At 45.2% G+C, this 72,089-nt stretch overlaps 2 protein-coding genes across 2 annotated transcripts in view; one reads left to right on the top strand and one right to left on the bottom strand.

Moving 5' to 3' along the window:
- Nucleotides 1–810, bottom strand: part of NCKAP1L (NCK associated protein 1 like) — a 62,743-nt gene extending 61,933 nt beyond the window's left edge. Inside the window, exon 1 of the mRNA XM_056120300.1 lies at nt 696–810. Within this exon, the coding sequence (XP_055976275.1) occupies nt 696–797 (102 nt within the window). The 5' untranslated portion in view covers nt 798–810. The remainder of the gene's footprint in view (nt 1–695) is intronic.
- A 37,003-nt stretch (nt 811–37,813) lies between these two features.
- GTSF1 (gametocyte specific factor 1) lies at nt 37,814–55,609 on the top strand. Its single transcript, XM_056120298.1, has 7 exons — nt 37,814–37,855; nt 47,294–47,394; nt 50,619–50,745; nt 51,353–51,436; nt 51,895–51,958; nt 53,171–53,265; nt 55,577–55,609. The coding sequence occupies exons 1-7, from the start codon at nt 37,840–37,842 to the stop codon at nt 55,591–55,593; spliced, it is 504 nt and encodes a 167-aa protein (XP_055976273.1). The 5' UTR covers nt 37,814–37,839; the 3' UTR covers nt 55,594–55,609.
- The last annotated feature ends 16,480 nt before the right edge of the window (nt 55,610–72,089 follow it).

Raw genomic sequence — 72,089 nt, 5'->3', positions numbered from 1 at the left:
ATCTCCTAAATAAGTACTTCATCCGAAACAGCACTTACAGGAGACACGGGGACAAAGAGACTGTGTTCCTGATGATGGCTTCATTACTAAACGCACAAAAGTCCTCTCCGGATCCCCCGTTTTCTCTTTCCAGAACTCCCCCACTCCCGCCGTTGTCTCTACTAATTTGAGGGCTTACCGCCAGCTTCTACCGGTGGCCCCACCGTTCTCATAAAACGCACACACACATTCTCCACCTCAGCATCAATGCCTCAGCCCTCAGAAGGCACCTATCCTTTTCCGATGTCCTTTCCCCCCCCCCCCTTTTAGGGAAGTACTTTCACAGAAGAGCTTTTCCAACGTTTTAGGCCACGTTAGATACCTTCAGAGTGGGAGAGAGGCCAGAAACAAATAATAATAATACCTGGAATTCTGGACCCGAGACCTTTATGCAAATGATTCAGAACACGATTATTTCCCACCTTTTACCTCTACGCTGACAATGGGCAAGAGGCTGACACTCTCCTGGGACCAGGAATCACACCTCGATAGAAAAAGAGGCCTCCAGTCTGAGTCCTAACTCTGGCTAGTGTAACTGGAGGCAATCCAGACATCGGGCCAAGAGTGGGAAGTCTCACTGCTTGACCCGAGGCCTCCCGAATCCCCGCCCTGCTGTTCTGAAACAGTTTAATACTCGCCCCTTTGCTCAGACTTACCTTCTTGATGTTATACATCCGGATGAGGACGCCCTGACCTCGGTCGTTCAGAATAGTGAGCTTCTCTGCCAACTTGTGCTGGTACGGAGAGGTCAAAGACATGGTGGCCACCGAGAGGGAGAGAGGAGCCTCTGGACAGCAAGCCTGCTCTCCCCAAACACTTTCAGGTTGGGATGGTGACACCCTCAGGGCACAGGGACCCGGCCTGGTTGGTGCACTGGGCTTCCTGTTGCCCTGTGATTGGCGCCTGAGTCACTGCTGCTCACAGGCCCTCAAGATCTTCTCGCACTTCCTCTTGCACCCTCGGCGGCAGAGACTTCCTCTTTCTAGCGCTGCAGTATTTTTAGTAAAACTGAAAAAGTGGGTGGGGAGAGGGACAGATTTTTCTAGGCTCTTCACAGTCTAGCACTGACTTTTGCAGGGCAGTAAGATGAGGGGGTCTCCCCACTGGTGTCAGGGCACCCAGGGACCACCACCCAGGGATACACAGTCCCGTAATATAACACAGTGATATTGGGAGCCACCAGGACCACACCCAGTGACGAGAGGGATCAAATTTGGGGCCTCGCAATGCATTCCACCCCTTGAGTAATAGCTCCAGCTCCTGGCACCAACATTTTTATCCTTATCCTGATATAGGAACCTGCACATCAATCAACCAGCACCCCGTTCCCAATCGCCTTTATGTTTTCCCTCTTTTATGTCCTAATCAAGAATTGCCTACATGATTCACTACTAATCCTTTTTCAGATCAAATCCAAATTACTCCCAAACCATTCTATTGTCAAATATTAAATATAATATTGTTTACTTTTTTATGTTAATTATATATCTTATCTCCCGCCAAGAACATCACAAACTCCTTAATGACACAGAATGTATACTTCTTTTTTTTTTTTTTTTTTTGCTTTTTGGGTCACACCCGGCGATGCACAGAAGTTACTCCTGGTTCTGCGCTCAGGAGTTACTCCTGGTGGTGCTCAGTGGACCATATGGGATGCTGGGAATCAAACCCGGGCGGGTCGGCTGCATGCAAGGCAAACCCCCTACCTGCTGTGCTATCTCTCCAGCTCCATATTATACTTCTTTTTATCCCTCACAGTTTCTCTCTCTCTCTCTTTCTCTCTCTCATTTTTTGTTTTTTATTGTTTTGGGGCCACACCCAGTTGTGCTCAGAACTTACTCCTGGCTCTGCACTCAGGGATTACTCCTGGCAGGGCTTAGGGGACCCTACAGGGTGCCAGGGATCAAGCCAGGTTTGTTGTGTGTAGTATACACCTACTCACTGTACTGTTGCTCAAGCCCCCTGACAGTTATTGTTTTTCTTTTTTTCAGAAACGTTTATTGAGACACCATGATTTACAAAGTTATTCATAATATAGTTGTTTCAGGGCTGGAGCAATAGTACCACAGGTAGGGCATTTGCCTTGCATGTGGCCGACCCGGGTTCAATTCTTCTGTCCCTCTCAGAGAGCCCAACAAGCTACCAAGAGTAACCCACCGGGATGGCAGAGCCTGGCAAACTCCCCGTGGTGTATTCGACGTGCCAAAAACAGTAACAACAAGTCTCACAATGGAGATGTTACTGGTGCCCAGTCGAGCAAATCGATGAACAACGGGAGGACAGTGCTACAGTGCACAGTTTTTTCAGGCATACAATGTTCCAACTCTAATCCTACCATCAATGTCTCTTACCTCCGCCTATATCCCTCAATTCCCTCCCACCTCCCAGCCTACCCCCGCGGCAGGCATATATCAAATTTACTTAACATTACTCGGTCCAATAAAACTTGAAGGAACGGCAGATAGAATTATCAGAAAATAAATCAATAAAAGTCAATTTGTGAGGATTAATTGCTATATGTCTTTTACCTTTTTTTTTAATTTTTTGCTTTTTGGGTCACACCCGGCGATGCTCAGGGGTTACTCCTGGCTCATGCACTCAGGAATTACTCCTGGCAGTGCTCGGGGGACCATATGGGATGCTGGGAATCGAACCTGGGTCAGCCATGTTGGCTGCGTGCAAGGCAAACGCCCTACCCGCTGTGCTATCGCTCCAGCCCTGTTTTTCACCTCTCTGAATCTTGTAGAGGACTAACCATATGTAAACTTTATTGGGTGCCACACTCAATGCCACATGACAGGAAGTTTCTACTGTCTTTTAAAGGAGCCCTTTCAATGCTTCTTGCAATACTGGTTTCAAGGCTATAAATTTCCTGAGTTGTTGTCTGTCCAGTAAGCTCTGTATAATTCCTTTAAATTTGAACGATAATCTAACTGGATAGAATATTCTCGGTGAGGTGTTCATTTTGTTGCTTTTGTACTAAATTCTTTCAGATTCTTTTGGCTCGTTAAGTTTCATTTGAGAGGTCTGCTGTATATCTTACGGGCTTTCCTTCTGTATATAAGTTCCTTTTTGATCTTGCTGCATTTGATATTCTGTCTCTATCTTTGGATTTTGTCATTTTGAGTTTAATGTGTCTTGGAGTGTTCCTAATTGGGTCTCTTTTCACTAGGATCCCTTGGGATCTTGGTGCCTGCTCCCAATAAACTCTGGGAATTTCTTACGGATGATTTCTTTAACTATTTTTTGTGACATTTGCCTTCCTGTTCTTCAGGGACTTCGATGAATCTTCTATTGTTCCTTTTGAACTCATCCCACAGTTCTCTGGTGTGCTGTTCATTTCTTTCCACACTATTTCTACCTTCTGCTGTTTCTTAGCAGTTTCCTCCTTCTCATCTTGGAGCCCTTGACCTTTTGCTCAGCTTCTGTTGTTCTGCTGTTCAGAGGTGTTGACTTCCTATTCCTTTTTTTATTTTCTATTTTCTATAAAAAATCATAAAGTTATTTTATGATTTTTATATCACCATGTTCTTCATTTCTGAGGGTAGTAGTTTATTTTTTTTTTTTAAGGAGAAAACAGGCCAAAGTCTGAAGGGTTTTTTTTTTTTTTTTTTTGGCTTTTTGGGTCACACCTGGTGATGCACAGGGGTTATTCCTGGCTCTACATGCAGGAATTTACTCCTGGCAGTGCTCAGGGGACCATATGGGTTGCTGGGACTCAAACCTGGGTCAGCCGCGTGCAAGGCAAACGCCCTACCTGCTGTACTATCGATCGAGCCCCAGTTTTTTTTTTATTTTGACTCTCATATTTTCTTATGCTTCACTGACTACCTGTGCAAATGAACTCATTGAACATCCTCATTGAATATCTTCATCATAGTGTCACTGAAGACACTGTCTGAGAGTTTTCTGGTGTTGTTCATGTCTTCAATGATACTGTGTTCACTCATTGAACTTGATGAACTTGTACGGGTTTTTTTTTCCCCGTTGTTTTTCTAGTGTCCTTGCTGTGCTGGGTAGTGAGTAATCCTCTGTACTCAACCCCACTGGAAATGCTGAGCAATTAAGCTGGAGATTTCTCTCTGTTTTCTGTGCCCAGCCTCACAGAATGACAAGAAGAATAACTGTGACAAACATATAATTTGTTGTGTAAATAAGTAACATGGTTGGGTAAGTGACCATTCACTTCGGGAGCTGTGTGTGGGCCCTTAACATGGCGCAGGTCGGGTCTGGAGACTGTTGGGACCTACCCGGCAGGGAGGGTAGAAGCCTCTATTCTGAACCCACAGATTCCAGAATAGGCCCAGTGATGTCAGCCAGAGGCATGTGCTCAGCCCCTTGATCTATCTGTTCAGCCCTACTTGTTGCGTTACCAAGACTAAATTGAACATGCTGAGATGTGGCTCTATGGGAAAACGTATGCCTCATATGTGTGAGGCCCTAGATATGATTCTCCGGTACCAAAATAGTAAATAAATGTTTTCAAAGACTAAATTGGGAAAGTCATGAAGAATCAGTTGAGATTCAGTAAGAGAAAACTAATGATCAACTTTAAATCTTATTTCAGCTAGATATATTTAGCAGTAAAAATGTTCTTGTCATTTCAAGAAAGTCAACTCTCTTAAGTTTTTCCCATAGCAAAATAAATAAATAAATAAAACAGAGGGTCGTCCAAAAAATCAAACCATTGTATTTATATTTACTTCCTTTTCAATCATTCCTGCTTTCTATCCCCAGAGTTCTGACGTTAACCAGTAACCCTGGGATGAAGGGAAGGCGATAATATGTACTTAAGGAACCAATATTTGTTCCCCAAAGAATGTACTTTTTTTAAGTTGGCAATACTCAACGCCTGAAATTTGAAACATCTCTAAAGGGGAATTTGCCATTTTGTAAAACAGTCTGCCTTCGGTTTATTTATTTATTTGCATTATGTCCCTCGCAGCTCCAAGCCTGATAAAGGTGATACTGGCCTTTAAAATTTTGAATCACCTGCTATCATCAACGAAACCCAGGTTCTGCTCAATACATCTGTGAATTCTCTATTGCTCTTTCGCCTTGATGGGAGAGTTTAAAGAGCAAGAAGCAAGAGACTGACCCATTCAGGGAGCTGAACAGCTTCCAGCAGGGGTCTTCCTACAGGGTGGTACAGTTCCATTGACTCTGTCCCCGTATATTTCTTATCCTCACTGAAGGTGTTGATGTTTCTTCCTACTAAGCTGATCTTGTTTTCTGATCTCCCTTCAAATGTGTGTCCTAACCTAGTGGGGACTTAGTTCTCATTTCTGCCTTTCTGACTGCTTACACTTTCTGTATTGCTGACCCAAATCCTATTCAGCCTTGGGATCTATCCCAAGCAGTTTCAAGTCCATCCCATACTGGACTCCTATCTCACATTGTATCTAAATTAGGTTTTATCTTTAATTGCCCATTTCGTATCATACTATCACCCTAGCGAACTGCAAAATTGCCAGAAGGTGAAAACACTTATTTGCTTATACATGGTATCTTGGGAAAGCCTATGTTTTCTTATCAGACAGAAGTTTGGGTTCAAATGATGTTGAGAACAGTGGACCGAAACTAGGTTTTTTAGCCTAAACTGAATGTACGTTGATTTCTGTAAAATTCGATTCAACACTCCATTAAGAAAAGTACCAGGTTGGGGCTGGAGCGATAGCACAGCGGGTAAGGCATTTGCCTTGCATGCAGCCAACGTGGCCAACACAGGTTTGATTCCCAGCATCCCATATGGTCCCCCGAGCACCGCCAGGAGCAATTCCTGAGTGCATGAGCCAGGAGTAACCCCTGAGCATCGCTGGGTGTGACCCAAAAAGCAAAAGAAAAGAAAAGAAAAGAAAAAAGAAAAATACCAGGCTTAAAGCTTTATAACCTAGAGGCTAAGGATTCTAGAGTCAGATTGAGTTTATATCCCAAAACTCTCATTTAACAGCTGTAACCCAGTTTCCCTGTTTGTTAAATATTTATAATTGCTATCTCATAGGACTATTGTGTGTGTATTAAGTGTGAAGTGATGACCTAGTTATTTGCTATATAATAGGTAACTTTGGTATTACCTTAAATAATAATATACTCAAACATATGTGAGGTCTGTACTTTTATGCTATTATCACTAAATTGGGTTCCTAATTTAAAAAATAGTGGCAATCTTTCACATAATTGTAGAAGTAATTGGGTGATAAGGCATATGTAAATATTTGACTCAAGACATGCTACATTGGCACAAAACTAGGTTTTTTAGCCTAAACTGAATGTATGTTGATTTCTGTAAAATTCTATTCAACACTCCATTAAGAAAAATACCAGGCTTAAAGATGATAACCAACTGGGCCAGGGCAATAAAGGTAAAGGTAAAGGCCTTCCCGCTGATCGTCGATTTTGCTCGAGCGGGCCCAGTAACGTCTCCGTCATGAGACTTGTTGTTACTGTGTTTGGCATATCGAATACGTCATGGGTAGCTCTTGGTAGCTTGCGGGGCTCTCTGAGAGGGGCGGAGGAATTGAACTCAGGTCGGCCATGTTGGCCGCTTGTAAGGCGAACGCCCTACCGCTGTGCTATCGCTCTTTAAGAATTTAGGTACACGCCTCGTCTGCACCAAATCCTGGTTTGGTCCCTGGGACCACATGGTTCCCCCAAGCAATACTGGCTACAGCCCTGGGGCTATCCCAACTATTCAGGCAGGCAATCCTCAGAACAGGTCCCAAGAAGCACCATAACATTGAACTATAAGTCTGGTTGGCAAGAATCACCAGGAGGGACCCCTAGGCCCCTAAATACTTCTTAGGAGATACTCCCCCACAATGGAGCCCATCCTACCACCCAGTAGTTTTTAGAGCATCCTTTCTCCACAAAGGGTCACAAGGCCATCCTACAAGTCCCCAGGATAGGTCAAGAGGGGGCCAAGGTGAAAAATCATTAACATCAGGGCCACAGCATAAAGCTAGGGAACAAAATGGAAGGACCCTTGGGACATTTGCTTTGCACCTGCTGACCCAGGTTCGATTCCTGGCACCCCATTATGATCCCCTGAGCACATAGAAGTAAGCCATGAGCACTTCTGGGTGTGGCCCCAAAACCAAAACAATAAATTAATAAACTTGTGATTTTTAAAAAAAAAAAAAGGACCAGAAGGGGGCCCTTGTCAAGAAAAACTTGACAAAAGTTTCTTTTAAGTGGACCGGAGCGATAGCACAGCGGGTAGGGCGTTTGCCTTGCACACGGCCGACCTGGGTTCGATCCCCGGCATCCTATATGGTCCCCCAAGCACCATACACAAGTAATTCCTGAGTGTAGAGCCAGGAGTGACCCCTGAGCATCGCTGGGTGTGACCCAAAAAGGCAAAAAATAAATAAATAAAAGTTTCTTTTAAGTATTTTCTATTTGGGCCAGAGCAGGACCGAGTAACCCTGACTACAAATTGTTATCCCCTGTGGATAACTTTTAAAGCCACAGCAAGACCCCACTGATTAAAATTCTAATACAGTAGCTCTAAGAGGGTCAAAGGATCTGTCACTTTAAAACCACTCATCGTTTCTCATATGCATCAGATCAAGAATCACTTCTCCAATATTTAACTGTCACTGTCATCCGGTTGATCATCCAATTACTAGAGTGGGCGCCAGTAACGTCTCTATTCCTCCCAACCCTGAGATTTTAGCAGCCTCTTCTTATTCATCTTTTCCCAACAACTGGAGGCTCTTTCAGGGTCAGGGGAATGAGACCTGTTGTCGTTACTGTATTTGTTTGGCATATCGAATACGCCACGGGGAGCTTGCCAGGCTCTCCAAGAGTGCGGGCATGTTACTCTCAGTAGCTTGCCGGGCTCTCCAAGAGGCATATATTTATATATTTTTCTTTATCATTTGTCTCCTACTGTCTGAACCCCATCAGATATGGTGTAGTAATTGTGGAAAATGGGCAGGAAGTGTCCAGTGGCCCGGAGCATGGTGGTAGCTGGGTAGAGGTCGGCTGCCGGGTCTGGGTCCCTTGGGGTGGGGAGGCTCTCACCCGCCCTGGTGATAATAAAGATAATAAAACCCATAAGACTATAAGTTACATAAAATGTTTTCGTCTTCCAACGCATGTAAAGAGTGAAGTTCTCCTATTATCTAACAAATTAGGCTATTGCTTTACTTCTACAAAAAAGAATATTCGTAGGTAAGACTTGAGATATCAGTATCTCTCTCTTCATAACAGGCGTATGGGCCTAATAAGTGAAAATTGCCTGTTCTGATCTCTGGGTCAGATGTCGCTCAGCAGCCTTGCAGGTGTGAGGCTTCAAGCTCAATTCCCAGCACTGGTGTGGGGGGCGGGGGGGGGGGGGGGGGGAGGGACGAACCTTATTTTAAAGTCAATATTTTCTTTGCCAACTCATGTTTCCAGCAATCAGCCTGACAAACTAGAAGTCTTTGAAATCATCTTTATAATCCAAACCCCAGGATGCCAGGCTGCAGATTATATTACCACCTGGCATCAGGGAGAGAGAGTTAAGTTCCCCTGATAATTATGACAAAATCACTGGAGGGGGAAAAATAAACTAAGAATATAAAAGGCTGAGGGCTTTTGTGCTTCAAAGGGAAGGTAGGAGGGCAAAGAGATAGTACAGGGTTAAGGCCTTAAATGTGGCCCTCAGATCCTCCAGCATCACGTGACCCTCGAAGCACAGGGCCTGCCTATACTTTCTAGGGATAGCACACAAAAAAATTATTTTTAAATTGTTTAAGCTTGGGGCCTGGGCATTAGTACAGCAGGTAAGGTGTTTGCCTTGCAACGGTCAACTCGGTTGGATCCCCAATGCCACATATGGTCCTGAGCACATCTAGAAGTGATAACTGAATGCAGGCCAGGGGGTAGTCCTGAACACTACTAGGTTTGGCCCCAAAATCAAAAAATTTAAAGAGATGAAAATTGTGTCTTCAGCACTTCCAGAAAGGAAGGATAATATGAGTAAAATCTGATAGCCATTAAACAAGAACTTTTTTCTTTTAGAAACATCGAAAGATAGGCAAGAAGATGGCTAGTGCGAATACAACGCTTGCCGTGTGGTGCCAATCAAGAGACTCAAGGAACATGAGGATAACTGTGTCAACAGAAGTGCTGTAGATGATGGCAAGCAATTTGTTGAGGGAAGGGCAGGGAAGAGGCGTCAAGTTCTACTGTCCCATGTACTCCATTTTTCTTTTTTTGTTTTTTTATTATCATTTTTTCAGTGGAAGACCATGAGGTACAGTTGTAGACTTACAAATTTTTGTGCTTGGGTCTCAGTTATACAATGATTGAGTACCCATCCCTCCACCAGTGCCCATCCTCCACCACCAATGATCCCAGTAGCCCTCCCACCCCACCCCACCTCTGTGGCAGGGCATTCCCTTTTGCTCACTCTTTCCTTTAGGGTGTTGTAGGTTGCAATAGAGGTACTGAGTGGCCATTGTGTTCGGTCTATAGTCTACTTTCAGCACCTATCTCGCATGCTGAGCAAGTCCTCCAAACATCCTTTACTTGGTGTTCCCTTCTCTCTCTGAGCTGCCTTTTCCCCCAGAATGTGCTGCCAGCTTCCAAGCCTTGGAGCAGAATTCCTTGTACTTATCTCAACTATTCTTGGGTATTCGACTCTCATTCTGTTATTTTATATTCCCCAGATGAGTGCTGTCTTTTTTTTCTTTTTTCTTTTTCTTTTTTTTTTTTTTTTTTGCTCTTTGGGTCACACCCAGCAATGCACAGGGGTTACTCCTGATTCATGCACTCAGGAATTACTCCTGGTGGTGCTTAGGGATGCTGGGAATCGAATCTGGATAGGGCCACAAGGCAAACGCCCTACCCGCTGTGCTATCACTCCAGTCCTGAGTGCAGTCTTTCTATGTCTATCCCTCTCTTTCTGGCTCATTTCACTTAATATGATACTTTCCATGTAGAACCACTTGTATGTAAATTTCATGACTTCATCTTTTCTAACAGCTGCATAGTATTCCATTGTGTAGATGTACCAAAATTTCTTTAACCAGTCATCTGTTCTCGGGCACTCGGGTTTTTTCCGAATTTTGGCTATTGTAAACAGTGCGGCAATGGACAAAGAAGTGCAGGTGTCATGTTGACTATAATTTTTTGCCTCTCTAGGATATATCCCCAGGAGTGGTGTTGCTGGGTCAAATGGGAGCTCAATTTCTAATATTTTGAGAATCGTCCATACTGTTTTCCAAAAGGGCTGAACCAGTCGGCATTCCCACCAGCAGTGAAGGAGGGTCCCTTTCTCGCCACATCCACGCCAACACCGGCTGCTTTTGTTCTTTTGGATGTGGGCCAGTCTCTGTGGTGTGAGGTGAAATCTCATTGTAGTTTTGATCTGCATCTCCCTGATGATTAATGATGTAGAGCATTTTCTCATGTGCCTTTTTGCCATTCGGATTTCTTCTTTGAGAAAGTTTCTGCTCATTTCGTCGCCCCATGTTTTGATGGGGCTGGATGTTTTCTTCTTGTTGTACTCTGTCTTTCAAAACTATGAGAAGAACTAAAAAAAAAGGAAATCTTCCACTCTGCTTCTGTAACTTCTGGTCTACTTTATTTTAGAGCTGCTTGATCTGCAAAAGATAATTTCACCAACTTTTGAATCAAATGAAAAATCTAATGCTGCTAATCAGATCTTCGATGTTGATACGCGGAACATAAGTGAGCCTGGGTGAATGTTAATAGCTATAAACAAAGGCACAGACCCAAAGTCCTTAATAACTAATAAATACTGGGGTCTTGAGTACTTAAGACTAGATCATTCTTCCACAAAATCCTTTTAAAATAATCAAAATCTGGGAACCTTTCCTCAGGGTGTAATTTCTCTAGGTAAACAAACTAAAAAAGAGCCGAAAACTTAAATTCACACAGAACAGTTAGATTTATCTTCCAAATACCTAGTCAGTTTCCATGGGGAAGAAAAAACCTGGATCTGAAAGGTTGGGATTCATTCTATCAAATAACATAGTTTCTCTAAGATACAACAGGTTATAACAGAACACACTAGTTTCAGTTGGATCTAGTTTTAACGATGACCTTTCTGACCTTTAAGGAAAGTTGCACCTGAAACATAGTTCTCTCATCTATAAAAGAAATAGTATTTTCTTCATCAGGTTATTATCAATGGAGATATGTTAGAGCAATACAAGTTCCTTTGACATAAATTATTAATTATTATTAATTATTAATACCATGGTTTAACACAACAGAACTCTCCTTCTATGCAATACCAATGCAAGTATTCGAGGGGGAGGGAGGGTGATGATTTGAGAGAGAACACGAAGTATTTCTATCTTATGACTCTTACCTTCCATGCATGGCTTCCTAAGCTTCCCCAAAAAAGGACAGAAGAGGTACCTGCAGCTCAACCACCTCAGTCCCAAAGAGAATACTTTCACTTGCATCCCATTGACCAAGTTACAAGCCCATACCTGACCAAATGTAAAGGGGTAGAATGTGATCCCTATCAATGGAGTCACTTCCCAGAAACATCTATACAAAGGAACTTGAGTCTGCTTGCATGCTGGCTTTCTCTGCAACAATATCAAACTGTCTAGTGCTAATGCTATTTTGTTACTGCTACTGTCCTCCTTTCTAGATAGCATGCCTCGTCCTTCCTTCATGAAGACATTTGCTCCACAAATACTGGTCTGTGAAAGGTACGATTAAATCATGTTACATGTTACTGGAATAAAGAGAATACGCCTAAGGTGAGCTCAAAATAAGATGGTCATGATGAGGCCCGATAGATGCTGAAGTTTCATGATGGATTTTACTTTTTGTTGTGAAGGTTACACCTGGAAGTGTTTTAGAGGCCACAAAGGTGGGATTTTTTTCTTAAGTTTTTATTAGTGAAACACCATGAGGTACAGTTGTAGATTTACAATTTTTTTTGCTTGGGTTTCGATTATACAATGATCAAATACCCATCCCTCCACCAGTGCCCATTTTCCACCACCATGGATAATATCCCTCCCACCCCCATCCCCCCCATCTCACCCTGCCTCTGTGGCAGAGCATTCCCTTTTGTTCTCTCTCTCCTTTTGGGTGCTGTGCTTTGCAAAATAGGCGTTGAGTGGCAATCATGTTAGGCCTATAGTCTACTCTCAGCAGGCATCTCTCATCCTGGGAGGATCCTCCCAACACCTTTTACTTGGTGCTCCCTTCTCTATCTGAGGCGCCTTTCCCCTTAGCGTGTGCGGCTGGCCTCCAAGCCATGGAGTGAACCTCCTGGTACTTATCTCGGCTATTCTTGGGTGATAGTCTTCTATTTTGTTACTTTATGTTCCCCAGATGAATGCAATCTTCCTACGTCTGTCCCGCTCTGACTCATTTCACTTAGCATGATCACAGAGGTGGCTTCAAGGGGCCACGCTGTGCCAGGGATAGAGCCAGGGCCTACCATCTGCAAGGCATGTGCTGTACCACTTGAGCCACATCCCCAGCTCTTCCACCAAGAATTTGTTTAGGGGCCACATCTGTGCTCAGGGGATGCTCTTGTGATGCTCAGGTAACCAGGTTGTGCTGGAGATCACACCCAGGCCTTCTCTATGCAGAGTGCGCGTTCAGTGCATTGAGCTCTCTAGACCCTCAGTCATAAATTTTTATTCTTTGGTGTTTGAGCCACACCCAGGAATTGCTCCTGGGTCTGGGCCAGGGTATCACACGGAGTGCCGGGAATCAAACGAGGGTTGGCCACACGCAAGACAAATGCCTTACCCACTGTACTCTTTGACCCAATTAGGGATTGTTATGAGCTTTATTTGTGGGTGGAGCACTTCAGTTTTTCATTTCTATTTTTTTAGTATCACGCCCTGTAGTGCAGGCTACTCCTGGCTTCATGTTCTGGAGACTCTTTGGTGACTTCTACTTTCACTTGCAAGCCTTCCAACCCTCCTGCATGCAGCGCTTAATGCTGTAGCCTACTGAGTTCTCTCTGACCCCAACTTCCATGTCTTTTCACTTGGGACTTTAATCTATCAGGCACTTGATTATCTATTAAGGAGCAATAGCACAGCGGGTAGGGCATTTGCCTCATATGCGGCCGACCCAGCCAACTCAGGTTCAATTCCTCCGCCCCTCCCGGAGAGCCTGGCAAGCTACCGAGAGTATCTTGCCTGCATGGCAAAGCTTGGCAAGCTACCCGTGACGTATTCGATATGCCAAATACAGTAATAAGTGTCACAATGGAGACGTTACTGGACCTGCTCGAGCAAATCAATGAATATCAATCAGGAGGACAGTGACTTAATTATATGAGGTTCTTGATTCTAAGATGTTCAAGGAATGAAAAAAATCTTCTCTGGAACCAGAGAGAACTCAACAAGCTCGAACACATGCTTTGCACACAGAAGGCCTAGGTATGATTCCCAACATCACATGGTCCCCCAAAACATCAAGCCAGAAATGACCCTTGAGCACTGTAAAAATATCTCCGGTGGGCGGCCAGGGAGAGGTCCCGACGGTTCTTCCCCTAGTCGCCCGGGTTTGGGTGGGACCAGGCCACTTGCCCATCCAGGGCAGCCCGGGCCATGGGCAGACAGTGGAAGACACAAGGGCCAAGCAGTTGGTTGATCAATTGCCCTCCATTCCGTTCTCCCCACGCGCCTGCCCCGATCTCTCTGAGCCTCTCATTCTAGTCTCCACTGCTCCTCATTCCCATCTCCTTCTGTCTCTCCCACTCACCCCTCTGTGCTCCATCTCACAGCTCTCTCTCTCTCTCTCTCTCTCTCTCTCTCTCTCTCTCTCTCTCCACATGCTTCCTCCTGTATTCTTCTTCTACATTCTTCTCTCTCTGTTCCCCTTGCTAACCTCTCCACACTCCATCTTGCTGCCCTGTTCTTTTTCTCACTCTCTCCCCAGCTCTTGCTGCTCCAACTCCCCAGCACTCTGGGATGACTCTGCACCCAGTCTGGTAGCCAAATCAACATAAGAAAGCCCTTCCTGAGGGCACACCAAGTTCAAAGGGAACACCACCTAAGAGGTATTCCAAAGCTCTTCCTGACTGCCTGAGGCAAAATACCTCCTAAGGTGTTTTTCTCCTTTCCTCAGTCTAATAAATCCATCAACATCTTAATACTAGTTATTTTTGTATGGACATAGTAAGAGATACATTGAGGCTCTAGGGCAGCAATCCTGGGAACATTTTGCCACAGATTCAGACTACAGAGCTCAGGCCAGATTAATCTTTCCTAACCCTAGCAGGGTCCGAATCTACTTACTACTTTTTGGATCATGATAGCACGTGTCCATGACCAAGCTCTTAACTTATAGTTAAGCATCATGGCCCTTTGGCCAGGCCCATCTCGATGCCAGGGTGGCACATAGCTCACCACTTGCCCTGGTTCCATCCAGTCCCTCGTCGGGACCCTGCTTTGGGGGGTGCTAGGAAGTAAGGGCAGCTGAGGCTTAAGTGAGAGAACAGATGCCCAGGAGGAAAATATCACTGAGAGTCCCATTACAAAAGCATAGCATAGACTGTCTTCTTGTGTCCATACAAAAAGGACATTGCTCTGAATCACTTAATCACTTAACTTCCCGTTAGTCGTCGATTTGCTCGAGCGGGTGCCAGTAACGTCTCCATTTGTCCCTGTCGCGTGCTAGTGTAGCCCAATGTCATCTCTTTGCTCCGGGAACATGGAGGGCCTCAAACCGATCGTTCATGATCTTGACAAAGAAGTCTGACCATCTGGTAGGTGGGCGGCCACGCGGTCTCTTGACATCCCGTGGAATCCAATCAGTAACAGCTCTAGTCCAACGGTCGTCTTTAAATCTCATTACGTGACCAGCCCATCTGATTTTCGACACCTTGGCAAATGAGACAGCGTCCCTGATCCTTGATCGTCGACGGATGTCAGAACTCCGGATTCGTTCTCTCATTTGAGTGAAACGTGATATTCCAAGCATAGCTCTTTCTATTCTTCTTTGGGAGACCTGAATGGCGTTCTCATCTTGTTTGCGTAGGGCCCAGGTCTCTGAGGCATATGTTAATGCAGGAAGAACAGTGGAATCAAAGAGATGTGCCCGGAGCCGGAGGTTCTTCGTCCTCTTAGCTATTTCTTCGACGTTCTTGAAGGCGTTCCAAGCCGCTCTCTTCCTCCTGCCCAGCTCGGGTGCCAGGTCATTTGTCATGTTGACCTCTCGACCTAGGTACACATAGCTGTTGCATTTGGAGATGGTCGTTCCATTGAGAGCGAATGGGGCGTCAGGAACAAGGCTGTTTATCATAAACATTGTCTTCGTAAGATTCAGCTGTAGTCCTACCTTTCCACACTCACGGTCAAAGTCGGCCAGCATTTGTGCCGCTTGGCTGATGTTTGGTGTTATTAAAAGACCACACCTTCTACAAGATCATTGTGGGTGATTTTAATGCCAAGATAGGACCGAGAAGATCAGCTGAAGAACTTCACATCGGGACCCATGGCCTAGAATGGAACGAACAGGGTGAGAGACTGTCTGAGTTCATCATGTCGACCAAGACCATTCATGGTAACTCACAGTTCCAGAAGGCAGAATCTAAACGATGGACATGGGAGTCTCCCGGTGGACGATTCCACAACGAAATAGACCACATCATATTCAATCGACGGTTTTGCCTGACTGATGTCGCTGTTGTCCCAAAATTTCGAATGGGATCGGACCACCGTCTCCTTCGTGCAAAATTCTACTTCACAGAGCGAGGAGAAAGGGCTGCAAAGTTCAAAAAGAGAACTCCCAGAATGACCACCAACTGGGAACTCTTTGGTACTATTGCGGCAACATGGGAAGATGCCATTGTTGACAACATTGACGAGGAATATGATCGACTGGTTCAGCACCTCCATGAATGTGCGAGGAACGCCAAGAGAGAGATAGCCACAAAAAGTCACCTATCTTCGAAAACTCTTGAGCTAATTCGCCAGCGTGGTTTGGCGCATGCCTCAGGCAACCGCAAGCTAACGTCCGAGCTTGCAAAGCAGTGCAGAGATGCGATCAAGGAAGACCTCAAAGAGAGAAGAGCAGAAGTGCTGGTATATGCGGCAGAAGCCGGGAAAAGTATTTGTAACGCCCGCCTGTCTTTCGCCAACTATAAGACCAAGATGACTGCCCTCCGACGTCCTGATGGATCCATCACATCCTCCAGAACGGCAATGGAGAAGATTATCCATGACTTCTACTCAAATCTCTTCGATAGCCATGTCCACTTGCCGACATACCAAATTCCACAGGATGGATATGTCGTTCCCAACGTTCTCCCTTCCGAAATCCGACACGCCATTTCGTCGGTAAAGAAACAAACAGCACCCGGCCCAGACAAGGTCAGACCTGAACACCTGAAGAACCTGCCGTCAGTACTCATCAATACACTGGCTCGGCTCTTCACTCGCTACCTGTCTGAATGCAAGGTTCCGTCTCAATGGAAAACCAGCAGGACCATACTACTGTTCAAGAAGGGAGACATCCATGACATTGGCAACTATCGCCCGATCTGCCTATTGTCTGTCATCTACAAGCTGTTCACTCGAGTCATCCTGAATAGGATTAGCAGAACACTAGATGAAGGACAACCATGCGAGCAAGCAGGGTTCCGCAAAGGATTCAGCACCATCGACCATATCCACACGATAACCAAGCTCATTGAGGTTTCTCGGGAGTTCAAGATTGCTCTGAATAAACTATGCAAAGGACTTAGGGAGAAGAGAAAATAAATATTTACAAGGCAACAGAGCACAAAGGAAACGCAGAGGAATGGGAGCAACCCAATAAACCTAAATTACCTGAGGCTATGCAGGAAGGACAAAAGCAGTGTTATCCTGCAAAGCACCTCTGGATATAATCCAAATTTTTTCTTCATTTTAATGAATCATCGCGAGATACAGCTACAGACTTACAAATTTTCGGGATTACGTTTCAATCAATGTTCGAGGACCCATCCCTCCACCAGTGCCCATTCCCCACCACCAATGTTCCCAGTATCCCTCCCACCACCACCACCCCTCCGCCCACCTCTTTATGATCCAAATTTTTAATTAAAAAAAGTCCCAAAACTACAAAGAGAAGGAATTAGCATATCCGACATAAACTAGATTAAAATACCCAAACTTGAAGGATACACCCAAGAATTAGAAGACCAGCAGGGAATATAGCTCAGTGGTAGAACGCACGCTTTGCGTGACGGAGTCCAATTCGCAGGCGCCCCTAAGAGAGGTGACTCATCAGTGGATCTATGCACCACACACACCGCAGGGAGAGGGAAAGCTCAAAGGAATTCAGCCCGTTCTCCCGGCTCTAATACTCGAGAATATTAACTAATTTGATATGATCACTTCAGTCTCCTAGAACTAGTCATCTAAACTAATTCTCTAGTTTTGCTTTCCAACTTTCCTCTTTTGGTCGTCGCCTGCAGTGACTCGAGACCTGACTCTTCTTCAATATCCTAACAAACAGACCTGGAGTAAAGGTAGGGTCGATCAATCACAATCACAACCATCCTGTTATTCGTCGATTGCCTCGAGCAGGCCCCAGTAACGTCTCCTTCGTCTTAGCCCTGAGATTTTTTTAAAAAGTGCCATATTCAAGGCTCTCTCAGAGTTAGGAGAATGAGAACCTTTTCAAAAGGTAGGGTAACTTTCGAAAACTAACATATTCTTATGATAATAACAAAATATTAACTAGTACCATTACAACTTTAAGTTTCTAGGCAAATTTTCTGTTGAAAAAAATAGACATTCAAATCAAGCAGGGGAAATCGCTGAAAACGCTAGAGCACATACTTTGCATACAGAAGACTCAGCTGAATCCAAGGCACCCTGGGTGTAGCCCCTGGTACTACCTGTCACAAGCAGCTCTGCATCAGCAGACCTGAGTAGCAAACTCTCAGGTCCACCAAGTGAGCCAGACATCATCAGTGCTGACCCCAGGCCTCCAGCCCCTGCTTAGGAAGCAACCTCCATATAGATAGCTAAACTATGTATTCTCTCTCTTTTTTTTTAATTTTTGGGTCACACCTGGCGATGCTCAGGGGTCACTCCTGCTCTGTGCTCAGGAATTACCCCTGGCAGTGTTCAGAGGACCATATGGGATGCTATAAATCGAACCCAGGTCGGCCGCGTGCAAGGCAAACACCCTACCCGCTGTACTATTGTTCCAGCCCCTGTATTCTCTTCTTTAAAGATGCCTTTACCAAACGATTTGTGAACCAGGCAGCATCCCATTAGCAAGTAGCTTATGTTATATTCCTAGATCTTCTACCAAATAATAGGGGAGATTCTAGTGACTTCTTTTCGTGGGACCATGAATCAAAGCCAGGCTTCACACATGCAAGGCAAGTGCCTTCCCACTGAGCTACATCCGCAGCCTTCCTAATAGTTTTAAATCGAACTTGGGAGAAGGAGCTAGCTAGCTAACCGGGGGTATGGTGCCGCCAGCAGGTCAATCTGTACCTGTGAGGCGAGTACATCAGCAGCCTGATGGTGCCTTCAGACTTCCGGATACCCCAAAATTGCTGCTTTGCCTTTGACCAGAACCCAAAAACTTGGGGCAAAGTTTACCAAGAAAGTAAACGGACAAAAGTTAGGTATGTGGGAGACACACCCACAAACCATCCGGCTCAGCTATATAATTGGAGGCATGGCCTCTCTGGTTCCTGATGGAACTGCTTAATGGCCATGATCCCAGAGACTCAGAAACAAGTTGCAGAACCCAGCGGCTTTTGGCAGAAATGCGTTCAGTCCCTGCAGTAGGTTACTGGCGCTGGGCCACCCTAGGGGGAAATAGGTTTCGTGCCTTGGCCTGTTCCCCCTGGCGGCCCAGTGACTGCCATCCTCCAGAGGCCACTGGACAGTCAGGTTTGGGCCCACAGTGACGAGACACACAGGGCCTCACAGGATGGGGGTGGAGGCGACCCTTTCCTCCCCATCCCAACAAGACCCCGAGTCATCGCCCACGAATAGCCTCTCTGGCTTCTGATCAAGCTGCTTAATGGCCATGATCCAGGAGACTCAAGAACAAATCTAGGAACCCAGCAGGTTTTGACAGAAATCCCTCCAGATTTAATTGTTAAAATTTTGGAATTTCAAAATCACGTGGCCACTGCTGTAGCCACATGACATCGTATGTTATTCATAACCAGCAATAGAAAACAAATTGTCTACTGTTGCCTTTTCAGAATATCTGAGTGTTGGGGTAAAATCACAAATAATAATGGTGGGTCCTGGTGTCAAAATATTGAATGTAATCAAAGTAGAGAGAGAGTAATGTGGAAATCATCTGCCCCAAGGTAGGGGAAGGGTTTTGAGATGGGGGCATACTGGGGTTTTTAGGGGTGGAGAATGGACACTGGTGAAAGTACGGGTGTTTCATTGTATGACTGAGACTTAAACCCTAAAGCTTTGCAACTGCTTTCACAGTGATTCAATAAATAAAATTATAAAAAAATGAAAAAAATAAATTAAATGCTACTAACAACACACATTAAGCTTAGGCTTTCTTCAAATCACTATCAAAATGCTATCTTAATGTCTTTCTGTCCACAGGTCAGAAAAACTGATGGAAAATTTTTGAATTAAGTAACCAGAAGACAGAATTTATTATTTATTATTATTATTTTTAAATGTTTGCAAGGTTTTTTAGATTACAACTACTATTTATTACAATTATTGGTCTCAATATTTTTGTATTTAAATTCGTATTTAAATTTTCCCTATGATAAATTTCACTTGATTTTTTTTTATAACCTCATTTGTTAATTAAGAAGTTAGAGTGTCATAATAAGAGACTAACACCCAAGGACAGCAAAGACAAAGCCCAGGAAGATTGCTCCACAGTCGGAAGCCTGTCTCTCATGAGCTGGGGGAGAAAGGAACTGGGATGGAAAAGGGATCCCCAAGTCACTGATGACTGGAGGGACGGCTCAGACTGGGAGTCGTGTGTTGAAAGACAAAGGACCAAACATGACGGCCACTCAGTATCTGTATTGCAAACCCTGATACGCAAAAGCAGAGAGCAAGAGGGAGATTGTCTGCCATAGAGGCGGGGGAGGGATTCTGGGGACATTGGTGGTGGAAAATGTACACTGGTGGAGGGGAGGGTGTTCGATCATCGTGTGACTGAAACTCAAACACGAACGCTTTGTGACTATCTCAGGGTGATTCAATAAAATAAAAAATTTTAGGGGCTGGAGCAATAGCACAGCGGGTAGGGCGTTTGCCTTGCACACAGCCAACATGGCCGACACAGGTTCGATTCCCAGCATCCCATATGGTCCCCTGAGCACCGCCAGGAGTAATTCCTGAGGGCAATGCCAGGAGGAACCCCTGTGCGCGCCGGGTGTGACCCAAAAAGAAAAAAAAAAACCAGGCAGAGGTGTCTGACCCAGAGGCAGATGCTGCCAGCCAGGGGACCTATTTGGGATTACAAGAAGGAGTAAGAAACAGACCTAGGACCAGAGAGATAGCACTTGACCTTGCACACAGCCAACCCTGGTTTAAGCCTCAGCACCACCTCTGGTCTTCCAAGCACCATCAGGAGTGATCCCTAAAAGCAGACCCCAGAGTCCAATGTGAGCACTTCAGATCTAGTCCTAAGCCCTAGTGGGGAGGAGGAACAAGCTTTTGAATAGCTAATGCCTGGGGTATGTGTCATTAAAAAGTATTTACAGGGGCTGGAGCAATAGCATGGCGGGTAGGGCGTTTGCCTTGCACACAGCCAACATGGCCGACACAGGTTCGATTCCCAGCACCCCATATGGTCCCCCGAGCACCGCCAGGAGCAATTCCTGAGTGCATGAGCCAGGAGTAACCCCTGAGCATCACCGGGTGTGACCCAAAAAGCAAAAAAAAAAAAAAAAAATTTAAAGCTAGGGTGTATACTTGCGTGGTTCCCTATTAGAGCCAGGAAATATATACTCTGTGGGCTATAATGCTTTTATTAGGTTCCTTTATTCAAGTGGTGCAATACCCAGTATTGGGACTCCTTGTTCTGTGCTCCAGGGCTGCTCCCAGAGGTTTCATGGGACCATGCCATGGCAGGGACCTCATATACAAAGCATGCATGTTCTCCAGCCCTATCCAATTTTTTCCCTCATCTTCAAGCCAATTAATATAGTCGTATCAACCTTCAATTAGGTCCCTGTACAAATCTTCCATACTCATGGGATATCGTTTTTATGCCCCGCTGAGTTTGTACGCTCCTAACTCTAGAGACAACAAATTAACCCCTATCAGACCCTCTTAAATGTGCTTCATTATTTTTCACTCTGATCCTCCTTGCTGGTTTGGTCCTCAGAGCTGGCATTACTCAGGGCTTACTCCTGGCTCTGCACTCAGAAGTTACTCCTAGTGGTTCTGGGGGACTCCATGGGATTCCCGAGATCAAACCCTGATCAGCAGCTTGCAAGGCAAGAGCCTGACCCACTGAACTCTCTCTCCAGCCCCTCTCATTGTAAATGTCATTTATTGCCCTTCAAATTTTAAACAGAAGGTAAAAGTTGAAGGTAGAAGTCTTCCTTCTAGCTTTATGCAAAAATCTGCCCTTTGGTGGGTGTGGCAGAGTAACGCTGAATGCCTAAAACATAAATAGTACTATTGTAAACCTAGTTCATCACCGCATCACTGTCACTGCCATCCCATTGTTCATTGATTTCCTCGAGCAGGCACCAGTAACGTCTCCATTCGTCCTAGCCCTGAGATTTTAGCAAGTGCCACATTGGAGGCTCTTTCGGGGTCAGGGGAATGGGGCCCATCATTGTTACTGGGTTTGGGCATATGGAATACAATAAATTTCATTTATTTTAAAAATAAAAATAACCACCACGGGGAGCTTGCCAGACTCTGCCAAGAGCGCCAACTAGACAATAAGAGGGTGCTTGGTTTTATAGTCTCTGGGTCTTGGCCAAGTTCATACCATTTGAAAATTAGATTATTTCCCTAATTTTTAACTTGTATCTCATTTAAGCTTTTCTAAACTCCAATCTCAACCATACTACAAACTATAAGAAGTTAGAATCGCTTTGGGTTTGCCATATGGTTAGAGCCTGGTGCATATCGTGCATCTTGCATTCAAATAGTTGGTGCCTGAATGGAACCAAGACCCAATTTAACAAAATTATTTTCCATTGAGCTAATATGTATTGCAATTAGCAAATTTTAAAATGACTTGGGGTCATTTGATTTATTCAGCATATTTAAAGTTATGGCCAGAGTGACAGAATAGCGGGTAGGGCGTTTGCCTTGAACGTGGCCAACCTGGGTTCGATTCCTCCGCCCCTCTCGGAGAGCTTGGCAAGCTACTGAGAGTATCTCGCCCGTACAGCAAAGCCTGGCAAGCTTCCTGTGACGTATTCCATATGCCAAAAACAGTAACAACAAATCTTACAATTTGTTGTGAGACGTTACTGGTGCCCGCTCAAGAAAATCAATGAACAATGGGAGGACAGTGCTGCCGTGCTATTTAAAGTTATAATTAAAAGTAAATGTATTGTTAAAAGACAAAAATGGCAGCAAGGCCTCCAGATAAAGATATTGGCATAGTTAGAATTAAAATACTGCATTCCCTGTAATGTTCAAGTGAAAGTGAGATAAAGCAACCCAGTAACAAAGTATAAGCTTCTAAGAGAATTATCCACTCATTCTAGTAAAATGCCAGTAAGGAAGCCTCTTGCTAATGAAGTACAAACACTGTGTTTGTCTTTTAAGAAATTTTCTTTTTTTTCTTTTTTTTGCTTTTTGGGTCACACCCGGCACAGGGGTCACTCCTGGCTCTGCGGTCAGGAATGACTCCTGGCGGTGCTCAGGGGACCATATGGGATGCTGGGAATCGAACCCGGATTGGCTGCGTGCAAGGCAGACGCCCTACCCGTTGTGCTATTGCCCCAGCCCCTTTTCAAGAAATTCTCATTGCCAAGAAAGGCTGGATTAAATTTTTTCCTTCCAGTTGGTGTTGTGTATTTTCGTTTACCAAACACTCTATAGCCTTGGGACTTTGAAATGGTAAATATTCATGGTATATAAAGAAGCATGATACATGGGCTGGAGCGATAGCACAGCAGGTAGGGCGTTTGCCTTGCATGCAGCCAACATGGCCGACCCAGGTTCGATTCCCAGCATCCCATATGGTCCCCCGAGCACCGCCAGGAGTAATTTCTGAGTGCAAGAGCCAGGAGTTAACCCCTGAGCATCGCCGTGTGTGACCCCAAAAGCAAAAAAAAAAAAAAAAAAAAAACCAAGCATGATACAGACACATATGATCTTAACATAATGGATGATTTAGTTGTGTAGGTAAACAGGACCTAGAAGGACATGTCAGACATAGCTGCGTGTAATTGTGGATGACTGTTCTTTGCTTCTTTTTTCCGTTTCTTATTCACATGTTAACTTCCAAAAATTTTTTCTGTCCTTAAGCAGATCTCTTTCAAATTATCTCTTTAAGGAAAGTAGAAAATCAAAGAAAGCACTTAGTGTCTAGCACATTCTAGAACTTTTTGCTCAAAGGTACATCCTGACTTTCTCCCTTAGACTAATATAATATAAACAAGATTTACTTTTTCTATCTTGACAAGGACCTTACACATACTTTGAATTTTTTAAATTACATTTCAGTATAAACATCAGACTATATAAAGACAAATGCTTTCTAGGAAAAATAACCCCAAAATGTAGAATTTTTTTCTTTATGTGTACACAGTATAATTAATTGGGGCAACCACACAATTTTTCCTCCAAACCATAATATTCTTGAGCCTGAAAGGGGGAATAATTATCCCAGGAGAAAGCAACTCGGCCGTTCTTTTTCTTTTTGTTTTGGGTCCACATCTGGCCCTGTTCCAGGATCGCCTCCTAGCTCCACACTGGGCTAGTTCCTGGGCTAGGATCCAGACTTCCCATGTGCAAAGCAGGCACCAGCCTACAGAGCTATCTCCCAAGCCCAAAGCTACCTTGTTTTTAAAAGATAAAACATCGCAGAAGAAGAGCCTGTGTTATTCAAATATATTCAAATATGAGAAGTTGGGAGCCTTTTGGAAGAAGAAACAATAGAAGCTAAAATTACTTTGGGGCTTCAAATATTACTTGTTCTTTCTTGAAATCTTGACCAAATGTTAACTTTGAAAAAAAATTTTTTTAGGGGCCAGAGAAATACAGAGGATAAGACAGACACAAGGCTTTGCATGCAGCTGACCATGGTTCCATCCTGTGCACCAGATATGGTCCCCTCTAGCACAGCCAGGAATAAGCCTTGAGCACAGGCATAACCCCCTAAAACAAAGAACCTTCCTTACCTCATGAAAGCAAGAGCGAGAAGTGGAGGGACAGAGGGAGAGCAAGAGCCAGGAGAGGCCATGAAGAGAAAAGTGCGAATCAAAGGGAGGGCGTTGGGAGAACTCACGCCGTGGGTTCTCTAAGAGAATTTGGGGTTGGAGTGAGGGTCAGTGAGCCAAAAGACCGTCATCTAATTCATCCAGAGGAAAAGATAATTCCTAGGCAGACAAAAAACTGATGGGATGGGAGTGCATACAGGTGTGCTTGCTAGGAGATGAATATCCAGCAGGTGCCTCTGGGGTGTCTTCAGACCCCCTCTGGCCTTTCACAGAAAAGGGAAGGTGGTGATCCTTTATTGCCAAATTTTCAATCAACTGTTAGGGGGGTTTAATGGATATACCCTATTGATTGGTCACTATTATTATTATTATTATTATTATTATTATTCAACTTGCCCCTACTTATGAGTGGAGTTAAATATTTTAACAAGAATAAATCAACCACATGACTGGCCCGGGTTCTATCCCCAGCATCCCATACGATCCCCCAAGCACCACCAGGAGTAAGGAGTAAGCCCTGAGCATTGCCAGGTGTGACCCAAAAAGAAAAAAAAATCAACCTCTTAAAAACCTTGCTAAGGGGCTGGAGAGATAGCACAGCGGGTAGAGCGTTTGCCTTGCACGCAGCCGACACGGTTTTCAATTCCCAGCATCCCATATGGTCCCCTGAGCACCGCCAGGAGTAACTCCTGAGTGCAGAGCCAGGAAGAACCCCTGTGCATTGCTGGGTGTGACACAGAAAGAAAAAAAAACCTTGCTAACGAGATTTATTTCAACAGATCCTGAAATAAGAAGGATTCACAATGAAAATGACACTTGCATTTAAACATTTGACATTTCTTGGGAGCTGGAGTGATAATACAGCAGGTAGGGTGTTTGCCTTGCACGTGGCTGACCTGGGTTCGATCCCCAGTACCCCATATGGCCTCAAATTCAGCACGAGTGATTCCTGAAAGCAGATCTGGGAGTAAGCCCTGAGCACCACGTGGGTGCCCACCCCACACAAAGAAAAAAATTTGACATTTCTTGTTTTTCGTTTGGGGACCAAACAGCGATGCTTGGGACTTACTCCTGGCTCTGTGCTCAGGGTTCACTCCGAGCAAGCTCAGGGGACTCTGTGCAGTGCTGGGGATTGAACCAGGGTTGGCAGTGTACTAGGGAAGCGCCCTACCCAGTCCTATCTCTCTGACTTCATATTTGACATTTCTTGAAACAACAGAAGAATGAAATTATTAGAACTCTAAAACTATTTCATGCAAGACTAGTACTTGACACAATTTTTAGTAGGCGAAATTTCATTAACATAGCTGAAGCTTTCATTTGTTTAAGTATTTGTTCGCTGTGCCAAAGCATTACTAACAAAGATTTGCAAACTTTGACTTCTATTTACATTTTCGATGCCAGCACCAGAAAGACTGAGAGGCTGATTTGTTGCTGAGTAGTGAGGAAAGGAAATGTCTAGAAGTCAAGGAGAAATTCAGAGAATATGTTTCTCAAGAACACTCCTTTCATAGGCAACACAGAGTGTGAGAGCATGTAACAGTTACATTTTAGGACAGAGAATGGGCTTAAAAGTACAGAACCACAAGCCAAAAATTCATTTTTTCCCATTCACATTGTATCATCCAGTATTTCTGAAACTGGATGTTAGCTATTCCTGGCAAACTCAGATTAGCAACTCCTTTTTAAACATCAATTTATTTTCATTGGCTCCCTTGTGGGCGGACCTCTCCCTACCACTTTGCCTGAAACATTACAACCAGTTCCAGCTTTCCTGCCTTCTTTAAAGTAGCTTTAAAGCGTCTCCCAATCTATCCTCACCAATAAGACCTATTAGGTTTCCTTATAACAAAAGATGATTTCTAGGTCTCTCATTTTGAAATATTTTGCAATTGCATTTACTTCTAATAATTTTCCTTTTTTTTTGCTTTTTAGGTCACACCCAGCGTTGCACAGGGCTTACTCCTGGCTCATGCACTCAGGAATTATTCCTGGCGGTGCTCGGGGGACCTTATGGGATGTCGGGGATTGAACCTGGGGCAGCAGCATGCAAGGCAAACGCCCTCACTGCTGTGCTATCACGCCGGCCCAATTTTTCTATGTTTTAACTACCAGTTAGAAATCATTAGAGAGAACCAGGACTCAGGTGACGCAAATCAAGCAGAAACAAATGTTAGACTTCTGATGGATAAAAGCTGATGTTTTATTAGGCTTTCTGAAACACTGGCCTTTTGTAAAAAATCTCAATGAAGAGAATGGATGGGTGGAGTGATAGTACAGCAGGTAGGGTGTAGGAGAACACTGTTTTGTCCTTCCTGCATAGCCTCAGGTAGTTTAGGCTTATTGGGTTGCTCCCATCACAGTGCTCCCATTCCTCTGTGTTCATTTGTAACTTCTTTCTCTGTGCTCTGTTGACCTGTAAATATTGTTTTCCCCTTCTCCCTAGGTCCTTTGCATAGTTCATTCAGAGCAATGTCCTTTTTGTATGGACACAAGAAGACAGTCTATGCTATGCTTTTGTAATGGGACTCTCAGTGATATTTTCCTCCTGGGCATCTGTTCTCTCACCTAAGCCTCAGCTGCCCTTACTTCCTAGCACCCCCCAAAAGCAGGGTCCCAACGAGGGACTGGGTGGAACCAGGGCAAGCGGTAAGCTATGTGCCACCCTGGCATTGAGATGGGCCTGGCCAAAGTGCCATAATGCTTAACTATAAGTTAAGAGCTTGGTCATGGACAAGTGCTGTCATGGTCCAAAAAGTAGTAAGTAGATTCGGACCCTGCTAGGTTTAGGAAAGATTAATCTGGCCTGAGCTGTGTGTCTTAGTCTGTGGCAAGATGTTCCCAGGAGAGCTGCCCAACAAGCCTCAGTGTCATCTCTTACTGTATCCATACAAAAATAACTAGTATTAAGATGTTGATGGATTTATTAGACTAGGGAAAAGAGAAAAATATTATAAGGGGTATTTTGCCCTTGGACAGTCAGGAAGGGCTTTGGAATACCTCTTAGGTGGTGTTCCCTTTGAACACCCTCAGAAGGGCTTTCTTATGTTGCTTTTGCTACCTGACTGGGTGCAGTGTCAGCCCAGAGTGAGGGCGAGTTGCAGAGGAAGAGAGCTGGAGAGAGGAGAGAGCAGGGCAGCCAGATACAGTGTGGAGAGGCTAGCAAGGCGGATAGAGAGAGAAGAATGTAGAAGAACACAGGGGCAGGCACATGGGGAGAATGGGATAAATGGCATCTGATCGATCAACCGATCAACCGACTTGGCCTTCATCTCCTCCGCCATCTGCCCCATGGCCCAGGCCTCCCCGGCTGGATGAGCAGTCCGGGCCCACCCCAAATGCGGGCAGCGAGGACGAGAGCCGTGGGGCCCCCCTGGCCGTCCCTAAAAGAGATTTTTTACAGGATGGCGCTTTCCTTGCACAGAGTCAGCTCTGGTTTGATCCCCAGCACCCCATATGGTCCCCTGAGCCCTGCCAGAAGAGCTCCCTACGCACAGAACTAGGGGTAAAGCTTGAGCACTGACTCAAAAGCAAAAACAAAAAAAAAAAAACTCACTGGGGCCAGAGATAATACGGTGGGTAAGACGCTTGCCTTGTATGCTGCTAACCCATGTTCAATCCCCAGTGAAAGAATCCATATTAGGGCATCAAATTTTTGTGTACTTCAGCTAACTTTGCTTTCTGTAAAACTGCTTGGCTGCTTTGCACCTGGGGGAGAGGGGACTTGGAAAGTGAACAGGGCATAACTTCTTTCTAAACCAAGTGTGACAGGATTCAGGTGTATTTACTGTTCCTGAAATGTATTGTCTCAGTAAAGCACCCTGCAGATTTGGGTAAAGGATAACTCAGGATGTGGGTGGTTGGGGGAAATTGCCCTTTCCTGGAGTGTATTGTCTCACTAAAGCACCCTGCAGACTTGGGTAACTCAAAATGTGGATGGTCAAGGGAGATTACCTAAGGCTTAATGATTCCGGCTATAACCTTGCTTGTGCTGACAATCGATGTACGTAAATGCTGATCTTTGAATCTATAGGCTAAGGAGTGAGGTACTTTCAAATGGATTGGTTAAGAAAGTATATGTTGTTACAAATCTATTGGCTATGAAATGTGCGGGCTTTGCTGTAACGGCCAGTGAAGGCCTATATAAGACCCCCTTTGAAGAAGCTCGGGGCTCTCAGCCACTGCCCACTCTGGGCTATGCTGCGGAGCCCCAGCATACTGGTCTAAATAAACCCCGTTTTTACTCCTGCAGGAATTGTGTCTATCTGGTCTCTCCGCGCCTCCCAGGGCTAGGGAACTCCCGATCCCAACACCAGTACCACATGTGGTCCCAAGCCCCACTAGAAGTGCTCCCTGAGCACAGAGCAAGAATAAATCCTGAGAACAACTGGGTGTGACTCAAAAACAAAAAATAAATCTCAAGGACTTCAGGAATTTCTTGGGACCTTAGAGACAGTACAGGAGGGAGGGCATATGCCTTGCATGGTGCCAACCCAGCTTCAATATGTTGCAGGGGACTCTAAAGTGGGGAGAAGGGAGAGAGGGAGCCTCAAGAAGGGAGAGGACCCTTTCCCTCTCTGCCCACCTCAGTCAACCAGAAAGCGATGAGGTCAACCTAGGACTAATGAAAGCCTATGAAGAACACCTGCACGGTACAGCCCTCAGGTCTCCCCGGCCCCATGAGGCAGCCATCAAGCTGCACCTGAAGCCCACAAATTCTGTATGGCGTGAGAAACACCCCTCACCCGGGATTCCTAAGAGAGCCACAGACTCACGCTGGAGCTAGTAACTGCTCCTTGCAGGAAAGGAAAGTCAGTCCGAAATCAAATAGCAAAGTAAATTAACTTTATTTTGAGATTATGAGAGAGAGAGAGAGAGAGAGAGGGAGAAATTGAGAGTAATGTGTTGAAGAGGGCATGTGGGCTCCTCCAAAGGCAGAGAGAGCCCTTGAATGGCCCTAAAAGGACTGGCTTATCCATGGATATTCTTTTTTTTTATTATTAGTGAAACACCATGAGGTACAGTTGTAGACTTACAAATTTTTGTGCTTGGGTTTCAGTTATACAATGATCAAGTACCCATCCCTCCACCAGTGCCCATTCTCCACCACCACGGGTCCCAGTATCCCTCCCACCCCCATCCCCCCCCACCCCACCCTGCCTCTGTGGCAGGGCATTCCCTTTTGTTCTCTCTCTCCTTTGGAGTGTTGTGGTTTGCAAAAGAGGCATTGAGTGGCAATCATGCTTGGTCTATAGTCTACTTTCAGCATGCTTCTCCCATCCTGGGAGAATCCTCCCAACACCCTTTACTTGGTGCTCCCTTCTCTATCTGAGCTCCCTTTCCCCCTAGCTTGTGTGGTTGGCCTTCAAGCCATGGAGCAAAATTCCTGGTATTAATCTCGGCCACTCTTGGGTGTTAGGCTCCTATTTTGTTACTTTATGTTCCCCCAGATGAATGCGATCTTTCTATGTCTATCCCTCTCTTGCTGATTCCCATGGATATTCTTGAGGTTGCCTTGGCCTGGAGTTTCCTCGGGACATGAGAGTTGATTAAGGGTTGAAGTGATAGTACAATAGGTAGGGTGCTTGCCTTGCACACGACTGACCCAAGTTCTATCTCTGGTATCCCATATAGGCCCCCTACCTCATCAGGAGTAATTCCTGACCACTGCCGAGTGTGGCCCAAAAAACAATTAAAAATGTTGATTATGGCGCTCCTTCGTGTCCTTATCACAGATTTTTGTCTCTATTGAAGTTTGCCCTCTTCAGTAGACATCCAGGTTTTTCCTAAGCCAACACTGGCACCAGTTTGAACGTCTTAACAAGCCTTAGTTCCTGTGTCCACAAATTGGGTCTGTCAATAACACTTTTAGTTGTTTTAGGGTAGTAATAGAGTAATTTCTTCAAATCTTATCTTGGTTTCATTATGTCCCAAGAACTTATTGCCAAGAAGCCCCCACCCCATCTACCTGCAAGCTTCATATTCCCCCTAGCTACTTCAAATAGGTTCAATCCCCAATACCACATAGTCCTCCAAGCATCACTGGGTTAGTCCTGGAGATCCCAAGTACCCAATACTGCAGGACTCAAACAGTACCAGATTCTTGGGCATCTTGTATTGAAGCACCAACCTGATAGGCCAAGAATCTGCAGGCAGGGTCCCTAGAATTCTGAATGCCCCCTCAAAAAGTTTTTAAAGGGGGTATGGTGCCGCCAGCAGGTCAATCTGTACCTGTGAGGTGAGTGCATCAGCAGCCTGATGGCGCCTTCAGACTTCCAGATACCCCAAAATTGCTGCTGTGCCTTTGGCCAGATCCCAAAAACTTGGGGCAAAGTTTACCAAGAAAGTAAACAACCAAAAGTTAGGTATGTGGGAGACACACCCACAAACCAACTCCAGCTCAGCTATATAATTGGAGGCATGGCCTCTCTGGTTCCTGATTGAACTGCTTAATGGCCATGATCCCAGAGACTCAGAAACAAGTCTCAGAAACAGTCAGGTTTGGGACCACAGTGACGAGACACACAGGGCCTCACGGAATGGGGGTGGAGCAGGGCCTGTCCTCCCCACCCCAACGAGACCCCAAGTCATCGCCCACGAATGGCCTCTCTGGCTCCTGATCAAGCTGCTCAACAGCCATGATCCCAGAGACTCAGAAACAAGTCTCAAAACCCAGCGGCTTTTGGCAGAAATGCTTCCGAACCCTGCAGAAGGTTACTGTCGCCAGGCCACCCCAGGGAGGAAAGGGAGTTGTCCCTCCGCCTGCTCCCCCTTGGCGGCTCAATGGCCATCATCCTCCAGAGGCCATTGGACAGTCAGGTCTGAGCCCACAGTGACGAAACTTGTTGGACCTCACAGAATGGGGGTGGAGCCGGTCCTGTTCTCCCCGTCCCAATGAGACCCCAAGTCATCGCCCACGAATGGCCCCTCTGGCTCCTGATCAAGCTGCCCAACAGCCATGATCCCAGAGACTCAGGAGCAAATCTCAAAACCCAATGGCTTTTGGTAGAAATCCCTCCAGATTTAAGTGTTAAAATTTTGGAATTTGAAAATCACATGGCCCTACTGCAGCCATGAGACATCAAATGTTATTCATAACCAGCAATAGAAAACAATTTGTCTACTGTTGCCTTTTCAGCAGATCTGAGTGTTGGGGTAAAATCTCAAATAATAATGGTGGGTCTGGTATCGAAATATTGAATATGATCAAAGTAGAGAGAGAGTAATGTGGAAATCATCTGCCCCACAGGTAGGGGGAGGGTATGGGATGGGGGTATACTGAGGTTTTTGGTGGTGGAGAATGGGCACTGGTGAAGGTACGGGTGTTTCATTGTATGACCGAGACTTAGACCCAAAAGCTTTGTAAGTGCTCTCATGGTGATTCAATAAATAAAATTATAAAAAATGAAGAAAAAAAAGTAAGGTGGAGTTCATGCACAACTCAATCAGCTAATCAGTGGCTGAATAAATAGCAGTAAAAGTAAAGTAAAAATAGCAGTACTCCTACAAAAAAAAAAAAAAGAAGTTATTCCTGGTGGTGTTTGGGAACACAAATGCAGCCGTGCAACATCTTATTATCTCATTCTTACTTTGGACAATCTGGCAGGCTACCGAATGTAGCCTGCCCACACGGCAGAGTCTGGCAAACTCCTCGTGGCATACCCAATATGCCAAATACCAGTAACAATGATGGGCCTCATTCCCCTAACCCTGAAAGAGCCTTGAACGTGGCACTTTTTTAAAAAATCTCAGGGCTAGGACAAAGGAGACGTTACTGGAGCCTGCTCGAGGCAATCGACGAACAACAGGATGGTCGTGATGATGATGTCATGGTTTGGGAACCATATGGGATGTTGGAAATGGAATCCAGGTCAGCTGCATACAACACAAATGTTCTGCCTTCTATACCATCTCTCAGGCCCCTAAATATTTTTAAAAGCTGAGATAACCCAGGCTGATAACTCTAAGAACTAGAACATACGGTCTGCATGCAGAACTTTCAGCACCCCAAGTCAGTCATCAATGCGGAACTTGGACTGGTGTGCCTGCCACCTCCCACCATTTTCTAGAGGTATTGTTAATAACTGTGGTGTGGATCTTTGATCTCATTAATTCACTTTTTTGAGGGTCTGGGTATGGACCACACCTTGCAGTGCTTAGGGATCACTCCTGGTAGTGTTTGGGGAATCATATGGGCTGCCCAGGATCAAACCCTTATGTCAACTGCATGCAAGGCACACACCTCACACACTGATCGATTTACAATCTCTCCATCCCCAAGTCTTTAACTGTCAATTATTAACTCAAATTGTAATCTATAATTTAGGTATATATGCTAACATATGCAAAAATATAACCAATAAAGATCAGATTCCGTTTAGGTAGGGCATAAACTGAATAAATCTCAAATAGCTCCTGGAATGATCCCAGCCTTGCTTTGGTATCTCACTCTTTAGTTCTATTCAAATTATTCAACCTGACTGAAAACTCACTTTCTGAAAGCTCAGCAGGGATTTCGGATAGAGCAGGAAACTTGGAGGTTGGGAAGGAACGAACAAAGCACTTAAAAATAGAAAGAATGGACGTGTGGTGCATTTTTATTTTAAAATCTCCACGTAAAGGTTAGGGTTGGATTTGGTTCTGATTTGGTTTTGTTTTGTCTTGGGTGGGGGGGTGTCTGCATGTGTTTCAAATTGGTGGACTTTTTCACTACTTCCAAATGGAATAGTTTTATCAGGGGAGGGACCTGTCACCCTGACAGGGCATTACTGAACACGAACGAAGCTTGACTTTAGATTCAGACTTGATAGCCACTCCCCATCCTTGGAAACCCTTAGCTCTTCCTCAGAAACGTCAATCTGAGGAGAAGGACTGAGGGCTCACATAGTGACTGTCAACAATTTCATTCGACTGCTACAAACGAAGGCCCTGTGGCACGACGGGGAATCACATTTCACTTCGAATTACACTGATCCCATTGGTCTGCATGAACGATGTGTTCAATTCAGACACCTTCAATTCAGGATTCGTAAAGCTTACTTTCTGACATCCTGAGACCGATTTGCCAAAACAGCACTTTTTCTAAAATACTTTGCGCGAGAGTTGCCATGACGCTTTCATTCCCAACATTCATCTTTCTAGAAGCACTTTAGCTGCTTCACTCCACCTCAAGGTGCACCTCCTTCATCATCCAGGCCACCCAGGTGAAAGAATAGCTCTTGGAAATTCAAACGAGAGCCTGTTCAGTTCTTAATCCTGGCTACAACATTAGAATCATCTGGGTTGTTCCTTAAAAATAGCTGTGCCCAGCCCTTCCTGATTAATCAGTCTGGGATGGGGCCTTGTTATAGTCTGTCTTTAAAATGCCAGAGATGATTCTAATGTTCAGACAACATTTAGAGCCGTTAGTTACAAGAGTGACTTGCCCAGGTTCCATCAACAAAATTTTGTAGGTCTTAATATGAACTAAAAGCTTTCAAACACACTCTCCAACCCAAGGATTGATTTTTAAAAGGGAAAAAAATCACATTTACAAATCGTGTAGTTAATAAAACGTCCCTATGTGGTTCAGTGATGGAGTTGCGTGCTCTGCCTGTATGCAACTCTGAGTATTGTTCCTTCTGCATCACAAATCGGGGAAAGGGGACCCCAGTTCCATTTCTTTCAACTAAACCCACAGAATGTTTTTCTAACTAATCACTGAGGCGTTCCCCAAACCCCAACATTCCATCACCCAGACAGATCTTTGACTCGGTCCTGCCCCTTGGACGGTTAAAAGAAAACCGCATAGTTTACTTAGATCACCTTCAGTCTCATCATCTTCCTGTCGAGAGTGGGGTGTGCTCCACACCTGGAGGTGCTCAGAATCACTCCCGGCAGGGAGGAACACGGGGAACCCGTGGTTCCGAGGACCCTAGGACTGAATGGGGTCCCTTGCGTGCAAAGGAAGGGCCGGGGGCCCTGTGTAGTTTCTCTGATTCAAGATTCCTGGGTGGAATGGAGGTGGGCCAACACCCAGCTGTGTTCAGGACTCACGCCTTCTCTTGCTTGTGGGCCAGCGATGGTGGGGGGGGACCAACACCCAGCTGCAAGACAAACTGCCATACTTAAAAAAAAAAGCAGCTTTGGGGGCCATACCCGACTGTGTTCAGGGCCTACTCCTGGCTCTGGACTTAGGCAATACTCCTGACAGGATCAGGGGACCATCGCGGGAATGAACCTGGATCAGCCAGATGCAAGGCAAGTGCCCTACCCGCTGTGCTATCTCCCCACCTCCGACACCATCTTCCCTTTAAACAACAACAACAACTGAGCTGGAGCGAGAGCACAGCAGGTAGGGCACTTGCCTTGCATGCGGCCAACCCGAGTTCGATTCCCAGCATCCTATATAGTCCCCTGAGCACCACCAGGGGTAATTCCTGAGTGCAGAGCCAGGAGGAACCCCTGTGCATCACCAGGTGTGACCCAAAAAGCCAAAAAAAACCCAAAAACCTCTCAAAGAGTAACGCCCCGTTTCTCAATCAAAGCCTTCCCCAGTTTTCTTCGGGCTCTGCTGCTTTCACCCTACGAGGGATTCTTCCCAACCACTTTTGGGGGCGCGATAGACACCCAGTGGCTCTTTCCTGATTGGGGGCACCGGGGAGACCAGGGCGTTGGCCCGGCACGCGGCCGTCCCGGGTTCGAGTCCCAGCATCCCATAGGCTCCCCTGAGCACCGCCAGGAGTGATTCCTGGGTGCGAGAGCCAGGAGGGACCCCTGAGCATCGCCGCGTGGGACCCAAAAACTAATAATAAAAGGGAGTGGGGGGGGAACAGTGCAGCAGGTAGGGCGTTGGCCTTGCACGCGGCCGTCCCGGGTTCGAGTCCCAGCATCCCATAGGCTCCCCTGAACACCGCCAGGAGTGATTCCTGGGTGCGTGAGCCAGGAGGGACCCCTGAGCATCGCCGCGTGGGGCCCAAAAAGAGAAAAAAAACAAAAAAACACGACTTTTTGCTTTCTCCTATCGAGGCGCTCGCTCCCTCGCCCTCTCCTCCCCGAGGTCACCGCGGGCCCGTGACGGGCTTTGGAATCCCGCGCGCTCGCTGCGGCTTCGCCCACCCGCGCCCCCCCCCCAGCCCGGGACCCCGCAGGCCTCCCTCCCCCGCGGGCTCCCAACGCCCCGCCACTCCCAAGATGGCCGCCGGCACGTGGACGCCGCGCCGCTCGAGGCCCGGCGGCCCGGAAAGGCCAGGCCGGCGGGAGGGCGGCCCGCGGGTGGGCAGCGGCCCGGCCGGAAGCGCCCCCCGAGGACGGCAGCGCCGAGAGGGGCCGCGGGAGGGCGACGGGCCCGAGAGGCCCGCGCCGCCGCTCCCGCTCGCCCGCCTTCCGCCGCGGCCGCGTCACCGGAAGCGGAAGCCCCGTGCTGACGTCAGCGCCGGAAGTGAGCGTTGCCGGGCGAAGGCCGCCGTGAGGAGAGCGTGTCTCGGCCCAGGTGAGGGGCGACGACGGGGTGGCCGCGTCCGTCGGGGGCCGGGGGCCGGGGGCCGCGTCCACCCGTGGGCCGGGGCGACCCGAGTCCCGCTCCCGCCCGCCCCGCCGGTGTCCGGCGCCCGCGGGGGCTCCCGGTGCCTCGTCCCGGCGAGGCCCCTCGGGTGTGAGGCGCGGGGGGGGGGGGGGGGGGGCGGGGCGGCGACCCCACCCGAGCCGCTCCCTGGGGTCTTCCCCACCCCCGCCCAGGAGCGACTTTGGGGGCAGGGGGAGGCCGAGCCCCCCACCCCGCGTCTGGGGGCGGGGGGCGCGGTCTGAGGTGGCAGGGGCCGGGCGGGCGCCGCGGGAGGCGACGCTCGGGGGTCCGAGGCGAAACGGGGCGAGTCTGGGGGCGGGGCGGGGCGGGGGGTCGCGGCCTCTCTCGCCCGTGGCGGTTACGCGCGTCCAGCGCCCCGCCAGAGGCACCGCGACGCGTGGGTGGGTGGGTGGGTGCGTGGGTGGGCTTCCCCTCGCCCCTCCTCGGGCTCCCGAGAACCGTCGGGGAGCGGGGCGGGGGGCCCAGGCCGAGAGGCGGGAGGGCGGGGGTCGCCCCGGCCGGCCGGGTTCCAGCCCGCCCGCGTTCCACGGCCGCTGACGTCACAGAACGGCGGGGGGAGGGGCGTGGAACCCGGCGAGGCCCTGGCGACAGTTGGCCGGTTTCCAGAAGTTTCCTGCGGGGCGGGGCTGCGAGGGGCCGAACTCTGCCCCTCCCCCCACGCCCCCCACCCCCACCGAGAGGCGCGAGGTCTCCTGGGGCCGGCGAGGCGGGGGGTTGGGGGGTCCCGCCTCCCCCCATCCGGCTCTTGGGTCACGTGGGCTGTGGTTGGCCCCTCCCGGGCGGCCCCGGGTCTTGCGGCCGTGCTCCGAGGAACGGGCAGTTCCAGCGCCCGAACACTCCGGGGCTCGCCTCGTTCTCGGAGGGGGACGGGCTGGAGAGACTGAGGTCCTCGCCTCGGGGGTCGGAGCCACTGGAGGGTCGGCAGGGCGCTGGGGCGGCTGACCCTGGGCGCCCCGTAGGATTTTTTTTTTTTTTTTTTTTTTGCTTTTTGGGTCACAGCCGGCGATGCACAGGGGTCACTCCTGGCCCATGCACTCAGGAGTCACTCCTGGCGGTGCTCGGTGGACCCTATGGGTTGCTGGGAATCGAACCCGTGTCGGCCGTGTGCAAGGCCAACGTCCTGCCCGCAGTGCTGTCCCTCCAGCCCCACCTGTCATACACGTTCGTATCTGCGGTTGGTGAGGAGGGACGCTTGGGAGAGTGGCGCTTTGGATCGCGTCTAAGTCCTAGGGGGAGAGAGCCCGAGCCACGGCCAACTAGAACGCCTCTGCTCCAAGTGGGGGGGTGTTTCCCGACTGATTTGGGCTTTCAGCGTTCTCGGGGGTGGGGGAGCAAGCCCGCCTGGCCAGTTATTTGGAGGGGGGCGAGGGGGCCACACCTGGCGTGCTCAGAGACGGCCCCCAGTGGGCTCGGAGCCATGTGCGCGGCCAGGCGTCGAGCCCAGATTCGCTGCTTGCGAGGCAAAGGTCCTGCCCGCTGTACTCGGGCTCCAGCCCCTGCTCTAGATTTTTAAGCGCTCGAGAGGACTCGGAGAATAGTTCCCTGTTCTGCATTTTGTTCTTTTGACCGGAACTTGCCTCCATTAAACGCCAATAAATGGTAAACGAAATATACTGTTGAAATAGATTGACTTTTTTTAACCCAAGTACACTTGAGTCAGATTAAGTCCTATTTGGTTTTTATTCATTCTTCTGCGGGTCCTAGAATATATTAAGTGTGTGAATTAGGCAATGATGCTTAGATACTTCAGAATAAAGAATGCTTACGAGGGAAAAGCTATTGGGGGAGAGAGCAATATTAGCGGTTTTATGTTGAACTTTGTCGCTTTAATTCCAGCTCAACTTCACTTCTTAGGCTACCGTGTCCTATATTTTATTTCTGCCTTTTTTTTCCTCCAGCACTTGGATTCGACTTCTTCATTTCCAACATGGAAGAAACTTACAGTATGTACTTCTTGTTGCTTGTAGAAAATAAGTTAAAATATTTATAGTTCTATCTCTGACAGGATTATGTGTTGAAGAGGATTTTCACTTCTCCCTTAAACTGCTGAGAAAAGCTCTGGGTAGGAAGGATGCAAAGATCTAATCTACTTGAAATGTAAATAGAGTTAGGAAAGGTCAATCTGGTCTTTTAACTTCAACTGTTTTAAACTCCTGTGTCACATTTTTTTATTTAAGCAAGGTATTTTGGTTTCTTAGGATTTATTTTTGGTTGGTTGGTTTGGGGGCCACACCTGGCAACACATAGATGCACTTCCTGCTTGATTTCTTGGGGGTTTTCCCCAACAGTACTTGCGGGACCATGCTATGCTCCATATGGAAACTGGGCCTCCTGCTTGACAAGTATAGACTCTGGCTGGGGGCTGGAGCAATAACACAGCAGGTAGGGCATTTGCCTTGCACAGGGCCAACCCGGGTTTGACTCCCAGCATCCCACAGGGTCCCCCGAGCACCGCCAGGAGTCATTCCTGAGTGAGTGCATGAGCCAAGAGGAACTCCTGAGCATCGCCGGGTCTGACCCAAAAAGCAAAATAAAAAAAGAAGTTTATACTCTGATACTCTGGCCCCTTAAGCCATCTCTTCAGACCAGGGCTTTTTTTTTTTTTTTTTTTTTTTTTTGATAACGGGTCCCTCACTGCCCCAAGGCAAATCCCAGTGGTGCTTAAAGAGCCTTTCAGTGCCAGGGATCAAACTTAAGCCTCCCACATGCCTGGCCTATGATCTAACACTTGAACCATTTCCCTGTACTAACAAGTGCATGTAGCTAAATTTCATCCTGTTAATAATCCAGGAATAATAATCTATTCTTATATGTTGTAGAATATTTTGATATGCATAATGTTGATGTGCTTTGGTTTTTTAAAGAAATCCTAGGGAGGGGCCAGAGCAATAGTACATCGGGGAAGGCTTTTGCATGCAGCCAACCCGGGTTCGATCCCTGACATCCCATATGGTCCCCCGAGCACCACCAGGAATAATTCTTGAGTACAGAGCCAAGAGTAACCCCTGAGCATTGCTGGTTGTAACCCAAAAAAGCCACAAAAAAAAATCCTAGAGAATGTTCTTAATGCTCATTGATACAGAAACCTTAAATGGCCCAAAAATCAAAGGGAAGACCACATAGAGAATTATACAATATCGAGCCAAGAGTGACATAAAACATCATTTTACTTAACATTCAAATTTACCAACTGAAAAAAGTAGAAGCTAACTTGATTTATCCAAGGCTCTGTAGTTAGAGACAGAATCAGAGCTGGAGACTTCTATATTCAGGATGGTACACAACTGGTATCTGGGCCCTGAGTTTCTGTTGTTTTTTTTTCTTTCTTTTTCTTTTGGGGTCACACCCAACAATGCACAGGGCTTACTCCTGGCTCATGCACTCAGGAATTACTCCTGGTGGTGCTCGGGGGACCCTATGGGATGTTGGAAATCGAACCCAGGTCAGCTGCGTGCAAGGCAAACACCCTACCCGCTGTGCTATTGCTCCAACCCCTGGGCCCTGAGTTTTGAGGAAATCTAGCTTGGTGCTTGCAGATGAAACTTATTAGTAAGGGCTCTTTCTACTGTGCCGTCTTACCCAGAATCTCTCTATAGTTAAGTTTCAGTTCAGGGGCTAAGTCTCCCAAGCAGAGCTGAGAAGGCCTAGGGACCTTTCCTGAAATTTTCCACTAGTCGAATGCAACCGCCCAAGAGTACAGTGCTCTAAGGGTCCTGTGATGCCATGAATTACTAAGGCTACCCTGTAGTAGGCTATCCCCAGCAATGCAGTGGGGACCCTGTGGCACCAGAAATCAAACCAGCTTGACCATATGCACCTGAACAGCATACACTACTTCTCGAGCCCCTGAAAGGTTTTTGTTTTTTGGGGGGTTTTTTGTTTTTGTTTTTTGGGTTTTTTTGTTTGTTTGTTTGTTTTTGCTTTTTGGGTCACACCCGGCAATGCACAGGGGTTATTCCTGGCTCTGCACTCAGGAATTACTCCTGGCGGCATCAGGGGACCATATGGGATGCTGAGAATCGAACTCAGGTCGGCCGCGTGCAAGGCAAACACCCTACCCAGCCCCAAGCCCCTGAAAGGTTTAATACCATCATATCTTCAAGGAACAGTCCCTTGTGTCTCGATCACGAAATTTAAGAGATAACATGGAAATAGACTTTAAATTTCTGTATCAGGGCCAGAGAGAGTACAGGAGCAAGGCATTTGCCTTGCCTGTGGCTGTCCCCAATTCCATACCCAGCATTGCATATAGTCCCTTCAACATCACGAGGAATAACCCCTGAGCATCACCAGGTGTGATCCTCAAAAAATATGACAGTCTCAAATATTAGCACACAGCAAATCACATGTGGAGCTTGTTAAACCTCAGGCTGCTGGACCCCACCCCCAAAATTATAACTGGTGTAAGACCTGAGTATTTGCATCTCCAGCATGTCCTCAGATGATTCTGCCCATCTAAGGATCACCTTTGAGAATCCTTGATCTAGAATTGCAATTTTGTGGGGTTTGGGGGGTTTTGGTTTGGTTGGTTTGGAGGCCACAACCGTCAATGTTCACATGTTACTCCTGGCTCTGCAGTCGGTAGTTACTCCTGGCAGTGCCTGGGGAGCCATATGGGATGCCAGGATCTAACCCGGGTTGGGCCACATGCAAGGCAAGTGTCCTACCCTCTGTACTATCACTCTGGCCCCTAGAATTGCACTTCTTTAACAAGAGACCATAGGATCCCCTGTGCACCCAGGATATTCCAATCATTCACAGGTGAAAATTGCATAAATTAGGGGGGCTGTGATATAAGAGTAAGGGACTACAGAATAGGGTGGCCACAAGAAGGAAATGAGATTAAGAAATTGATCTAGATTCATTCTCCTTGACCTTTCATAAGGCTCCTTTCCCATCCCCTTAGTTTTTCCCAAAGTACTTTTATTTAAAGGGGGGTGGTATCCCAAAAGACTGGAATGCTTATTTTACTTGCTAGAGTTCTGGGTTTAATCCCCTGCACCACATGGTCACTCAGCACCACTGGGTGTGATCCGATCACGATCACGACCATCCTGTTATTCGTCGATTGCCTCGAGCAGGCCCCAGTAACGTCTCCTTCGTCCTAGCCCTGAGATATTTTAAAAAGTGCCATATTCAAGACTCTTTCAGAGTTAGGAGAATGAGACCCATCATTGTTACTGGTGTTTGGCATATTGGGTACATCACGGGGAGTTTGCCAGGCTCTGCCGTGTTACGTTTGGTAGCCTGCCAGTTTATCCAAAGTAGGAATGAGATAATAAGATGTCTCTTCCGGGAGCTGGGTTTTATAGTCTCTGAGTCTTGGCCATTGATGGGATTGCACGGCGCCAGGGAGCCAGTTGGTGGGTGTGACCCCCGCCTACTGGAATTTGGAGGATCTGGGTGGAGGATGCTCAGCCCCGATCTGAGTAGGCTTGGAGATCTCAGCCCCGGGATCCGCATGCCTTTGTTCCTCTGCCAGTACCTTCCTGTGTGCGGAGAGTGGTCTCAGCATGGTGGTGGCTGGTTCTTCAGCTGCCGGAGCCCTGGTCAGGGCAGGGAGGAAAACTCAACCCGCTCCCCTCAAAGGTGCCCCCCGGCGAGGACAGCCAGGCGCGGCGGGGGCAGGAGAGAGTGCCCTCTGGTGTGATCCAAAAATCAAAAATGTACTTTTACTTAAAACCTGAAATCCCCGTGTGAGATAAGTAGATTTGTTGGTCTGTCGTGGGGGCTTACTACTCTTCATTTAATTAGAAAGCAGTATCTCCCACTTTCTGTCTCAAAGTTTACTTTCGTTAGCCTTAATTTTTTTTCTTATAAAAATAACACCTGGAGGAGTCTGTTAGAAATGGAGAATCTCTTGGGTCGGAAAGACAGTACAGTGAGTAAAGTGCTTGCCTTACACTCAGCTGAGTCAGGTTTGATCCGATGTGGCTCCCTGAGCACTGCCAGGAGGGATCCCTGATCACAGATCTAGGAGTAACCCCTAAGTATTACCTTTGTGTGACGAGAGAGAAAGGAGAGAGAGAATCTCAGGCCTGTCACACACCTACCAAGTCAGAATCTGCATTTTAACAATGATTCTATGCCTGGGGATCATTTTTGAGAAACACTGTCTTAGAATATACTTATACTTTGGGCTATTCCTTTTAGCTAATAACACTTCTGTCAAGTTTATTTCCATGAAATTTTTTCCACTCTTTGCCGTGGGTTCTAGGCGCTAACCAAGTTTGTGAAACATCTGAGTTACCTTTTTGGTGAAAGTTTGTCTGCAGGGCCCATTATATCCCAGAAACCCAAAAACTCTTTTTTACCAAGCAGTTTGACAGTATTTACAAGTTTAAATACACATATTCCTTCAACATAGCATTTTTAGCTGTCTGCCCTAGAGAAACAGTCGTACAATATAAAAGTATACTCTAGAATAAATCACAGCATTAAATATAACAGTTGTTTGTTTTGGCTTGGGGATGGTGAGAGAGTTTGGTCCACATCTGGAATACTTAGGCTGTTCCTAGCTCTGTGTTCTGACAATACTTGGGACTATATTTGGTGCCAGGGACACAAATAAGGGTCACAGCTGACGCAACCATATGCAGTTCAAGTGCCTTACCTCGTCACTCCAATCCCTGATTATAACAGGTGTATTTTTGTTTTTAATAACTGTGAGATACATAATTACATAGTTCTTTGTGATTGGGTTTTAGTTATATAATGTCCCAACATCCTTATAACAGTTTTATTGGGGGGGGGGGTGTTTTTTTCTTTTTTTTTTTAAATTTATTTATGTATTGAATCACTGTGGGAAAGGTTACAAAGCTTTCAGGTTTACGTCTCAGTCATGCAAATATCAAACACATTTCCCTTTACCAATACTTATTTTTTACCATGAAGAACCCCAATAAGACCCCACCCCCCACCCCTCCCAGTCCCTGTGAGGCAGATGAATTCTAGTTAACACTCTATCTGCTTTGATTAAATTCATTGTTTCATTAAAAGATTCACCACTATTATTTAGAGTTTACCCCCCCACAATCAGACATGCTGAAAAAGCATTGTGAAGTGATTTGCTTTCTACAGCTGGGTTCAAGAATTAAATGTTGGTTTTGGATTTCTGCTATTTTACTTATTGACCCTGGAAGTATTTCTACTGAAAGTCAGATAGTTAAGAAATTGGTTTCTGTGCTCTGGAGTCGTGGCCGTGCTGGAGAGCCGCTCGTGGGGGGCAACTGGTGGCCTCGGTAGGGCGTGAAGGACGGACCGGAACGCCCCCCTTCCCATGAGGTTTTAGTCGCCCCCACACTCCCGGCTCATACCTGCTGTCCACAAGGCTCCCATGCGGCCACCATTCTTCTTTCCAGAGAAGAGAGGGCGAATGGGGCAACACCCTTTCCCCTCCGGACAGACATGATGGCCTGGATTAACGCATAATCCGTTCACTTTTCTGCTCCAAGCTGCCGGGTTCTGCATTAAGTCCTTGTGCTTCTGGGGCCGTGGCTGTGCTGGAGAGCCGCTCGTGGGGGGCAACTGGTGACCTCGGTAGGGCATGAAGGACGGACCGGAACGCCCCCCTTCCCATGAGGTTTTAGTCGCCCCCACACCCCCGGCTCATACCTGCTGTCCGCAAGGCTCCCGTGCGGCCGCCATCCTTCTTTCCAGAGAAGAGAGAGCGAATGGGGCAAAACCCTTTCCCCTCCGGGCAGATATGATGGCCTGGATTAACGCATAGTCCTTTCACTTTTCTGCTCCAAGCTGCTGGGTTCTGCATTAAGTCCTTGTGCCTCTGGGGCTGTGGCCGTGCTGGAGAGCCGCTCGTGGGGGGCAACTGGTGACCTCGGTAGGGTGTGAAGGACGGACCAGAACGCCCCCCTTCCCATGAGGTTTTAGTCGCCCCCACACCCCCGGCTCATACTTGCTGTCCACAAGGCTCCACTTGCGGCCGCCATCTTTCTTTCCAGAGAGGAGAGGGCGAATGGGGCAACACCCTTTCTGGGGGGGTGTTTTTAATTAAATCATCATGAGATATAGTTACAAAGCTTTCATGATTGGGTTTCAGTCATACAATGTTCCAACACCCATCCCTCCGCCACTGTACATTTCCCACCATCAATACCCCTTGCATCCCTCCTACCACCCCACCGCCCCGCAGCCTGCCTCTGTCTTTGTCTCTGTCTTTTCTTCTTTGTCTCTCTCTCTCTCTACATTTGGGCATTATCGTCTGCAGTACAAATGCTGAGAGGCCATCATGTTTGGTCCTTTACCCACTTTCAGCATACATCTCCCGTCCAGATCATTCCCTTCCAACCATCAGAGTGAAATATGTCGGAAGGAGAGGGACAGACATAGAATGACTGCACTCATTTGTGGGATATAAAAAAACATAGTACAAGAAACCCAAGCACGAAAGTTTGTAGAAAATAAATTTTTTTTTAAAAAAGCACAGCTCTAAAAAAAAAAAATACATAGTACAAGACTAAAGTACAAGGATAGTAGAAACAAGGGCTAGGAAGATTGGTTCACAGCCTGCCTCAAGAGCCAGGGGAGAAGGAAGTTGAGATAGAGAAGGGACCATTATAACAGTTGTTTGGTTTTTGTTTTTGGGGGGATTCTTGGGGTTTTTTTTTTTTAAGAAAAGCTAAAAGATGGGGCTGGAGCAATAGCACAGTGGGTAGGACATTTGCCTTGCACACGGCCGACCCAAGTTCGATTCCCAGCATCCCATATGGTTCCCTGAGCACCGCCAGGAGTAACTCCTGAGTGCAGAGCCAGGAATAACCCCTGTGCATCGCCAGGTGTGACCCCCCCCCAAAAAAAAAAGCTAAAATAGCTAGAGAGATAGTACTGCAAGAAAGGCACTTGCCTTATACTCAGCTTACCCAAGTTGATCTCTGGCACCCAGCTTTTCCAGAAACAATCCCTGAACAACACTAGCTGTGGCCCAAAACCAAATCTACTCTCCTACCTGATGCTGTGTTATATTTCAATCTTCCCCTTCTGTCAGGGGCAGGGGGTGAGAGGAAATAAAAGAATCTGAATCTGGACCTCGAAAGACCAGAAAGGCTGCAGGGATCACATTGCTTCCCTTGCATGCAGCCAACCCTAATTTGATCCCCAGCTCCCCACAGTGCTCAAAGTATTGCCAGGTACAACCCCTAAGTACTTCTGGATGTGACCCAAAAAAATGAAAGTAGTGCATTTATTTCTGCAGTGAAGTATTTGGTGTATGACAGGAGTTCCAAGATCTATTAAGCTAAAAAAAGAAGAAATGCAAAATAAATATAGAGAATTCCTGTCACATGCTATAACTAGATGAGCCTTGAAGACCTTAAACTACGTGAAAAAAGTTGATCACAAAAGAATAAATACTATATGATTTCACTTAAATGAGATATCAAGAATAGTCACACTCTTAGAAACAAGAAAATATTTATTGGCAAGGTCTGGGGGAAGAGGGAATGGGAAATTGTTCAATAGGTACAGTGTTTCAGTTTTGCGGGATGAAAAAATTATGAGCTTCTTGGAAGGATAGACAGCAGGTGGGATGCTGGCCCTGCATGCAGCTGACCTGAGTTCGATCCCTGGCACCCAAGCCCAGCAGGAGTCCATGAATGCAGAACCAGCAGTGCCAAACTCAAATCTTCTGCATGTGAAGCATGAACTGCAGCCTCTCTCTAAGACTCCAGAGGAAATTTTTTAATAATTAGCCTATAAAAATGCCAGTTCTGGCCCAAAAATTTTTTTTAAATGTTCTAAATGCTAGTTAAAGAACAATGTGAATATGCTTAACACTGATATACTGCATTTAAAATGATTACTCTAATCATGTTTTTTCCTCAACACTAAAATTTTTTTAACTATTTTTTTCAATTTTTAAACCAGTCTGTGGCAGATCCAAGTTACCAGACACCAAAGTGGTAAAGCATAATGGGAGAAAACTAGCGCTGTCGGTTCTGACATCTGCTACTGTGCAGGCAGTGTAATGTGTACATATCATAAGGTATATCCAGCTTGTCAGCTGCTGACATGGCCTAACATTTGCCGATGTAAAATGGCTTCGGTGAAAGGAAACTGCAAAGAATATCATTTGTAAACTCGCCTTGAAATTTCAGGCATCTGAAGAGATTGCTGGTCAGAATGAGGCCGGCTGCCATAATAAGCCTGCCTTTCCATAAGATTTTTCCTTCCTGCCCACTCTGTCCTTCAAGTCACCTTTCTGCCTCATTTGCATCATGATCATGGTGGCAATTTATTCCATGTTTACCACTTTCCCAGTGAAGCTGTCTGTTTCAATTCCCCGACTGGCTTCTGATTTTCATAGCAGTCTCCTGGTTTTATAAGCTTCTTATCAAATGTGAATTGTCTTATTTCACTTTGATCGTTCCCTTTACTGGTAGCAGCAGGGATTTATTAGGCTGCTCTTGTCCTCATAACATTCTCAGAAAATGCTTAACCATTTAATTTTCCTTTCTTAACCAAATGTGTTAAAACTGGGGGCTCATTCTGGACATACAGTAATGTCTAAGAGTAGCTTTACATATTTTGTACATTCAGATAAACTTTCTTTTTGTGCTTTGTTTTTGGGCTACCCCTCCGGTCACTCCCAGATCAGGGACCGTTGCAGTGCCAGACTCTTCTGCATGCAAAGCAGAAACTCCAACCCATCAAACTAACTCTCAGATCCCAAAGGAAATTTTTTTTAATATTGGACTACAGAAATCACTTAAAAGTGTAGTCTTATAAGGGTAGTTTTAAATAAGCCTGAGTTCCTGCCTTTCCCCCTTGCTCTTGGATTCACTGCAGTGATCTGTCCACCGACACCATCTATTGCAAACTTCTATTTCAAACTTCAGTGTGCCCAGAATCTCTGGGCAACAAGAGATAGGAATCTAAATTACCACTTTCATAAAAAGAATATCATTTCACATAACTTTTTTTTACAGTGAGGGTAACATAATCAAAACATTTATATATAAATATGGATTAAGACCCCCAACCCATGGGGCTAGAAAAATAGTATAGGAGGATAGGTTATTTGTCTAGCATGCAGCTGGTCTGGGTTCGATCCCGGCTCCATGGTTGCCTGGACACTACCAGGATTAAGCCCCAAGCACAGCCAGGTGTGACCCAATAACCAATGAATACCCCAACCCATAATTTTCTGGTTTTGCTGGACTTAATAAGATTTGGTAGTAACAGTTGTGCTATCTCAGTTACATTTTCCTCTTTAAGTGTGTTGTCAACCTTAAAAATTTTTTTAAATTGTCTTTAGACTGTCTTGTGCCATTCTTACAGTTGTTGAAAAATTGCATTGTTCCTTGAATACTGTGTTTTTACAGGATTGTTAAACTTTCTATTTATATTTCTTTTTCTTTCTCTTTTAGTCGATTCCCTGGACCCCGAAAAGCTATTACAATGCCCCTATGATAAAAATCACCAGATCAGGGCCTGCAGATTTCCTTATCATCTTATCAAGTGCAGAAAGGTAGGGTATTATTTTCAATTTTTCCTATAATTTCCTCCTGTGTCCTTTCAAAAAGCAAAATTTTGTAAAATAAATTATTTTAATATAGATATTATAATTGAATGCCAGAATTACATCTTAGTATGCGAGTGCCTCTGTGTGTGACTATGTATCTCTGCATGTGAGTCTGTCTATGCCTGAGTGTGTGCAACCTTCAGAAGGTTGTGGTAGATCTATTTTTTATTTTTTAGCGGGAAGCCACGCCCAGCATTGTTGGGCCTTACTCCCGCTCTGGTGAGGCTCTGGAACTCCATGGGTGCCAGGGATCGAACCCAGATCAGCCTGGGGAGACAAGCACCCTCCCCAGGACTTTATCTCTGGGGTACCCCACCCCCAGCAGAAACCAGGCCCCCTTCAGGACTCACCCCACACCCCCAAAGATATTGGTCTCCACCCCCACCAGCTCTCAGTGCCATTTTCTTTGTATGTTTTCTTATTTGTTTGTTTTGGGGGGGGGTCACACCCAGCAGTGCTCAGGGGTTCCTCCTGGCTCTGCACTCAGAAATTACTCCAAGCAGTTCTTGGGGGACCATGTGGGATGCCGGGGATTGAACCTGGGTTGGCTGCCTAGAAGGCCAGCGCCCAACCCTCTGTGCTACAGCTCCTGCCTCTCAGCACCATTTTCCCGACAATTCTAATGCCGACCTGCTGCGAGCGGGTTTGCTCACCTGTGTCACCTCCCTTCCACCAGGGACCTGTCTGCGGTGCCAGCCCCAAGGCTCTGGCCTCCTACCCCCCATTCTGGGCTTGTTTTGCCCCCAACCACAGCTCCATGGCCTCAGGCCACCCCCATGATGGAGTCATCAGCTCACGGGCCACCGGGGACCAAAGCAGACGAAGAAGGACCCTGAGCTGAGTCCCCTGGGGAGCCCGGCCGCACCCTCTCATGGGCCTTCCTGCCCATCACAGCCTGCTTAGACAGATTTGCTCCCCAGTGGGGCTGGAGTGATAGCACAGTGGATAGGGCGTTTGTCTTGTATGTGACCTACCTGGCCGACCTGGGTTCGATTCCTTCACCCCTCTCAGAGAGCCCGGCAAGCTACCAAGAGTCTCTCTCCCACACAGCAAAGCCTGGCAAGCTACCCATGTTGTATTTGATATGCCAAACACAGTAACAACAAGTCAAACTCAGCCAAACACAGTAACAAGAATTGCTGGGCAAATCGATGAACAACGGGAGGTCAGTGCAGTGCTACAGTACCAGAATTGTTTGGGGGTAGGACTTTGTGAAGCTTATTTCTTGAGTAAATAAGGTGGTTTTTGTTTTGTTTTGTTTTTTATCTCCCAGTTAGTAACAAAGCACCTTCATAATCTTCTGTAGAAGTGTTGTCCCTTTATAAAATGGGAAACAATTTTGCTAGCAAGGAAATCTCCCTGTTGGCCTTGTGATTCTAATATATTTATTGTCTGATAAGGATTCAGTACCAAAATACACTTACTCCTGACTATTTTTCTTTAGAAATTTTGGAGAAGTTGAACAGCTAGAGCATAGCCCAAGAAAAGATTATTCCTAAAAATAACTCTGTTTCTCCAAGTTTCAAAAGTAAGCAATCTGGAGGCAAAAAGTACTCATCAGAGTTTTTTTTCCCCCGATCATTCTTTTGTAGACTTAGCTGATGTAAACTGCTTTAATGCTGGAAAACTAATTAAAGCACTTTGAACGGATTGTTAGAACGCAGATTTCAGATACAGAGACTAAAGTTCTGTCTAGGTTTATGCTTGGAAATGATTTTGGTATTTAAACCAAACCTCCTATAATTCCTCTATGTATGAGCATCACTTAAAATGTGTTTCTCTTGTAGTTCTGAAGACATTATTAGAATGCCATTGCTGTGTATTCTAGCTGCTGTTTCTTCAGGGGAAGGGACGGGGTCTCCCAAGCAGTACTTGAGCCTAGCACTGTGTGGTACTGCTCAGGGACCACGCAGTGCCAGGGATCAAACTCAGGGTCACTGCATTCAAAGTGTGTGCCCTCCAGCTGTTTGAGCTATCCCCTTAGCCTCTCTTTAGCATTTTTTAAGAGCTAGAGCAAGGATTCTCGTAAGGTTGAATCTAGACAATATGAATCAGCAAATTCTACCACAACTCTCTCCCTAGACCCTCAAACGAGATCTCCTAGGAGTAAAGATTGGAAAGGGAGCCAAGCCTTTAAAAAAAAATCACACCTCCCTTTTTTCATGCTCATAGTCTTTGGCCACATTGGAATGCTTGTTGACCCTTACAAAAATTATGGAGAAAAATCCCAATTTTCTCCAACCTTCCTCACTTCACATAATTTTTACTTTCTGAGTATCATTTGTCGTGTATCTTTTGCTTCTAATAAAATTTAATTCCTGGTCTCCTTAACATAGAATCTGGATGTTTTTGCTTTCTTGTTTTGTCTTAAAACAAGAACTTGGTCAGCAAAGCAGATTCTGTCATTTAGGCTTTTCTCTAGTGAAATAGCCAAAATGAAGGTCGAATCGTTCAGAGCCTCATTTCAGGCGTCATTACTTTAAGCATTCCTCTGTTAATCTGAAAAATCATTGGTCTGCCTCTTCTGCTGCGGCTTCCTTCCAGTAGCTATTTGCCAGCTCTGTTGTCTTTCAGTAGGAAGGGTGCTGCTGCAGTGCAGAATCAGGGTGTTTCAGTTCTGCCATTCATCGTGAATATCAGCTTTAAGAGACACTCAGAAAACTCTGCCAAACTAAGTGCTACCTAAATCTTGTGACTCTTGAAGAATAAACGGAGGAGGGGCTGGAGCAATAGTAGCAGGTAGCCCGTTTGCCTTACATGCAGCCAACCTGGGTTTGATGCTGGCTCCCCATACAGGTCCCCTGAGCCCACCAGCGATGATACCTCAGTGTAGAGCCAAGAGCAAGCCCAGGCGTGGCCCAAAAGCCAAACTATAAAATAAAGAAAAACAGGAGAGGAAGTAGGGTTCAAATACTGAATCCTAAATCACTATTGAGCTCCATATTAGCCACTTCAGCCCCAATGTGTATATTGTCCGCAGTTCTAACAGAGGCTTGCATTTTTTCCAAATAATATCTATGACCCATCTAAGTGGTAAATAATTCCCACTTAATTTTCTACCATGGATTACTTAATTTACTAAGAGATTTTAGAGAGCCATTTATTGAATAAACCTGAGCCCCTGTACTTTAATAAACCCAAAGAACTAATCCTTAATTTTTGTTACACAGAATCATCCTGATGTTGCGAACAAATTGGCTACTTGTCCCTTCAATGCCCGCCACCAGGTTCCTCGGGCTGAAATCAGTCATCATATCTCAAGCTGTGATGACAAAAGTTGCATTGAGCAGGATGTTGGTAAGACTGATTAGTTAAAATGTTTCAGTGCTATGAGGCAGACAGATAGTAGGTAGAGCATTTGATCCCCAGTATTCCATTGGACCCCAAGCACCACCAGGAATAATTCCTGAGTTCAGAGCCAGAAGTAACCCCTGAGCATCACTGGGTGTGCCCCAGAAAATAATAATAATAATGTTTCCGTGCTAGAGATCATTCCCTTTAATTTTTGTTATACTATATTCTTGCTATACTATATTCTTATTATACTATATTCTTGCCTTGATTTTTTTTGGCTTTCATTTCAAAACAGCAATACTTTTATGTGTTTAAAACATTTATCTTAACAGCAAAATGTTGTGTCTGTCAGGTTGTTTTCTGTTCTGAACAACCTGATTCTTCTTAGTAAGAAATAATTTAAAGTCTTTTTACTGACAAAAAAAAACCTTTTTCTGCCATAAATGTAACTATCTTTGTTTCTGCTTTTCTTTCTTCTGTCAGGGAAGTAAAATCACTGTTTAGCTTTGATACCATCAGTTCTTTCAGAAAGTCCGATTAGGCTGTTCTGCAAGTGTTTATAAATTTGGCACTTTCCTCCTCTTATATAATAATCTCCGTTTGCTTGCAGTAAACCAGACTAGGAACCTGGGACAAGAGACTCTGGCTGAGAGCACATGGCAGTGCCCCCCTTGCGATGAAGACTGGGATAAAGGTGAAAGGCCTCTGCATCTTCACAAAATGTCTAAATTTCAAGTCATTTGCTAAGACAGAAGGAATATTTCCCTTTTTTATGAACATACCATGTTGTTCCAAATGCCTTATTATTTTTATTGGCCCTGAAAGCAAGTACATTTGTATCACTGTGCAGACACATAGAACAGCCTATCCTTCTTGATTGGAAAAAGCACTTCTTTACATCTGTTTTTTTCCATAAATTGTGCTGTACCATCTGCTTGGTTGTTACTAGGCACGTTTATTATTATTTATGTCGTTGGTGTTTATATCCTTCAATTAAATTTCTGCTACTGTGTCACTTAGGCAGGGTACTTGATCAATTTTTACTTGCTCCTGTAAACTTAGGTATATTGTTTTACATCTTACAAATTCAACTAGCATGAACTACTGCCTTACAAAGTAATACGACAAGCTATATTTTGCTTCTTCTGGCAGATTTGTGGGAACAGACCAGCACCCCATTTGTCTGGGGCACAGCCAACTACTGTGGAAACAACAGGTAAATTGCCCTCTTTTCCAGTACTGTCTCCCACAGGTGGTGTACTTTGTTATTAAAAGAAGCCCCCAAAGCATGAATAACCTGTTTCCCTGATGATGTTACTTGCTGGTAAGGCAGCTATCTAAGATAGTTTTTTGATAGTGGGTTTTTTTTCCCATTCTTTCATTTATAAAAGGGTCGTGTTGGACTAGGAAGATGGCTCAAGGATGGGAGCACATGCTTTCCATGTAGGGTTCCCAAGCTCAATTCCTAGTACTGCATGGTTCCCCAGGAACCACCAGATATGACCCCAAAAGTATTCAAAAACAGAATAAAAGGTTGTGTAATATATGATTCACTATGGGAACACAAAAGTACTAATTTAAAATCCAGTAAAGCATACAGTACCACCAGACATGTGATGTCTTAGTTTTTTTTTTTAGTAGGTTCACATTATTTTAATTCTTTGGGGGAAATTCTCTAGCCATACCACACAGATCCTTTTTACTCTGAGTAACTAGTATCAGAGGAAAAGAAATTTTAGGGGCTGTGATAATACAGCAGGTAAGGTGCTTGCCTTGCATGTCGCTGACCCATGCTTATCCCTGAACCCTGTCACGAGTTATTACTGAGCAAGAGCCAGGAGTAAGCCCTGAGCACTGCTGGGTGTAGCCCAAAAAATCAAAACAAAAATAAAACTCATCACTAATCAATCTTCCATCTTAGAAGATAGTAGCAAATCATGTTTCAAACAAAGCAAAAATATTTCTGGATTAGGAAACGGAGAAATGAAATGCTAAATAGAATTTTTTTATATCATAGCTGAAATGCATCTTATTTTGTGTACGCACAAGATAGAAAAAGCAATAGATGAATTCCATTGGCACAACTTTAATTTTCCCTCTTTTCTTTGAGATAGCCTTTAGTTATTTTATGTCATATTTATTGAGTGAGTTGATGAGCCTGTCATACAACTGAACAGTAGATGGCATTGCTTGTTTATCTCAATTTCTGGAAACTGAAAGTGGTTAGACCTATCTTAATGCCTGCACAAAACATTGAGCTTTTCAGAGAAATGGTAATCATTCTAATTACAAGAATGTTTTGATGAAAATGTGTTTACATTTCAGAATACGTGATATGTAAAATTCTGAAAAACACATTTTGATTGTCTTGTGTGTGCCTGTCTAAAGAATGCAGATAGCTCACATAGTTACATCTTTCATTTTGCAGCCCCGCAAGCAATATAGTTATGGAACATAAGAGTAACCTGGCTTCAGGCATGCGTGTTCCCAAGTCTCTGCCGTATGTTCTGCCATGGAAAAACAGTAAGTAAAACAGAGGTTACATGCTTTTACTCTGCATTGTGCTCAATTCGTTTGGTCTGGATTATTCAAAAACATTAACTTTGGATGTTCAACCTTGATCTTCCATAACCCTATTGAGCACCTTCTAAATTTTGCACTGTAAGCATCTCATCAGCAACCCAAAATTGAGAGTAGGGAATTGCAACATCACAGAAGGCAAAACAGTAATTTCAAGAAGGGTTGATCACTGAAATCTAGAGAGTAGGTAAATTTTGGGATCAAGGCAAGAGAAGGAACTCAGTGATCGAGCACTTGCCTTGATCTACAGAGGCAAAAAGGAAAATGGGGGATAAATTTTCAAAGGTCGTAGAAAGGCCAGAGAGAGAATTCTGTGGGCTGGAGTTCATGTTTTGCTTGCAGGAGCCCCTGCTTTAACTCACTGTTGCCTGGTACTCCATCAGGAGTGACTGAGTCAGGAGAAGCCCCCCAAAAAGTGGTTGGTTTTGGCTAGAAGTCCTCTCTGCGTTTTAAGACATAAAGTCTGTGAATATTTGAGATTAGGAATTGTATTTCAAGTACCTATTAGGAAATAGGTAGAGAAAAAGAATAAGTCAGAAGCAGCATAAAGAGAAATCTTACAGGTCTTCCCTAGCTTGCAAAGGCCATTACCATAAAAACTTGTGCTAAATTTGTATCATACCATCCTGGTAAATAAGTCCTCACATTGTGGGAGATGTATGCTGAGAGTAGATAAAGGACCAAACTCGATGTCCTCTCATTATCTGTATTGCAAACCATAATGCCCGTAAGTAGAGAGAGAATAAAAGGCAAATTGTCTGCCAGAGAAGCAGGGGAAGTCAGGGGAGGGATACTGGGGACATTGGTGGTGGAAAATGTACACTGGTGGAGGGATGGGTGTTCAATCATTGTATGACTGAAACTCAAACATGAAAGCTTTGGGTAAGTGTAGCTCGTGGTGATTCATTAAAAAAAAGAAAGGAAAGAGAGAGAAAGAAAAGAAATCCTCACATAACTGTTATTTTTAACAATTTCTGAAATTGACTCAAATTCACTTGAATTTATTTATTTATTTATTTATTGCTTTATTTGGGTCACACCCAGCGATCCTCAGGTTACTCCTGGCTCTGCACTCAAGAATTGTTCCTGGCGGTGCTTGGGGGACCATGGGATGTGGGTATTGAACTTGGGTCAACCACGTGCAAGGCAAACACCTTACCCGCTGTACGCTCTGCCTCCTCATTTGATTTCTTTTTATTTGAGCTATTTTTTTCAGGTGACTAAGGAATTCCCTTAAAAACATTTCCCGTTGTGGTCAAGGCTGTGACTTAGTGATGACATTCATACTTTCCATGCATAAGATCCTGAATTCAATTCCTAGTACTACAATTTTGTAGTACTTTTGAGGCCAGTGCAGGAATGATAGCATGCATGCCTTCCAGGCTGCCAACCCCAGTTCATTGTGACCCAAAAAAAACTTTTTCCTTAAGACCAGGGATATATAGTTCAGTGGTAAAGCACATGCTTATCATATGTGAGACACTAGATTTGATCCCAGAATCTGAAAAGATTTTTTTGTTGGCTTTTTGGGTCATACCCGGCAATGCACAGGGGTCACTCGTGGCTCTGCAGTCAGGAATTAGTCCTGGCAGTGCTCAGGGGACTATATGGGATGCTGGGAATCGAACCCGGGTCGGCCCCATGCAAGGCAAACGCCCTACTCGCTGAGCTATCGCTCCAGCCCCTGAAAAGATATTTTTAAATATGAGGTCGGAGAGATAGTAGAGTGTGGTAAAGCACTTGCCTTACATGTTTTGATCTCCCGCACCCCATATGGTACTGTGAACCCACCAAGAGTGATCGATCCCTGAGCGCAGAACGAGGAGTAAGTCCTGAGCACAGCCAGATGCGACAAAAAAATTTTTTAAATAAACGAAAGCATTTTTGCTTAGATTCTTGTATTTCTCAGGAAAAAGACCGCCAAATGTCAAAAGAGTTGGGGCAGGAGTGATAACACCGCGGGTAGGGCATTCCTCGAGCACCGCCAGGAGTAATTCCTGAGTGCAAAGCCACCTGTGCATCGCCAGGTGTGACCCAAACGAGCACAAAAAAAAAAAAAAAGATGCCAAACAGTTCGGTAAAATATCTTCTTTCTCCATGTTGTTAGAATCCAGTGCGTAATTTTAAATTTTTTACTTTTATATTGTAATTCAATATGCTTCAGGAAGAAGTCATTTGTGCTTAGTAAGAATAGGGAATGGGGTGAATTTCATTTGACATGGTGTATTTATTTTGAAATATTTCTGCTTTATAGATGGAAATGCACAGTAACTGAATATCTCATCAAGTAAGTGTTTGCTTTATTTCATTCTGTCTTCAGATGGTAGCTGAATTTAACTGGACATAAAGCAGTTTGGGCCCAATTTTCTTTCAGATTACGATACCAAATTAAAGCTTTGTGTATGCATGTGTTTTTTTAAGTTTATAGCCTCTGTGATGGCTTTACACACTAATGAATAGGCATTTACTGGTTAAATTAGAATTCCGTTAACATGCCAAGTTGCTTCCCTAATGTTAAAACACATTGCTTTTTTTCTTTTTTTATCAAAGTTGCATTCTGGATTTCTCACACCTCTTTAATGTACTGAGATTAATCAGACAGCTGTGCTTCACTGCTCTGCAGTATTTTTCCTGTGCAGTATAGTTTGACACTCATCAAAAAATTCATACTCTTTAATGAGCACTTTTGGATCTCTTAGAAGCTTGCTCTGTTGATCTGTTGATCTTAACTGAAGTAGATTTAGCAGAATCTCACAATCTCTATGAAAGGACCAGCTTTTCTTTTTAATGAATGAGGCTTCTCCTGAAGGTCTCCAGGTGAAATTCATAACAGAGCTAAATTTGAAGCTTCAAATGCTGTCTCGACTAAGGTGACCCAGCACATTTCTGTGGCAGAAGAACTGTTATGAAGGTTGGAAGTGATGTTGAATTTATTCCCTGTCTTGAAGATAGAAAACTCTCGATGGATATTTACTGAATGCATGGATGATTAGCCCACCGCCTTGCAGTCCATTCACTTTCTTTGGACAGTGAAGCAGATGGATCTGTGAGGTTAGGGGTTTATTTTGTACCTAATGTTTCTTCTGGCAAGAAATAGAAAAAGTAATCTAAAAGAAAACACCCCTTAGCTATGGATAATAGTATTTATCAGTTACTGCTAATACCAGTTTTGTTTTGTTTTGTTTTTGGTAAGTTCTAACAGCAACTACATCTGGAAGCCAGAAAATTGGATTTGGCCCCAAAAGGGAAAGTCACAGCACTGGGTTGTGTCAGGAAAATATACACATCCTATCTGAGCTGTGCACTTTGAATTCTTCTCTAATGTACTACACAAGATGGCTGGATTCTCAGACAGTTTGGACAGCTACTCAGTAAAAATAGTTACTCTAAGGTGAAAGCTTGGGAGAAAGGTCTATATCACTTAAGACTTGACATTTATCTCCTTTGGAACCTGATTCTGTGCAGTTAATCTCTTTACATGGGGCTGGAGATAGAGCTCAACAAGCTCGATCACAGACTGCGTGGGGAGGCCCACGTTTGCTCCCTGGCACCCACACCAGGAGGAACCAGAGAGACAGGACAGGGAAAAGGTGTTTGTGTTGCATGCAGAAGACCCCAGTCTCATCCCTAGCACTGCATATGGTTCTCCAAGTGTGGCAGGCGTGACCCCTGACTAAGAGTCAAAAGGATCCCCTAGGCACCGCTAGGTATAGCTCAGGTACCACCAAAATAAAAAGCCCAGGCAGAAATGATGCCCATGTACCGAACGAGGAGCCTCCGAACACCACCACCAGCCATGATCCCCAAAGAGAAGAAAATGAGCTCTCACACTAAAATTTTACTTTTCTTAGGTAATCCTGAAATTTAGGGGAGCAGAAATTATTCTCTGTTTATGGGCCGGAGTGATAGTTCAGTCAGTAGAGTATTATTTGCCCTGCACACAGCTGACCTGGGTTCGATCCCTGGCATACCACACCTTCCCCCAAGCCCACCAGAGTAGTTCCTGAGCACAGAGCCAGGAGTAAACCTCCGAGTACTACCAGATGCGGCCCAAAATATTTAAAAATTTAAAAAGGTACCCTCTGTTTAGGTAAGAATCCGTAGACAGTGCCAGAGAGATACAATACTGGATTGGGTGTTTGATTTACAGCAGAAAGTTAGGATTCAGTCCCCAGTACCATATGGTCTCCCAGCACCACTGTGGAAGCAACTCCCAAACACTGCAGGGTGTGGGCCCACCAAAAACATAAAAATAAAGAACAAAGACTCAATAGCCACATACCTCCTTGTACTCTTCTACGTTTTGGGTCACAGCAATGCACAGGGGTTACTCCTGGCTTTGCACTCAGGAATTACTCCTGGCGGAGCTTAGGGGATGCAGGGAATCAAACCCAGGTCAGCCGCATGCAAGGCAAACACCCTTCAACGCTGGACAGTCGCTGCGGCCCACCTCCTTACACTCCTAATAAAAGTAAACCACCATTTTTTGAGCTGCTGAAGCTCACCTACTATACTGTTTACTAGATAAGTGCCTCAAAGCAGAAACATTAATTTTTGTTCCACTAAATATACATCTTAAAAGCTTAAAAACTGTTGTTGAACTAGTGTGTAGATAGATATTTGAGAAGAGAGAAAGATCAGTATAAGCTAACGGAATTCAGAATTGTCAGGAGTCCGTTGCCTGGATAGTCAGCTGACTTTCTCCTCACTTATAAAACCGTTGACACAAGGAATGAACGTTGATCTCTAAGTAGAATGTTTTTAATTCAATTAGCACGTTTCTGTGTGCATAGCTGTATTAGAGAGCTAAGGGTCAGAAGATAACTTGGTGTTCTGCCATCAACAACAGCAGATTCCTCCAGCGGACCAGGATATTTTCATTGGGATGTGGTTATGTGGTTCATTGTTAGATGTAGTTGGTGCTTGCTTTAGTCACTAAAAGGAACTGAACTTTTTTTCTCCTTTCCTTGCAGATGCCAGACCCTAGAAGATTCTTGCTTCTTCCTGTTACCAATGGGTTCTCCATTTTTTCCTAATCTAATTATAGAAAAATAAAGTATCTGTGACTTTCAAACTGACAAGTACCTTTTTTTTTCTCCCCTTCTCCCCCCTTTGAAAAGAAAAAACCTTCAAGATCAAGATGCAACTCATTCCTGGAGCTTGCTTCTCACGTGTCAGGCACTGGGTGTGATTCCAGACATCTAGAGGGCTGAGGACGTGGCTGAGCGGTAGAGCATTTACCTTTGTACATTGCCCCCAAAGAAAGAAAAATCTACTGTGATCCAAGCAACTGAAAAGATCCCTCTGACTTAGTAGGACTGTTTCAAATAAGCCATCCGTATAAATAGCTTAATAGTTTGGCTACCTGCAGCCCCAAGATCAGAAATCACATCCTGTTGTACATTACAGTCATTTAAAGTTCTCTTAAAGGGTCAGCTGAAAAAGGCAAAAACTTACGTTGGAAAAATTTATTCCAACCTAATAAAACTTAGGTTGGAAAAAAAACTTAGGTTAGAAAAATAATTTTGTTCATGGATCCTGACCTAAATAAATCTAGTTTCTTTTTAGCTTTGTGGGACTGGAGCAATCTATTGATCCATCCTCGGAGATGTAGGTAGCATTTATAGAAGAAAATACCCATTCCTGTTAAAAATCTTTATCGTGCTACCTGAATTTTCCAGCGATGAGGTTAGGTTGTTTTGTATCTCCAACATTCAAGCTCCGATTTGTACTGTCCAACATATTAGGTGTAGATTAAATAGGAGTATGATTGAAATAGGTGGAAGGAACTGCTCTACATGTGGAAGAGACAGGCCGCCTCCAAATGTGTACAGCTTAAATGGATGAGGGTCTTCAGGATTAGGTGGAATGCATCTACATTAAGTTACATTTCTAAAACCTTTACGAGGGGAGACTTTGAAACCTTGCTCAGCCAACTTTTGAATTTTTTTTTCCCACGGTTTGACTTGGTTTCATTGTAAAACCGGCATGGGAGGAATTTGGATTATGGGACGATAGGGACTTTGACGATACAGATAAATCCAAACATCACTTCTTGGACCAGAGAGATAGGACCGGGATTAAGGCGCTTGTCTCGTATGTTTTTATCCCCAGCCCCACATGTCCCCTTAGCAGCACCATGTGACCCATCGTCACAAAATATAAAAATGACCTCTCTAGTATTGTTTGTGGGTGACGAGATAAGGGGCACTGGGAGCCCATGAAATTCCCTCCACAAATTGTATACAAAACAGGAATTTCCCCTGATGAGACACAGCTACTTGAAATCTCTAAAGACAGATTCAAGATAAGCCTCATTGACATAGTATTTCTGCTTTTAGTTGTGTGATCTTAACTGAATAGAACCATTTCTTCCGGAGAATATATCAAGGGGGAAAACATACCCGCTATGCTCTTGGTTCCAGTCCTTAATGTTTAGCCGCACCTCAAAATAATTTTTTTAAATAGTCTTATTACTGGACAATACAAAACCCTTTTGCTTTGATTTGTTTGCATGATAGCAGAACTGTCTGTACACTAGTAACCAGAACTCCTACTCAGGTTAGGAAAAACAACAGCCTCGATACAGGGAATTAGCCTCTGGAAAATAAATGAATCAAGCAGAAAATAACTACTCATTTTCAAATATGTAAAGTCATGACAAGCCTAACATTAGCCATTCATGAAAAATCTTCAGATCACCTCTCTTTGCATGTAACTTAATTTTGGGTGTGTGCATAGTTCTAACTATAGAATGCCCACTGTGTTTTGTTAGCTCACAAAATAGATAGTCCTATTGTTTATTTTAGTAAATTAATCGTTAAAGCTGCCAGTATGTCTGGTTCAGGGGTTTTGAGAGACTGCTTAGGACTTTTATTGGGCCTCAAATTCTCTAGTCTGGATTTAATTTCCTGGAAATTTTTGGAAATTCCAAAAATCAAGAACAAAGAAGTAACTATATAACTCCGTCACTCTGTCAGAAGTTAATAGAAGCTTATCTTTGAACCCTTCTTTTTCAGAGAATAACCTCCTTTTAGAATGGCTAGTTGAAGAATATGAACATTGAATAGTCTCTTAATTTCAATTAAAGGTTAAATGCAAAGAAATTTTAGAAACTTTTCCCAAGGAGTATAGCTCTAAAGTCTCAACAAGAAACACATAGAGGAGTTTCTGTCCCCCAGAGTATCCCCTTCCCCCCACCCCATTCCTGCATTCCTGGGCATTGCCAGGTGTGGCCTCAGAACAAAAACTCTTAGCCCAGAGAGCCTTTGAGTCCCACAGAGTCATACTCCACCGTATCATCCCCCCAGGACTTCCAAACCTTACCCAAAACAAGGAATTTCTTTTTTGGAAAATGGTGCTTTTCCCTGTACGTGCTATAGAAATATCATTGTGGTTTGCAGATGTTTTTACCAGGTATAAAAAAATGTAATAAATGAGGCTTAGCTCTCCCCATAGCTGTACTTGAACAAAACCGCATATTTGGATTTAACTTTAAATAATGCCCTACAGTTATCCTCATTGGCAGGACAATAGTTGCTTGTTAGTTAGTCTAGATTAAAGATACGTACCTATAATGGCATTCTTAGTGTCCTGTAGCTTTGCTTTACATAGTTTGTTAAGCTCCAAAGTAAGCAGAATTGAGTAGGCGACGACATTACCCTTTTTGAAAAAAGAGGCAGGTTATAAAAATCAAGGGGACTTGTTTTTTTGTTTTGCAGTGCTAAGGTTCCAGACCAAGTCTCAATCATGTAGTATATGCCTTCAGCAGCTGGTATATCACTGGCCTTAGACACCTGGCAGTTCTCAGGGCCTACTCCTGGCTCTGAGATCAGGGATCATTCCCGGTGGGCCTTGGGTGCCAGGGGTTGGACCCAAGTTAGCAGCGTGCGAGGCAAGCAGCCTCCCTAATGTACTATCTCTCCTGCCCTTTTCTAAAATCAACTTCAGTTTTGTTTTTGTTTTGAGGCCACATCTAGCTGTGCTAAGGGTTATTCCTGGCTCTGCGCTCTGGGGTATCTCCTGGCAGAGCTCAAGCTACATATCTGGTTACAGAGACTGAACCTGGGCCAGCCATGTGCAAGGCAAACACCCTAACAATTGTACTATTTATTTAATTTATTTTATTTATTATTGTGAAGTATAATATAATATATGAAATAAATGTAATTAAATAGATTAATTTATTTGATTTGTTTAATTGTATATATCTTAAGGAAATAATTGATTTTGGGGGACCAATTTGATGGGTATAGATAAGGAAAAATTAACCTAAATTTCATGAGAAAAATACTGTAAATTTTTTCTTGTTCTTTTGACCACTGTCTTGACTGTTCAGAACATATTCATATATTCACTTTGTAGTCTGGAGAGGCCACTGAAAACCACTGACCTGTTACATTACACCAACAGTCTCCGCTGACTTTCTGGTCCAGCCGTGCTCAGCTCTGATAAACACAGACCTGTATTTGAACTGTAAAAAGGATATTTGCCCTTTATACAGCAAGTCCACCACCTAGACCAGCTCACTGACTCATAAACTTGTAACTGTGAGACAAATCTGAAACTAAGAAATCTAAGATTGTTAATAGATAAGAAGCAGTAGCCTAGGCCGGTCACCCCAGGTTCCAAGGGTTGGTTAGAAGATTTGCATTTGTGTTTACCTCTTTCAAGACCTACATGAAACTAAAATAATGCAAGAGCCTTTGAGGAAATATAAAGACATGTTTAGTAGTTTTTATGTATTCTAAAAAGTATATGCGGACAAAAATGAATCCACGTTGAAAAACTGCTTTTGATGATTTAAAGCATCCATATGAATTCCTTTAGCTTTTGCCTGTGTCAATAATGCTATCAACATTTTAACTTCTATTCATATTTTGTTACTAAGTATCCCACATGATTTTCTAAAAGAGTAGATCTAACTAACCTTATTCAAGACAAAAAAAAAAATGTCTGGAATGAATCTTATGGTCTACTTTAATTATGCTAATATTTCCCCAAATGTGTTTTTGTATTGAACTCTCCTGTGATTTGAATATAAATATTGAAAAGAACTCAAAATTCTTTTCTGAGGATTCCTAATACAGTGCTTGTATTCTAATACCATGTTTGTATTCCAACGTATTCTAATACAGTGCTTGGATGGGTCAATATAATCTTTAGTAAAATAATGTGTACATTAAAGATATCCTAGCTACTGTAATAGACTATGTTTAATCTTATTTTATTGATTAACAGTTGGAAATTTTCTCTCCTAAATAGTTCTATTTCATATTGTATGTACTGGGTGAGATCTTAATCATAGAACCTCATATTTTCTTAATCATAGCCTTATATTTTTCCCTTTAACATAATTTTTGCACCTTCTATTATAAGACTTTTGATATTAAAAAGTAATAACATACATTAGTAAATGTTAATAAATGTTTATTATGAGTTTAAAAAAAGGAAAAACTACTTTTGAACTCTGCTGTTTATTAAAATAGTCGTCATTGAAATAAAGTAGACTCTCCCAGTTCGTATGTTTCAATTGTGTTTCCTCAGCCTTGGGTTTGAGGTTTTTATCAGACAGGGCCAGAAACTTAATTATTTAGCTCCTTGTGCTGGTTTCCTTCAGAGTGGATCTTTATAGCAGAGGTGCAAATTGAAAGTGATGGAAAGTCTTGATCTTGAGATTAGAAGTTCCATTGAGATCTCCTTCTGTCGAATTGGAAGTTTCAACAGATGAGTCAGCGTTTTAGCTTTAGAAGGCCTTTGGAAAATAAGCATTGATACACTTCCACTAAGTAGTAACTTTGATATCCACACATACTCTTCAGAGCTAAAAGCATGCTTACTGACGAGGTCTTAAATATGAAGAGACCCTGTACAAATGTGGAACATGTTTAAGTAGAAGGAAAATGATGTGAACATTAAATTCAAGAGAGATACAGATGTGTATATCCCTGAGGCAAGCATAGGATTGTCAGCTAGAACTATAACCTGGGCTCTCTGCCTTTAATTTATCACTTTAGACAATTGGGGGAGGGGGGCATCCCTAGCAGTATTCTCGGGGCTTACTCCTGGCTCTATCCTCAGGGACCACTCATTATGGTATTGGAGGGACTGCATAGCCAGGAATTGAACCTGCACTCTGGCCCTGACCTTGTATTTTTACCAATTACTAGGGATTCAACCAATGGCCTTTACATACGCAAATCATGCGGGAGTTCTTGTTTGTTTTGGTGTGGGGGCCAGGCCTGGTAATGCACAGGGGTTACGACGAGGCGTGTAGTATCACTAAGTCACAGTCCTGCTTTTCATTTGGAATTCATTTATATATCTACCAGTTTCAACTCCACTGAGTAACTTCAGTCGCCCACCCCGGTGCATCTTGACTTGGGGTGTGGGGGAAATTGCCACATCTGACAGTACTCAGGGACTGCTCGTGTGTTCGGGGTGACTTCTGGTGGTGCTGGGAACCCATGTGGTGACGAAAGTCAAACCACCCAGGCCTCCTACATGCAAAACGTGCGCTCAGCTCATTGAGCCATCTCTCTTTGCCCCGGATGTAGAAATCTTTCTACCCCACTGTTACTTTCCTGTCTTTGCTTCCCTAATTCCCAAGTCAAATGAAACTCGCCTTCGCCTGCTCTTTCTCTTCTAGATGGAGAGATAGCATAATAGTCACGGAAATAGCCAGCCCCGCAAACCTAGGATTTCTTAGGCGTTCATTTCTGTTCAACCCTTTAGATTTATCTGATGATTCTCTTCGGGACTTTTTGGTTTTGGTTTTTGGGCAGGGGAAGGTTTGGGTGGCAGGATTGTTTATTTGATTGGTGGGGGGTGGTTTGGGTCACACCCAGCAGTGCTCAGGAGTTACTTCTGGCGCTGCACACGGGAACTATTTCTGGTGGTGATCAGAGCACCATATGGGATGCCGGGCATCAAACCCAGGTTGGGACCTACGGTACTATCTCTCCAGCCCTGCCTGAAGACTCAGAGATCCTTTTTATTCTCGATTTTATCATCTCTGCTTTCTCCATTTTACCATCACTACCCCTTTTCATCAGATAGGAGGTTTAGCTTCTTAGTGTCTTGAAATACGAGTGAACACATTCCTGTACCATGTGGCTGCTTTTGCTGCCTCGTGACACGTCATAAGACACTCTCTACCCGTTTTCCATAATTACCACACCATATTTGATGGGCTTCAGACAGTAGGCAACAAATCATAGAGGGAAATTATATATATGCATATATATACGCCTCTCAGAGAACCCAGCAAGCTACCGAGAGTATCCCACCCTCACTACAGAGCCTGGCAAGCTACCCATGATGAATTCGATATGCCAAAAACAGTAACAATAATGGGTCTCATTCCCCTGACCCTGAAAGAGCCTCCAATATGGCAGCGTTTGGAAAGACGAGTAAGGAGAGGCTGTTAAATCCTCAGGGCTGGGACGAGTGTAGCCGTTACTGGCACCTGCTCGAGTAAATCGATAAACAACGGGTTGACAGTGATACAGTGTCTTAAAATACTGTCATGTCCAGAGAGAGTACAGAAGTTAAGGCACTTGCTTTACAATGCAGCCAACTCTGGTTGCATCCCTGTCCCCTGCATAAGGGTCTCCTGAGCACCGCTGGGTGTGATCCTAAAATTAAATAATGCTGGTAGCCAGACTTCCTCTTTTTCTTTATTCCTAGACTTAGCTTTTATAGCATTCATCTTTTTTTTGTCCTTTATCTCGGAGAGCTGTATTTCTTCAAGACTAACTTGTACCCTGTACAAGTATGTTATTTATTGATTGATTTGTTATTTATTGTTATGTATTTTCCACCCTCCACACGCATGAAGGTATCGGCAGAGGAACAAAGGCATGTGGGTCCCAGGGCTGAGATCTCCAAGCCTGCTCGGATCGGGGCTAAGCATTCTCCACCCAGATTCTCCGTATTCCAGTAGGCAGGGGTCACACCCACCAACTGACCCCTGGCGCCATGTATTCCCATCAACGGCCAAGACCCAGAGACTATAAAATCCAGCTCCCGGACATCTTATTATCTCATTCTTACTTTGGACAACCTGGCAGGCTGCTGAATGTAACCTGCCCACACGGCAGAGTCTGGCAAACTCCCCGTGGCATAACCAATATGCCAAATACCAGTAACAATGATGGGTCTCATTCTCCTAACCCTGAAAGAGCCTTGAGTATGGCACTTTAAAATCTCAGGGCTAGGATGAAGGAGACGTTACTGGTGCCTGCTCGAGGCAATCGACGAACAACAGGATAATCGTGATCGTGACTTTCCCAGAACATATGGATTAAATCATAAACATTAAGTGCATAATTTTCATGGGTCAGGAATTCAGGAGTGATTTCGTTGGGGTTTAGGTTTGGGTTTGGAGACCACACCCTAAGAAGTGTCTGGGCTGTCCCAGCTCTCTACGCTCAGGAATAACCCTGATAGTGGTCAAGGGACCAAATTTAGTGCCAGAGAATTTAACCAGGATCAGCAGCTTGAGAGGCAAGCATCTGCCCTACCCCCTATACTATCTGGCCCTTTCTAGAGTGACTCAGTTGGATAATCCTGTACAGGTCTTTCATATGGTTGTAGTCAAGATGTTAGCCAACACCACCGTTTTCTAAAACCCCAAATGAGGCTGGAGGATCTGCTTCTAGATGACTCACATGTTTGTCAAGTCAGTTTGGTTGTTGACAGGGGCCTATGTTCCTCTCCCGTTTTGAGTGTTCTCACAACATACCAATTGACTTCCCCCAGAATGGGGAATTTAACAGCAAGATAGAAGTTGCAAATTCCCTTATGACCTAGGTTCAGAAGTCACTCTCCACCATTTCCACAGTATGCTTTTGGTGAAACAAGAAAGCCTTTTTCGTTGTGGGAGATGACATCAGAACATGAATACCAGAAAGCAAGAATCATTGGGCCTGGCTGGCACACTCAACTTCTCTCATCTCATAGTCCCCAGAAACTAGTCCAGTTTCTCTGTAAAACTACAAAATTGCTGAGGTGGAACTCAGGGATAGCTTGGTGAAGCACCTGCCTGGCAGGATGAAGACACCAAGTCAGTCCCTTGCACTGCCCCAACTTCTGTGTGCAATCCAGGCAGTTCTGTGTGGGGCCCATGATGTCTCAAAGGGTGACACCCCGAATGAGCTCTGCAACCAAATAGTCAAGCACTGCAACCACATAAGATCCCCAGGCATCCCTGGGACCAAGTGTGTGATCCTGAGTCAACAAGAAGGATGAGAGCAATTTTTTACATATCAATGCTAAAATTCAAATGTTAGTGGGGGGAGGGGGGAGGGTGATGGCAAGGAGAGGTTGCAGGGCCTGGGATCAAATTCAAGGTCTCGCACATAAGGCGAGTGCTCGATCACTGGGCCACCTCCCCAGCCTATAGTCCTTCTTGAAAAGACACATTCTCCTCCATGTAGGTCAGGGTTCGGTTCCAGAAGATGATTCATTTGCGCGGGAAGGGGCTTGTTAATTGGCACTTTGTGAACTGCAGAGTTGTTGGACAAACCAGAAAAGAACATCAGACTGGACTTCCAGAAATAACATCTTAAGACGTCTCTGATTGCTGTGGCTTCTCCTGTAGTCACTACTGGTACACTGCCGTCTTGCAGATAATACACTACTTCTATGACGGTTGTTCGTCTTTTTATCCAGTTTATTTATTTTGGAGGCCACATCTGCTGGGCTCAGGGCTTGCTCAGGGCCTACTTCTGGTGGTGCCCAGGGGTACCTATGTGGGACTGAAACGAGGTCTGCCCCATGCAGGGGAAGCACCTTAGCCCCATACTGTCCTGGCATGCTGGCCCCGGGGGGCTGGCTGGACCATCCAGTGCTCAACACAGTGAGAGGGTGTGGGGGCCATCAGGACCACAGTTGGCAGTGCTCTGGGGCTGGGCTGGGATTCAAGGCCATACTCTCGCTCACACGTGCTTTACTGCTTGAGCTGTCTCCCGGCCCCTTGGCCCTCATCTTGACACTAACGGGTTGGAGGACAGGCTTAAGGAGGGAGGGAAGGGGCCTGGAACGTTCCCAGGGCAATACCAGGGGCTGGAGCGATAGCACAGCGGTAGGGCGTTTGCCTTGCACGCAGCCAACATGGCCGACCCGAGTTCGATTCCTCCGCCCCTCTCGGAGAGCTTGGCAAGCTACCGAGAGTATCTCGCCCGCACGGCAGAGCCTGGCAAGCTCCCTGTGGCGTATTCGATATGCCAGACACAGTAACAACAAGTCTCACAATGGAGATGTTACTGGTGCCCGCTCGAGCAAACCGATGAACAAAGGGAGGACAGTGTTACAGTGCAGTGCTACTACTATAATACTACATGGAGTACACTACTACACTTCTACTATTGTTACTACTATATTATACTACTATACTACCTACAGTACACTACTGTACTTCCTCTATGCACACTTCTACTTCCAGGGGCCGCTGAGCTAAAATACAGACCTTGCATGCATGAGGCCCAGAGTTTGATCCTAGCTCTGCATAGACTCCTCGTCTAATCCTGATGGCCCCCAACATCACTGGGACCAAGCAGAACCGCATCACCAAGCTTTCTGGGAGTGGTCCTCCAGACCCCGTAAGCACTGGGAGGCCCTTGAAAACTCTCTACATCTGCAACCCTCAGGACACCCAAAGAGAGGCCCTCTGCAGCCTGTCTTATCCCCTGCAGGCTTCAGAGTCTGGGTGACACACTGGGGCGTGCATCTGGTTCCGATCACATCGGAACTGCAGTTAGACGAGGGGTGTGGCTCTCCAGCTTCTGCCCTCTAGAAGTATGTACATGTCAAACCAGAGCATAGAAAACTGCACTTCTTGGAGCTAGAGTGATAGTACAGTGACTAGGGGTTTGCCTTGCACACGGCCAAACTGGATTCGATCCCCAGCATCCCATATGGTCCCCTGAGCACACCGCCAGGAGTAATTCCTGAGTGCAGAGCCAGGAATAGCCCTGAGCATTGCCAGGTGTGACCCAAAAAGTAAAAAATAAAAAATAAAGAAAAAAAGAAAACCGCTTCTCAAACTGGTACTTGCTTCCCTTCATTGACAATTTCTAGGGGCCAGAGAGATGGCAGATGAAGTAAGGGGCTTGCCTGGTATGTATCCGACTTTGGTTCTGTCCCCAGCAGCACAAAGGGTACCCTAGCACTGCAAAAGGTAACGACTGAGTACCTACCAGATGTGGCTCAAATAAGAAAAGAATTGGGGGCCGGAGTAATAGTCCAGTAGGTAGGGCATCTGCCTTGCACGCAGCTGAGCTCGGTTCAATCCCTGGCATCCCACATGGTCTCCCGAGCACCACCAGGAGTAATTCCTGAGTGCAGAGTTAGGAGTCATCCCTGAGCATTGCCTTGGGCAAAAAGCCAAAAAGCCAAAAAAAAATTGTTTCTACATGGTCTCCCTTTACTCCTGGCAATCTGCCCATCCTGTCCTCATGTCTGATCCCATTTGAGGACCAGTTGTCTGTTCGAGCTATCTCCCAAATACCCCAGTGTAATTTTCTTTTCCCTCACCTCTTTTTATTTTTAATTTGGGGCCACATCTGGCAGTGCTCATTGAACTATCTCTCCTACTGTACTGTAATGTATTAAAAAAAGAAAAAAAGGAATGCTTCATGGTTTTTTTAATTTTTTTTTTTTTTTTTTGCTTTTTTGGGTCACACCTGGCGATGCACAGGGGTTACTCCTGGCTCTGCACTCAGGAATTACCCCTGGCAATTCTCAGGGGACCATATGGGATGCTGGGAATCAAACTCAGGTCGGCCTCATACAAGGCAAACGCCCTACCCGCTGTGCTATTGCTCCAGCCCCTGCTTCATGAATTTGCCTCTCAGCTTGCTAATCTGTGTTTGATACCATTTTTTGTGGTTTTGTTTGGTCTTTGTTTTTGCCTTTTATTGAGCCTCCCAAGCAGTGCTCAGGGGTCTCAGGGAGCCTTCCCACACATGTAGGCTGGTGGCTCAATGCCCAAGGCATAATCCAATCCTAAAATTTTGTGGGTTTAGTTACTTAACTGGGAAAAAAAAATTGTAATGTGATGAGAAGGAGGACTATACAACCATTTCTAGGGCTTGCTTTATTTTTGATAATTCTGTAAACTTTTCCTGTCCACTCTATTCTCTGAGGCCATCTAAATGAGATCAGGAAAGAAAATAACCTGAAAAATAAAGGGGCAGGAGCGTTGCCCTCACCATATTGAATTAAATGTTGTTTTATTTCCTGTTTGTGGAGCTTGGTTTGGGGGCCACACCCTGCCAATGATCAGGGCTTACTCCTGGTTCTCTGCTCAGAGATCACCCCTGGCAGGGCTCAGGGGACCGGATGAGATGACTTGGATCGAACCCAGATCTGTCTCATGCATCTGTCTGTCTGTGCCCTACCTGCTGTACTGTCTCTCTGGCCCCAAGTAGAGGTTTTTAAAGCATTCATAGAAATTTGAGAGTTCCCTAATTTTCCACTTTGGAGTTCTTTTCTTTTCCCCATAACTCCCTGAGAGTTATGGGGAAAAGACATTTCTCTAAAGAACCAGTGCTGATTCTAGGAACTAGAAGTGCTCATGACAACCTCCTCAAAAACTAAATTTGTCACTGAAAATAACAGCACTGTAGGACTGTCCTCCCGTTGTTCATCGATTTGCTAGAGCGGGCACCAATAACATCTTCATTGTGAGACTTGTTACTGTTTTTGGCATATCGAATACATCACAGGTAGCTTGCCAGGCTCTGCCGTGAGGGCGGGATACTCTCGGTAGCTTGCCGGACTTTGCGAGAGGTACAGAGGAGACGAACCCAGGTCGGCTGCGTGCAAGGCAATTGCCCCACCCACTGTGCTATCGCTCTAGCCCACAAAAAATAATCACAGATCACAGATCATCCTGTTAATCGTCGATTGCCTCGAGCAGGCCCCAGTAACGTCTCCTTCATCCTAGCCCTGAGATTATATTCAAGGCTCTTTAGGAGAATGAGACCCATCATTGTTACTGGTATTTGGCATATTGGCCACGGGGAGTTTGCCAGACTCTGCTGTGTGGGCAGGCTACATTCGATAGCCTGCAAGTTTGTCCAAAGTAGGAATGAGATGTCATAATAAGATGTCGCGCGGTCGCAAATGTGGCCGCGCGGTTCCGGGAGCTGGTTTTTATAGTCTCTGAGTCTTGGCCGCTGATGGGATTATATGGTGCCAGGGGGCCAGTTGGTGGGTGTGACCCCCGCCTACTGGAATTTGGAGGATCTGGGTGGAGGATGCTCGACTCCAATCCGAGTAGGCTTGGAGATCTCGGCCCCGGAACCACGTGGCTTTGTCCCTCTGCCGGTACCTTCAGGTGTGCGGAGAGTGGTCTCAGCATGGTGGTGGCTGGTCCTGGAGGTCTTTGGCTGCCGGGACCCTGGTCTTTAGCTCAACCCTAAAAATAATAATAATAGCAAATTGTATTAAAAGCATCCTCTAGGCCAGAGATTAAATAGAGCTTTCCACCATGCCCCTGCAACCTCCTTTGGGTCATTTTAAGATGCTATATATTTTGTTTATTTGCTGGTTTTGCCTATTTTTTAAAAATTGTTATTGTTTTGGGACCATGCCTGACAAAGCTTAGGGGTTACTCCTGGCTTTGAACATTACTCAGGGGACCATAGGGGATGCCAGGGATCAAACCCGGGTCTACTGCAAGCAAAACAAGTGCCTTACCCACTGTACTATCACTCCAGTCCCATCTATTTTTTCTTTCTTTTACTTCAATAGTTGTGCTTTGGAGCCCTGAGCATAGCCTAGTGTAGCCCAAAAACAAAGAAAAAAAAAAAAAAAACAAATTAAAGAATAAAAAAATAAGCAGGAAAGATTCGTTCTTCATTCTCTTGTTTCTTACATGGAAACTGCTTTCCAGAACATCATTTCCATACGAATCTTAGAAGTCAGCTTGTCAGGGTTGTGTTTATTTCCTTCACAACCAACGCGGCAGCAGGGCTGTCTTCAGAGAGCGAGTGGCGTCCCAGAGGCCCAGAAGCCCTCCTGCTAGTATGCGCTGAGTTTGCTCCAAGCTTATTTACCAACTCTGGGTCAGTCCCTGCACCCCGGCATCGCGCGTTTCCAACGGCAGAGGAAAATGACAGCTGCTCTGAGCTCTCTCCAGTGAATGCTGCAGAATCACTGACTGATGCGCCAGTACGTCAACCCACACAGGCTTCACTTAGTTGTAACTTTGCCAGCGGCGTTGCCTTAACATATAACACAGCCTCTCTTTTTTTTTTAAGTTTTTTTGTTTTTTTGCTTTTTTTGAGTCACACCTGGCGATGCTCAGGGGTTACTCCTGGCTCTGCACTCAGGAATTACTCCTGGCGGTGCTCGGGGGATCATATGGGATGCTGGGAATCAAACCCCGGTCGGCCACGTGCAAGGCAAGTGCCCTACCCACTGTGCTATCACTCCAGCCCCTTTTTTTTTTTAATTTTTTAATGAAACACCATGAGATAGAATTACAGACTTACACATTTTTTTATTACATTTCAGTCATACGATGGTCAAGTACCCATCCCTCCACCAGTGCCCATTCTTCACCACCAATGTTCCCAGTATCCCTCCCATCACCCACCCTCTGTGGCAGGCACAGGCACATTCTCTCTCTCTCTCTCTCTCTCTCTCTCTCTCTCTCTCTCTGCTCTTTTGGGTGTTAGGGTTTCTTGCAATTCATGTTCGGTCTATAGTCTATTTTCAGCACACATCTCCAATCTTGAGGGAGGCCTCCAAGCATC

The sequence above is a fragment of the Sorex fumeus genome, unplaced genomic scaffold, assembly GCF_029834395.1.
Source record: "Sorex fumeus unplaced genomic scaffold, SorFum_2.1 ptg000042l, whole genome shotgun sequence".
Taxonomy (NCBI): domain Eukaryota; kingdom Metazoa; phylum Chordata; class Mammalia; order Eulipotyphla; family Soricidae; genus Sorex; species Sorex fumeus.
Note: the sequence above shows the minus strand (reverse complement) of the source record. Positions and strands in the feature narration are given on the sequence as shown.

Coding starts and splice junctions, on each gene's coding strand:
- GTSF1 (XM_056120298.1), top strand. Junction 50,746..51,352: donor TTGCATTGAGCAGGATGTTG/GTAAGACTGATT, acceptor GTTTGCTTGCAG/TAAACCAGACTAGGAACCTG. Junction 51,437..51,894: donor CGATGAAGACTGGGATAAAG/GTGAAAGGCCTC, acceptor TTCTTCTGGCAG/ATTTGTGGGAACAGACCAGC.